At 47.9% G+C, this 71,399-nt stretch overlaps 1 protein-coding gene and 1 long non-coding RNA gene across 2 annotated transcripts; one reads left to right on the top strand and one right to left on the bottom strand.

The window, feature by feature from the left end:
- The first annotated feature begins 18,814 nt into the window (after window positions 1-18,814).
- On the top strand, window positions 18,815-25,191 carry KLF6 (Kruppel like factor 6). Its single transcript, XM_042944748.1, has 4 exons — window positions 18,815-19,153; window positions 22,053-22,626; window positions 23,981-24,104; window positions 24,637-25,191. The coding sequence occupies exons 1-4, from the start codon at window positions 19,052-19,054 to the stop codon at window positions 24,686-24,688; spliced, it is 852 nt and encodes a 283-aa protein (XP_042800682.1). The 5' UTR covers window positions 18,815-19,051; the 3' UTR covers window positions 24,689-25,191.
- A 13,482-nt stretch (window positions 25,192-38,673) lies between these two features.
- Window positions 38,674-49,733, bottom strand: LOC122225488. Its single transcript, XR_006205206.1, has 4 exons — window positions 49,492-49,733; window positions 41,521-41,724; window positions 39,152-39,322; window positions 38,674-38,774 (listed from the first exon to the last, which is right to left on the bottom strand). It is a non-coding gene; the product is annotated as an uncharacterized LOC122225488 (long non-coding RNA).
- Window positions 49,734-71,399: the final 21,666 nt, after the last annotated feature.

Below are 71,399 nucleotides of genomic sequence, written 5' to 3'. Positions count from 1 at the left end.
TCAACACTAGTGTGGTCACTATACCCTGGAAGCTTAACATCAGTCAGGGGAAGTTTTTAAGACACTAAAAGGTACTGATTTTTCCAAAGTGCCTGGGTGGCTCAGTCCGTTAAGTGTCAGACTCCAGCTCAGGTCAGGATCCTGAGATTTGTCAGTTTGAGCCCCGCGTCGGGCTCTGTGCTGACAGCTCGGAGCCTGGAGCCCGCTTCGGACCCTGTATCTCCCTCTCTCTGCTCCTCACTCACACTCTATCTGTCTGTCTCTCTCTCAAAAATTAAACATTAAAAAAAAATTTTTTTAAGGCACTGACTTTTTTAGATATTACTAATTGCAGAATTTTTATTCATTGTGACCAGGGCTGGGGATAAAACCTGTCTTTGTCCACTAAATCTTTGCATCTATACCGTGTAAACTGGCAATATAAAACCTATATTTCAGGACAAGCGCTTAAAACATTGAAACGCGATTCCATATACAGAACTGAAGCTGTCTGTCTATTGAATACTGAGAGTGCATTTCTAGTGTGTGGGCTCTTCAAGAACAATGCCTCTGCTGCGGAAATATAGAAAAAAAGGGTTTTAAAAATTCTATGATTAGGTGCTCACAAATGGCCCCACCCAGCCTTTCAATGAGTCAGACAGAGAGGCTTCTCTGGGTTAGGCAGGTGGTGTTCTCGTCAGTTGCCGGCTTTCCTGGTGGAAACATTCTCCACCTGACCCACCGCTTGCTCTGAAGGAGTGTCTGCTACGGTGGGAGGCTGTGGACGGACCCTGGGAGACAGGGCCCTGGGACGCGTGCCCAGGCACAGGGGGGCGGGGGGCAAGGAGAGCCAGAGCCACCGCAGGGTCCCTGTGCCTCCCTCCCTCCCCACGTCCCACCTGTCCCTTCGTGGGCCAGTCCGGATCGCCCGGGCTCAGGTACCTGCAGGGTGCTCCAGGGGTCAGGACACCGGCTCTTGTCACTTTGCGTTCGGCTTGCCCTGCCACTTACATCTCAAATGAATAATTTCTAGGTGTGATCATCGCTTTTCTATTTTTAAATAGCGAACCAAGAGCCCTGACATCGTCTCTGAAAGGCCCCCTGCGTCCGCAGCATGTGACTGTGGGGGTACCCCCACGACCGCCATTTCACTTTGTCTGGAGGGAGGGATGTGCTTCAAGAAAGTCCCCCTGAAACGTCTGTCTTGTTAGCTGCTATTTCCACGTTCTGTGTAGATCTAATTTAGGTATTTAAAAAAAAAGATACCCCAGACATTATCCTGGATTGGCAGTTTCAAAAAACTGCGTGTGGTTTCGAGCCTTCGTTGCAGATCTGAAGCAAATTATTTCTGTAAATGTGTGAAAAATTGACTTTCCTAAAAAATGACTTGTGATGTATAGCAGCTAAAGCCTCTTCAGGAAAACCACGGTGCCTGACATTTCCTCTCCATTATTTTCCTCGAGACATGAAGAGTCCTTGATAATTTTAGCTTTCCGAAATGACAGATTCCTTCCATTTGCTTTTTAGAGGAACATGTTTTCTTGTGCTCTGTCATGTAATATTTTACCTTAAAGCATTAGGAAAACATCTGTGGCACCTGTAAGGGCTTCTGGGCTCAGGAGGACGACAGGGTTTCTCACCACGGAGTTCGAGTCCTGTGGTCGTGTGCTCCCTTCACAGAGAGACAGTCACAGTCTACCATTTCCATGCTGCCCTGACAACATGTTATTTTAAAGTACCACTTTTGGGGTGCCTGGGCCGCTCAGTCGGTTAAGCGTCTGACTTCGGCTCAGGTCATGATCTCGCCGTTGGTGAGTTCGGGCCCCGCGTCAGGCTCTGTGCCGGCAGCTCGGAGCCTGGAGCCTGCTTCGGATTCTGTGTCTCCTTCTCTCTCTCTCTGTCCCTCCCCTGCTCACGCTCTGTCTCTCAATAATAAATAAACATTAAAATAAATAAGTTACGGTACCACTTTTTTTCTTTTTGTGCCAGCCGGTTCCAGGATTTAACTCCTAATGAGATGTTGCATTTCAACAGGGTAACCTTTTAAAATAGTGTTATAAATAGCTCATCCTTCCGAGGATTTTCTTTCAATTGTACTGTCTGAGGACAGGTAATTCTAGCCAAATATTGCTACACGCTTAGTCCCTAAAACTAACCGTTAAAATACTCTTGAAATCTGGCTTTTTTTTTTTTTTTTATGAATCTGTTTATCACCACAATACTATACTTTATACTTTATTCCAAAGTAAATCTAAAGTACTCATTCAGACTGTAATTTTCTTAGGTCAGATACAAACTCTAATAGCCCATGAATTAATTGGCTACGACATAACCAGGGTACCCTAGCTTATTTGTGTCTGTGTGTCTGTGTGTGTCCGAATGTGTCTCTGTATGTGTCTATCCGTGTGAATGGGGGTACGTGTGTACCTCTGAGTATGCCTGTGAGTGTACCTGTGTGTATCTCAGTGTTTGTGTGTGTGAGCCTGTGTATCTCTCTATGCATGTCCATGTGTGTCTCTGTGTGTGCCCAGTCCCAACCAAGACTATTCTAGGAGAAATAAAAACTCAGTTAAGCCTCCGGCTTTGACTCAGGTCACGATCTCACGGTCCGTGGGTTCCAGGCCCGCATCGGGTTCTGTGCTGACAGCCCAGAACCTGGAGCCTGCTTCGTATTCTGTGTCTCCCTCTCTCTCTCCCTCTCCGCCCCTCCTCCCCTCTCAAAAATAAATAATCATTAAAAAAAAAAAAAAGCCAAGCAAACAAGCAAACGAAAGCCAAGCAAAGAGTGAAATCAAGGCAGACAGTGGGCACTTGGACCATGGTCACGAGGACGGCTGGATACAGACGCTGCCGAAGTCCTCTTACATGTTAGCCATTAAGAACCAAGAAGGCACCACAACAGTGGGACGTGGGGACTTTCTTGTGGTCTGAGGCCGTTTAGAGCCAGTGCATGACCAGATGTCAGTACACCCGAGGAGAGATGGAAATATGGGGGGTAAAAAGCCAAGAAAACAAACGTTCCTCCTCCAAAAATTCACCTGTCCACCCCCCCGTCCACAAATCTGGCTGTCCTTGCACCCCAAAAGAGGAAAACCACACCTCTGTAGTCTGCTGGCAAACGCTTCCCCACATTTAACGTCTGTGGAATCTGCCTGGGAGGAAGGCGGGGTTTGTCGCTGTCCCTCACACAGAACGTGTCTGTAACTGTGGGCTAAGCACACATTATCTCATTTAATCCCAGCCAATCATCTAAAGGAAGCATGTTTGTAACTGAAATTCAGAAGAGTTGAGTCAAGCAGCCAGTTAGACATTAGAGATTAGGTAGAAACCCAGGTTTGTGTCCAAGAATAGACCCTCTGCTTTGACAGTAAAGGAGGTTAAATGAAATGAAATCAGCATCCTGTGTTTAAACTCCATAGACTAAGGCCATGTTATCAGAAGTCACTGATCCCAAGTCCCCCCGAATGGCTTCCAAATTCTTCAGTAACAAACAGGGAGCGGGAAATCACTAAGCTCTTTGCTGTTAAAATTCCGTTTCTGCGGACGGACGCTTAAATCTGTTATCACAGGCAACACTGCCCAGAGCCCCTCACAGGTGTCGGGGACTCTGGAAAGTGTGGAGCGGACGAGTGCCTCGGTATCAGGCCAGTCCTTGACATCACCTCTGGCTTTGGGGAAAGATGGGTTGGCCCACCAGGCTGCTCAAGGTTTGTGTGAGATGCAGGGCTCAGAGCAGCAAGGTTTCCCGGTCTGCGGCCACTGACCCCAAGAGAAGAAAAGGATCACTTATTAAAACACAAGAGAAGTAGCTCCAAGTACCCAGCTGTGCAAAGAGCCCGGTCGTGCACATGGCCCAGCGGCACATGTGTCCCGAGCAAACACTGCTGTTCAGAAGCCAGCTTGTGCTTGCCTCACTCTTGGGAGTTCTGGCCCCACCGGAAATAAATCTTGCAGAACATTCCAGGAAGGAGGCTAAAGCACTCCGGCCTCTGGAGCTTCTAGAAGACCTCTCTGTGTCTCAGGCTGTTCTAGGCTCCTTATCGGATCAACAAAACCACAGAACAGAGATGTGGCACTGGCCGGAGAGCTGAGGGGCTTTTCAAATGGCCTCATCGTCCCTGGGTGGTGGTCGCCCTGGTTTCCTGCCTCGAACTCAAATAGTCGTACAACATATTCAAACACAAGACTTTCTAGGCACACACTTACTCTAAGTGTTTAAGTACTTATTTCCTCCAAAACGTTAAGTGCAGGTCTCCATGACGTCCTTGGAGTTTATATTCGAGATTGCCAAAGAAGAAACATTGTCTGACAACCAAAAAAAGCGATTAATAGGTAAAGAAGTTCTGAAGTGATAGGGAATCCTTAACTGTCTTTTAAAATCATGGTGGAAGAGAAAAGATCGTCGCTTGATTTTTCCATTCTGCAGGCACTTCCTGCCAGATACTGTTTCCCCCTCTCTGGGCACAAATGTGCCTCATCGAGAACCATCCTAAGATAACATTTACTAATTCCTCCTGCCCAGCATGCCCAACCCCACCCCTTCGTGGCGGCATCTGTCATCACCTGAGTTGTTATTTGTTTACCTTCTTGTCCCTCTGATAGAACAGGAGCGGGGTGGGGACGTAGTTTGGGATGCCATTGTATCCTGACGCCATAGACCAATGCCCAGAAAGAGAGTAAGGGCTTGGAAGTAAACTGGGCTTTTCTCTGAGCACTCGGGATGTTTCTGCCTACGTGCACCGGGGAAGGCGTTACCGGAGATGATACAGATTTGTGAATCGTCCACAATGCGGACGTTTCAAGGAAAGACGAGAGTTTCATGGAAGGGTAGATGACCTTCTGAGCTGCCTAAGTGGGAGATCACCTTTCTTCAGGAGACTTCTCTTTTCAGAGAAAAGTGGCACAAAAATCTGGCCCACGTACGGATTTGCCAAGTTCCCAGTGTGGTCCCTCTGGTTATGGGAAGTTCATTTTGGGTTCCTACTGAAATACCAAGCAAGCATTTTAAAGGTGCTCTGTTTCTTCTCATTCTTTCTTCCCATCCTTTCTCTCCTCCAAGCCTCATGTTTTCTCTCCCTCTCTCTCTCCCTCCCTCTCTCTCTCTCTTTTACATCTTAGGCTTATCAAGCATTACAAAACCCAGTACGTGAAAACGGAAAGAAAATAGATTCTATCATTGGCAGAGTAAGAAAAAACATAACCATGATCATTATTGTGGGTTGTTCAACTTTTTTTTTAATGAAACTCACTCCCTTTGGTTTCAGCCAACAGACCAGGCCCATAATGTTGCCCCCCTTCTCTCTAGGCTCCATTGAAATAAAAATTCACCATTACAACCACAAATATGTAAGACGGATTAAATAGGGAGATATACAGGAGATCTCAATAAGGGTCTAGAGGACAAAGCCGTCAACAGCAGGTAGAGCGAGGTGTTAGGCCGAGAAGTCTGCAGCCTGCAGCACAGTGAAAGTGGGTTTCAGACGAAGTGAGAGTCAGTCCACCCAGCTGAACCCCAGAGACGCCTGTCGCCGAGTGACACACAGCTGGGTGTGGGGGGAGGTCAGGAGAAGCAACTAGATCCCAGCTGTGGGGTAGGGCACCAGGCAAAACTTCAGTCCCCACTCCCCTATTCCGGCCGTCCCCGTAGAGCTCAGCCACTCAGCAGGCCCCCTCTTCCCAAAGACGCTAGAGACAATGATCCAGACAATGTCCAGCATCGGGTAAATACACAGCCTACGGGAGCTCCCTGCCCACTTGCCCTAAATGATTTGTCCCTTCGGGTCCTGAAAAGAATTACTACCAGAAGTCATCTACCTGGAAGCACTGCCAGAAATGTAAAATCCCACAAGGCCATAGGTGCGCAGATGTCCCCAGCCACGTGAGAGGAACCGAGAAGTTCCTGGAGGATGCGCTCCAGAAAAACGGAGGAGTAAGCACAGAAAACAGGAGACAGCGGAATCCACAGAGAGTGGTACCGTCCAGGAGCAGCTGCTGTTTGTAACCAAAGGGTCACCCTGTCCAACAGTTCATTGTGTTTTTTCTTCCTTCAGTGTCTCCAGCAAACTATAACATTTTCAAAATACCTCTGAGTTGTCGTGTAATTTATCCCATGGGCATACACGTATTCAGCACTACCACTCATGTAGTTAGTTCTTAAGTGCAAAGCAATTTAGGACCTAAAATAAAATAAACCATGACTTCTTTAGGAGAAAAAGGGCCATCCCTTTTGTGAATTTCTAGAAGGGCAAAAAGAGGGAAGAAAAGTGAAGTAAAACCAAGAATGAATTGAAGAACCCATTTTATCTTCACTTACTAAAATTAGAAAACACTTTGAAGTGACATCGTTGACCTAAAGATACATCCCTTATTTGTACAGATGCGTAAAATCGCTCATAGACTCAAAAAGTATTTATTGAGCGACTGTTAGGTCAGGCATTATGCTAAACGCTGGTTACAAAAAAAAAAAAAAGAATAGGTACACCCTTTGTACAGACTGTTCGAGGAGACAAGGGCATAAGCCAGTAACAAAAGACGTGAGTGTCTGTGGCGGTAAAAGGCGATATAGATATCCTCCAAGCATGGGTCAGTGTGTTTATTTAAGTCGTGCATCATCTATTTGTAGGTGTCCAATACCTGTAGGCCATCTGTGCTATTACCTGTGTGTGAAATTCAATTTCCTTGGAAAATGTTTAGCGATTGCTACGTTTTTAGAAGGCATTACTGGTAGATCCTTTTTATTTAGAACAGACTAGGTGAAAGTGAGATCCAAGATGTTCATCAGCAAACATAATCATACCTTATTTAATTTATAAGAGCAGACTTTAATCTTGCTTGCAATCGCCAGTCTGCAATTCTTTTCCTCAACTGTAATTCTTCTGTGTTCTCTCTCTCTCTCTCTCTTTCTCTCTCTCTCCTCCTCCTCCTTTTTCCTTTCTTTAACAATTTAATGCTCAATGACAGGCTTTGGATGTATACCAAATGCATCAATCATTAACTTCTGGCAATCTTCCCTTTTCTTTTTGCCCTCTTATAAACTCGAGCTCTGAATCTTAATTTTTAGAGGCTGCCTTATGGAGTAGGCAACATTACAGCCTCTAGAAAATTCTCTTCAGACGAGTGCCTGCTGATCTGCAGAGGGAAGAAGGATGATCAGACTCAATTATCACTTCCCGGAAGCTGACAGTCTCCTAGAGAAAAGAAGCATTAGCAAACAGCTGTCATTGCGGACAATGGCACACTTCTGGACAGGTAGACTCGAAAAATTTGCCTTCTAAGCACCATCTCACAGGAAGTTAACTGAGTCACATTTCTGTCTCAGCCATAAACCCTGTGCACCGTGGCAATGAGATATGGACATGGCAGTCAGTGCCCTTCCTGGGGGAGCTCGCAGACCTCGGGGAGACAAAGGCACAGCAAGCCCCAGCCCCAGCCCAGGGCCATTAGAGCAGAGGTGACAGAGGACAAGATGAGGTGTCTGGCACGTTGATGGAGTACTGGGGGAGGCTTCTAGGAATGCATTTGGGTAGAGTCGCCAAGGACATGCAGGGGACAGTTACAAAGGCCTCTCAGGGATTGAAACGTGGGACACACATGTGGCTGACCAAATCAGGAGGAACTTGGAAGAGGCAGTGACACCAGAGGTGACAGCCCGGTGCTTTGCAGGGAGGTCCAAGGGAGCGATCAAGCCATAAAGGCTGACGTGTAAGCCCCATAGCTCACTACCCTGAACCCGAGATGGTATCACAGTGCGCCTCACCTCCCCGCAAGCAAATGCTGGTGGAGTTCCTCAGAAACAGACCTGCCGTCTTCTTTCTGGGAACCCACGGCTACAGTCACACAGTGTGGCTTTGGGCTGGGCTCTGCTGCCCTGACTCAAAGCCCAGCTGGACCCCTCTGCCCTGAGGCTGCAGACCCTGTGCTGTGGGCTCCGGAATATTCCCCTCTCCGCTCACTCCCAGGTTTCAACCTGGATCCGCCACTCCCAGCCAAGGGACCTCAGGCAAGTGATCTGCCTCTCCTCACCTGAGCTTCTGTGAAATGACATAACAAAAACATTTCTCTCAGAGGTTTCTACCACCAGACGCGTAAGACAGATCACGTTTTCCTAGCTAGATTATTTCGAACCACACTCCTGCCACAATTTCTCTGCAGGAAGAATTCTACCCTCATCCTCTAGCCTCACCTTCCCAGACCCTCAGCTCCAGGAGGCAAGGAGACAACAAGTGCCAGGCTGCATTGCCTTGGGGTCTGGCCCTCCCTCCCTGAGCTGTCACCTCCCTTCAAGACCATCCCCACGAAGCTGCTTGCTCCCTCCCACTGGCGAAATCAATGTCTCCTCTGTGTCTCCACTGCCCGCTGTGCCCACGGCCGCCTTCTCTAGGCTGCTGATTGGACCCTGGAACGTAGGAAGGAACGGGCCTTATCCCTAATCTCTCCTCCACCAGATGAAGAAACCAAGACAGGGCAATACTGACATTTTCACAAGTCCAGATAATCCTTTGTGTATTTCTGAAACAGGCCAGAAAACCCATTCTCCTCTGCAGTTAGCAGAGTGCCAGCCCTGGACCCTGGACCAACAACCCTCAATTTGAAGTGATTAAATGTTTGAAGGAAAGCAACAGGTGTTTCTGTCCCTTGCCGGTTTGTATCTACACTCTACCAAGTTTTTAACGGGAACATTAAGACTTGGGCCCCTAACGGCTGGTGGATACTAGTTTTAAACAGCACCAAAATGATCAAGCCCTAAAAGGTACCATATTATCTTAAAAAATCTCTAAAATTGTAATTAACATATTCTCTATCGTATGAAAATGCTTACTGCTGACAACCTAGGAAACTAGGTGGAGTTTGTCATATCCTATCACTCTATTGCTGTATTATTTAATACAAGTACATTTACATTCTTTTCACAAAGTACAAAAAATGGCCTCCCGAAAGATATCCACATCAAATCCCTGGAACTGAGGAACTTGACCTTCTTTGGGAAAATGGGTCTTTGCAGATGCAATTAAATGAAGGATCTTGAGACGAACTCACCCTGAGTTGCACGGCTTGGCCCTAAAGCCAACGACACAGGTTCTTAGAACAGGGAAGGGAGATCTGAGACAGAAGAGGAGACAGCTGTGTGACCAGGAAAGACAAAGAGCGGTGATGTGGCCACAAGCCAAGGAAGCCAGAGGCCATCAGAAGACAGAAGAGACAAGGCAGTGTCCTTCTCCAGAGCCTCCAGAGGGAGTGTGGCCCCCCAACACCTTTGTTCAGACTCACGACCTCCAGAACTGTGAGAGAAGAAACTTCAGTTGTGTTTGTGGTAATTTGCTGCAACACTCACTGGAAACTAATACATGATAAACATTAATTTCATATTCTGACTTATTACATGCTTTAAATCAAGATAGCACATTCCTCCTTTCTGTCTCTGTCTCTCTCATCCCCTCTCTCTGTATCAAAACACACTGCAGACCTTAGTATACCCCCCCTCTGTGGCTTGCACATCATTAATTATAGTTCAATATTTGTTTACAGTTCTTTATTTTGGTGGAGGGGGGCAAAATTTACAGAAAGTTAAATGCGCAAATCTTTTTTTTTAAGTTTATTTTGAGAGAGAGAGAGTGGGGGAGGGGCAGAGAGAGAGGAAGAAAGAGAATCCCAAGCAGGTTCCTCACTATCAGCACAGAGCCTGACGTGGGGCTCAAACCCACAGACTACAAGAGCATGATCTGAGCTGAAATCAAGAGTCAGACGCCTAACTGACTGAGCCACCCAGGTGCTCCAAATGCACAGATCTTAAATGTACCATTAAATAAATGCAGTCACCTGTGTAACCACACACCTAGATCCAGATCAAAAATAGGTCCATCATCCGGCAACCATCACACCACCCTCACCGTCACCAGGATGACCACCATCAACAGGATCGTCCTCACCATCGCCATCCACATAATCACCATCACCACCATCACCACCATCACCATCGTCACCATCGTCATCATCATCACCACCATCACCATCGTTATCACCATCATCATCACCTTCATTACCATCATCCCTTTCACCATCATCATCATCATCACCACCATCAACATCACTGCCAACACCATCATCACCATTACCACCATTATGACCATCACCAACATCACCATCATCACCATCACCATCACCAACATCACCATCATCACCATCACCACTATCAACACCACCATCATCCCCATCGTCACCATCAACATCACCATCACTTGCCAACGCCATCATCACCATCACCACCGGCAACATCACCATTGTCATCACCATCACACTTGCCATTACCCATCATCATCACCATCACTGCCAACACAATCACCGTCATCATCACCACCACCGCCATCAGCATCCACCCATCACTATCACCATCACCATCATCCACATCCTTTACCCACCATTATTACCCATCACCAAGAGCCAAGAGGACTCCATCATGTCCTTTCTCAGTCAATCTCCACCCCTGTTTACCAAAGGCAACCAAACATCAGTTTTACCTTGTCTAGAACTTAATGTATCCTGAGTCTCTCGGTAGATATTCCTGTGTGCAAGGCTTCTTTCGCTCGGCCTAATGCTTCTGAGATACATTCATGTTGCCACATGTACCGATCATCAGTGCCAGACGATACAGAAATACCACAGCTCCTGTTGATGGACACCTGGCAGTTTCCAGTTTTTGACCATTATGGCTAAACTGCTGTGAATGATCTTGCACAAATTTCTTTGTGAACATGTTCTTTCGGGGCTTTTAACTAAATGCCTACAAGATGGGAGAGCTGAGTCACAGAGTAGGCATATGTTTGACTTTATTAAAAGTGGCCAGAACCTTTTCAAAAGGGGTTGTAGCGTTTCACATCAATCTCCACCAATCAAGTAGGAAAGTTCTGGTTGCTCTCCACACATCTTCACTGGCTCTTAATGTTCCGGGTCTTCTTAACTTTAGCTCTTCTAGGGGGTTTTATTTCATATTTCCCCGATGACAAAGTTGAACGTATTTTTATGTGTTTGTTAGTCGTTTATATATCTTTTTCAGTCAAGTATCTGTTCAAATCTTCTGCCTATTTTTAATGTTTTTGAAAAAATTTCATTGACTTGTAGATACCCTGGATCCTTGTTCAACACAAGATGCACGTTTCAAGAGTATTTTCTCTCAGTCTATGACTTGTCTATTCGTGTTTTTAGTGGTGTCTTTTGAAGGACTCTTAAATTTTGATGAAGTCTAATTTGTCAAGCAGAAAAAAAATAGTTTTTTTCTTTATGGCATGGCCTTCTGTGTTTGTCCAAGAAGACTTTGCCTACCCTCATAACATGATGATTTTCTCCCATGTTTTCTTCTGGAAGCTTTATTGTTTAGTCCTTCATTTCCTCTTTAATCTGTCTCGAATTGACTTTTGTGTAAGATGTGAGATTGGGCTGATGTCCGCCCCACCACCCATAGGTATACTCAGGTGTTCCTTTCATTTGTCGAAGAACTTCTGTGCCCATTTGGATTTCTCTACGTTCTGCTTCTGACTAGTATGAAGAAAGTCATAGGAGAACGTTGCTCGCTTATACCCTGGTAACAAGAAAACGCCAGATAATCTACAAAATCCTCATTTTCTTTGGCCTATTTAAGACCAGAGGGCAACAGGCCCCCAGAGGAAGTGAATCTCAAAGGTGACCAGACACAGTGAGGAGAAATCATGCCACACACCGTTCACCTTTGGCAAAGTGGGAAGAGGCTCCCACCCCAGGAGAAAACAGTGGCACTGTAATAATTTGTTAAGGCCTAAGTGTGGGCTGGGATGATAGTCTGGAATAAATGGGAGCCTGAGACACAAGCTGACTTGTGAGCTCTTTCCACAGGCCCCCACTGGGTGCTCACGGGAGAGATGGGTAGGCGGGGCAGGAGAGCAGACACCCCTTGCCCCCCCACCACCGCACCCCCAAGTGGAACCAAGGCATGAAGCCCCACCCACACTCCCAGACCCTCGTCTCAAAGGAAGCAAACCCTTTCAGAGCTGGGGCAGAGTCCGGGAAGCAGAATTCTCTTGCCAGGAGAGGGGCAGGACTCCCTCACCTCACAACCCTCCCCTGACAGGTGCAAGGACTCCTGGCTGCCCAAGGGGAAGAAGCAGGAACATGGAGAAAAGCAAGTCCCAATGCGCAGGTGCACAGGGCGCTTGCAACAGCAGTTAGATCTGAGCCAAAAACACACTCCGCTCTCGCTGCGAGCCCAGAGCTCCGTGAAGAGTTGCTGCAGCCACTGCCAGGCAGGACAGGTGTCCCAGGTCCCTTTGTCAAACAGGTGTCCCTTCCATTTCAAATTTCCGAGCAGTTACATCTTGAATGGTCTCTTTGAGCTTCACCTTCTTCTAAAGGACATTAGAAGGTGGCCCACCTAAGGGTCAGGCCCACCCAAGATAATCTCCCTTCTGATAAACTTCAAGTCAGCTGCCAGGAAGGTGATGTGGGAGGGCTGCCTGGCCCACCAGGCAGCGCTCAAGTGCAGGTCAGGTGTCCATCGGCCACCTTAGAGCTCTGCTCGCCACGGGCTCCTGGTGCGCCGTCTGGCGTGAGAATCCCACTTGACAAGGTCTGGGCAGGTGAATGGCGGGCGTCTATGGAAACGAGAAAGACCAGGATGAAACATTCAGCCTGCTACTTAGCAAATTGCACACTTTCTCTGAGCTTTAAGTTTGATTTTTGTTTTTTTTTTCAACTGTTGATTATAACAGCTACTTCGCAGGGTCCTGTGGGCACCAAATGGAACACCATGGAAAGCGTCCAGCACAGTGCCTGCCATAGGTCACATATTTATCCAGCGTGGGTTACTTCTCTTCTTCTCCTCTTTTCATTTCCTTCTATAAAACTTTGATATATAGCAACATATTTTCCCACCGTTCCCAAACATCCCAGAGTTTGTTACTATATTTTAAAAAGAGGGCCACTAAAACTGAGGCCTTAAATCTGTACGAATTCTCCCCATCTGCTGCTCTCTGGGCCATAGTACTGAGCATATTCCATATGTTGATAAATTAAGTTGCACATCTATTAAAAACTATCAAGAGAGAACTTTCCTTATTAGCTCTTCTCAGCACTAATAGTTATTTAAAGAGCAAATCGAGGGGCACCTGGGGGGCTCAGTCGGTAAAGCAACTCTCGATTTTGGCTCAGGTCATGATCTCATGGTTCATGAGCTCAAGCCCCATGGGGGCTCTGTGCTGACAGCATGGAGCCTGCTTGGGATTCTCTCTGTCTCTCCCTATCCATTTGCCCCTCCCCTGCTCATGCTCTCTCTCTCTCTCTCTCTCTCTCTCTCTCTCAAAAGTAAATAAACATTTTAAGGATAATAAATAAATAATAAATAAATAAATAAATAAATAAATAAATAACAAATCTATACCTTCATGTCATATAGTAACTGCTGTTTTGGTAATAACACCAAAAACAAAATAAAACAAAAGCAGCTTTTGCCCAACAGAGCATATCCTCAGTTAATATTATTGGGGGAGTTATTGGAATGACCTTTGGAACAACTTCATAAGACTCCCTGCAAGAGCCCTACCTAAATTATCTAAAAGAATAGGAAGGATCAGGGGTACCTGGGTGGCTTAGTCGGTTAAGCGTCTCTGACTCTTGGTTTCAGCTCAGGTCATGATCTCACGGTTTGGGGGTTCAAGCCCCACATGGGGCTCTGCACTGGCAGCGTGGGGTCTGCTTGTGATTCTTTCTCTCGCTCTCTCTCTCTCTGCCCCTCCCCTGCTCGCTCTGCCTCTCTCTCTCGCAGAATAAATAAGCTTTAAAAAAATCGTAATAGGAAGTACCAAAAGTTTATATATCATCCCCAAATCCTTAAGCTGAAAGTTAGGTTTAAAATGCAAACTTTGGGGGCACCTGGGTGGTTCAGTCGGTTAAGCGTCCGACTCTTGATCGTGGCTCAGGTCATGATCTCACTGTCTGGTTGGCTACGTGACCTGCAAAGGGGGTTTCATTTTAGTGTCTCCATTCATTCATCCGTTTAAAAAAGTGGGGGAGGGGCGATTATAAAATAAACATCAAGAACACACGGAAGAGACGGACGGACGCCGAATAAGTGAAATATCACCTTCAAAGCATTAAACGACTCTCTGTCATAAACCAGGGATTTTAATGCATTATTTCATTATTTCATCTACACGCATGCCACACGTCCCCCCTCTGAACAACTCTGGCCTTCTCTGATTCTTCTGGGCTGATCTGTTTAGAAATCAGATGCGACTAGTTGCACTGAGACCCCACACAGACACTTCTCCCGCAGGAAGCAGACACTGCTTCCCCACTGAACAGCTACTCGAACCAGGAGCAGCAACGCCTCTGTTAAGACGGCTCCTGTCCTGTGTATCTCTTGCCTCCTGGATACGTGGCCAGTCACAGGGCGTGAGTCATAGGTGCTGGGTGGCTCATGGGTGCAGGGGGAAGACACAGAACTCATTCTCTCTGAAAATCAGTCTACCTATCCTGTTTTTATACTATTGCTTTTCTTTTTGCTGAAAATTACCATGTTGAGTGTATCTGTATCAGGTCCAATTAGGTTCACTATTTTAAAAATAGACTATACAATCTTCGACACATTTGTCAGCGCGTGCAAGAGACAAGGACAAATCTACATTCTATGGGAACGTAGATAAGGAAAGTATTAAAACGATGAATAATTAATTGTCCAAAAGGTACACCGGCACCATAGCCACGACACCCGTCCGCGTTGCACAGACAGCCACGTCCTAATCTTGATTCGGGGAGGACGCCCTTCCCTTCGCTGGAATTTCCCCCATCTGCCAAGGAGGCCAGCTTTGGTCACCTGCATATTCCCCAGACTCTTGTTTCCTTTGGCGATGGCCAATGACAGAGAAAGTCCTATCCCCAATATAACCACGCTCTTGGAACCATCTCCCAAACATGACCAGCTGCTGTTCACCAGGGTGGGCTCAGCCTGTGGGTGGTTCAAGGCCAAACCATCTCTGTTCCCGGAAACAGACTCAGGTACAGGTCCTACCTGCAGAAGGCTGGTCATTCTCTTTGTTCCCGGGGTAAAATGAGCTGAACGCAGGCCAACGGTAATTTTTATCAATTCATTCTGGATCACCATCGCAGACTCTGTAACAGGTACAGTATGTGGATAATAATCTTTTCTAACTTTAGATTCTGATACAAAGGTCCCTGCCTAGAACCTTCCAGGGTCATAATCCTGGTATATTCTAGTCTGTTAAAATCTAACACATAAAATCCTCTCGAAATTCTTTTACATGCCCCATTCCTTAAAAACTTTAAAAGGATGTTCATTAAACTCCATCTTGAGACAAAAATGAAAGAACTAGTTATAATTCACTTTTCCATTTTGAATTTTAAAATGCACATTCTTTGTGGTCTTGGCATTTGTCTTGAAAATGAACATGATGGTATATTTTAGGACATAATTCATATGGGAAGAAACACACTGAATGTCAGCATCACCCTAATTTAAACGGTTTGCACATTCAGAGGAAAAGCTTAGTTGCTAACCTCGGTGAGGGTTCTTGAGGTTTGCAGCCCTACCAGATAAACAGATCCCTTCCAACTAGAGCTAGCTGGCATCGTCCTAGGATGAAGGCCTTGTGGTAGGTAACAAGTAAATGGACACTAAGTCCTAGATCCCTGGCAGCGGGCTTGTTGGAACACAGTGGCTGGGACAGCCCCCGCCCCCCAGCTTCAGATTCTGCAGGTTTGGGAATTGACCCTGAAAACTGCATTTTTAACAAGTACATGATGTGGATGTGGATGCTGTTCTAGGCCTGGGACCTTCCTGAGATCCAGTTATAAGGCATCTCTCTTTTTTTTTTTTTTTTTAACTTTTATTTATTTTTGAGAAACAGAGAGAGAGAGAGAGAGAGACAGAGCGTGAGTGGGGGAGAAGCAGAGGGAGAGGGAGAGACAGAATCCGAAGCAGCTCCAGGCTCTGAGCTGTCAGCGCAGAGCCCGATGCAGGCTTCGAACCCACCAACTGTGAGATCACGACCGGAGCCGAAGTCGGACGCTCAACCGACTGAACCACCAGGCACCTCAAGGCATTTCTTTTTTTAAGGCCAAATTCTTTCTCACAGAATCTGAGTGTAAAACCTATACGTTACCCTAAACCATCCCACTCAAAGACAGCAGATCCAACATCGGCCTTCTGGGTATTTTGACCCTTTTCCTGCAATTGCAGGTTTCCCAGGCATACGGATGTGTGTGCCAGACAAGGAGTCACAAGGGGGGACTCCGATTCGCACCCAGCGCTCAGGCCTTCCAGACCCTCACGACACAACCAGGAGTCACCAGCACTATGGGCCTGAGGCCTGAGTGGGATGAGGCAGAGACAAGGGGAACAGAAGAGAGGGTGGACCCAGAGTTGGAAGGGGAGGGAAAGAGGGGGCAGGCTGGAGTGAACAGAGCAGAAGGAGACTAGGGAACAGATGAGATGGAGAACAGGGTGGGGGGGAGCAGAAGAGAAGGGGGAGCAGAGGATGGACAGGGACAGAGGAGAATGGGGGCAGGGGAGACAGAAGATGGATGAAGGACACGGGGGGTGTGGTGGACAGAAGATTGACGAGGGGGGACAGAAGATGGACAGGGAACAGGATGGGAGGTGGTGGACAGATGATTGACGGGGGGGACAGAAGATGGACAGAGGACAGAGGAGAATGGGGACAGCGGAGACAGAAGATGGACAGGGAACAGAGGATGGGGGGGCGGTGGACAGATGATTGACGGGGGGGACAGAAGATGGACAGAGGACAGAGGAGAATGGGGACAGCGGAGACAGAAGATGGATGGGGGACAGAGGATGGGGGGTGGACAGATGATTGATGGGGGAACAGAAGATGGACGGGGGACAGAGGAGAATGGGGGCAGCGGAGACAGAAGATGGACAGGGAACAGAGGATGGGGGGCGGTGCACAGATGATTGACAGGGGGGACAGAAGATGGACAGGGGACAGAGGAGAATGGGGACAGCGGAGACAGAAGATGGACAGGGAACAGAGGATGGGGGGGCGGTGGACAGATGATTGACGGGGGGGACAGAAGATGGACAGGGGACAGAGGAGAATGGGGGCAGGGGAGACAGAAGATGGATGAAGGACACGGGGGGCGTGGTGGACAGAAGATTGACGAGGGGGGACAGAAGATGGACAGGGAACAGGATGGGAGGTGGTGGACAGATGATTGACGGGGGGGACAGAAGATGGACAGAGGACAGAGGAGAATGGGGACAGCGGAGACAGAAGATGGATGGGGGACAGAGGATGGGGGGGTGGACAGATGATTGATGGGGGAACAGAAGATGGACGGGGGACAGAGGAGAATGGGGGCAGCGGAGACAGAAGATGGACAGGGAACAGAGGATGGGGGGCGGTGGACAGATGATTGACAGGGGGACAGAAGATGGACGGGGGACAGAGGAGAATGGGGGCAGCGGAGACAGAAGATGGACGGGGGACAGAGGATGGGGGGCGGTGGACAGATGACTGACGGGGGGGGACAGAAGATGGACGGGGGCAGAGGATGGGGGGCGGGGGAGAGATGATTGATGGGGGGACAGAAGATGGACTGGGGACAGAGGAGAATGGGGGCAGCGGAGACAGAAGATGGAGGGGGGACAGAGGATGGGGGGCGGTGGAAAGATGATTGATGGCCGGGACAGAAGATGGTCGGGGGACAGAGAATGGGGGCAGCGGAGACAGAAGATGGATGGGGGGACAGAGGATGGGGGGCGGTGGACAGATGATTGTCGGGGGGACAGAAGGTGGACGGGGGACAGAGGATGGGGGGACAGAAGGTGGATGGGGGACAGAAGATGGGGGGTCGGTGGACAGAAGATTGACGGGGGGACAGGAAATGGACAGAGAATGGGGGGCGGTGGACAGAAGACTGACGGGGCGGGACAGAAGATGGACAGGGGACAGCGGAGGACGAAGGTGGGGGGACGGAGAAGGGTCAGAGGAGATGGAGGCGGTCGGGGGGAACAGAGGGTCCTGAGGGGGCAGGGCGCCCAGAGGTCGGAGGGAAGGGAGGGACGGGAGGGACGGGAGGGACGGAGCTGGGGACGAAGGAGGGGAGCAGCGCGGTCCCGAGGTCGGAAGAGGGTGCACGGAGGGGACAGGGGGCCCGCCTGGCTGCGCTCGGCCCCGCCGCGGCGCCGGAGCCGCTTGGCCGGGGAGCAGGGGACGGGGACCCGGTGACGGGGCCCAGGTGACCGGTCCGGGAGGCGGGACGGGAACGAGCACGCCGGCCTGGTGACCGGGACGGGGCCTGAGTGACGACTGACGAGGACCGGGGGCCGGGGGGGGGGCACGGCGATGGGACTGCCGGCCCGAGCGCCGGGCCCGGGCGACCCGGACGGGGACCGACCCGGGCACCGGGGCGCGGGGACCGGGGGATGGGACGCGGGCCGGGGACAGGAGGAGCGGCTCCCTCGGCCGGCCGCGGGCGCACTGAGCCGCTCGGCCCGCACCTCCCAGCGCCGACTCCTCCGGCGCGCGGCAGCCCGCGCCTTATATACCCTGCTAAAAATAGCCTGCGAGGACGCCTCCCAATCAGAGCCGCCTGAAGTTCGAATTGAGCCAATGGCGAGGGCTGTGATGGAGAGGCTCGGTCACGCCAGGCGGGGCCGCTGTGAGTCACCGCCTGCCATTGGCCGCAGCTGACATCACCGGCGCGCAGCCCCCGGGCCGGGCGCAGCGTGATTGGGCGGTGCACGGGGCGGGCGCGGGCGAGTCACGTGGGGGGGAGGGAGTGGGGGGAGCCAGGCGGGGAAGAGGGGGAGGCTGGCAGGGAGCTTTGAATAGGGAAGTTTTGCAGGGGTTACGTTTGCAGTCAGTCCGGTGTTTGCAAATATTGTGTGGGCTCGCGAGCGCGTCTCTGGGCTCCGGCAGGATCCGAACCCGCGGCGCCTAATTGCTGTGCACTGAGTTTGCATGAAACTTTCCCCGGCGCTGCAGGCACGGCTGCTGCGCTCTCGACTCCAGACCGCACACCTCCCTGTTTTCACAACAGCAGTGACTGTCTTTTCCAACCCGACATGGATGTACTCCCAATGTGCAGCATCTTCCAGGAACTCCAGATTGTGCACGAGACTGGTTACTTCTCGGCGCTGCCCTCCCTGGAGGAATATTGGCAACAGGTAAATTGGAATTTTCGTGTGCCAGGTGCCCGGTGCACCGAGGAGGGAGTGCATGCACGCACGGCCAGGATGGTGTGTGGTTGGAGGTGCATTTATTTTTCCTCTTCTTCTTCTTCTTTTTTTTTTTTTTTTTCTTGTTCAATGGTTTGGGTACGTTAAAAACAAAAATTTGAAATAATTAGTCCTAAAACGTACTTCTGCTGCCTGCGTGCGGAAGGCACTTAAAAGGGGCCTTTCACGGCGTGGAGCGGAGTTGTCATATGAGTGGGGCGCAGCGGCGCGTCGCCTCTCGGACTGTTTTCGCCCGTTTCTGGGGCTCCTGGACTGCATCCTCCGGAGGGCAGTCCCAGCCCCGCGGCCTGATCCCGGCCCGAGCCCTTGGCGGAAGTTTGGTGTTTGTACCAGCTCCAGACTCCACAGCTGGATCTTGTCATATGAACTTGCATGGACTGCCAAGGGTATTTTTTTTTTTAATGGGGAATTTGTTTTTGTTTTTGGATTTGTTTTTTGTTTTTTGGGGTTTTTTTTTTTTGGTGTCTGTACATAGACTCTTTTTTTTTTTTTTTTTTTTAATTAAAAATGTCACCAGGGACACATCCACCGGCTCTTTTTCTCTACTGGGCCATTTCCAGTGTCTTTTTCCTCTTTGGAATCCTTAAAATGTGTTTGGATCTGTCTTGTTTTTCTTACCTGCTTCTTTTGTTGACCAGGAAAAAAAAAAAAAAAAAAAAAAGAGCCAACAATGTTTGCACAACCAGTGACTTATCAGTCATATGACAATGAGCCCGTCCAAATTGCTTCAAGTCTGAGTTTGAGAAGAAGAGTCCTAGTTTCCGGCATTTTTTTTTTTTTTTTTTTTTTTTTTTTTTTTAGTGGAACTGGAATTTTTGACATTGGACATTTAAGAAAGTTATTACCCCCCCCCCCCCAATTGTTAGGATTGCCTGAAGGGAGAGAGGAGACTCTGACACTCGTCCCATTGTCTTTAAAAAGATAGAAGGAGGGGTCAGGGCTGTCTCTGCCCCTGCTAGGCTGTTCGCTTTTTGTCACTAAGTGAATTAGCAGATCAAATATATTCTGTGGGTTTCAAAGCCTAGAAAGCTTTTAAAGGGGATGAAATGCAAAGTGTTGCAACCTTCACATGCCTGCTTAATCGTTCCCAGCCCCGTTCTGCCTTCCTTTCCCCTCCCCCCCTTTTCCTCCTAAAGTAGCTGCTCCCCAGGACGTGATTGAAATTGATCTAAGTAGTTTCCTTCGGGCATTTGGGATTTGGGCCCCAAGCCAGGCTGAGCTCCCGGTGGCCTTCAGAGGCTTTTAAACTCTCGGAGAGAGAGCTGCGTTTCGGTCCCTGGGGCTGATCGGCATAATGGAGATTTTTAAATTAGCCAGATTATGAAAGTTTAGCACGACCTCAGTAAATGTGCTTTCCTTTTTCTCTGGAACATCAGTTGGAGCCCTTGGTGTCTGTCCTTAGAGCACCTAGTATGCCCTGTAACTCAGACGTCTGATTTTAGGGGTAAAGAGAAAACAATGATGTTTTTTTTTTCCCCTTTGCTTGCTCATGCTGGCTATGTGACGAATCCGTGGGGAGGGGGAAGGGTATGTGCTATATTCTAGCAGGCACATTTGCTCAGTAAGCAAGCACGAGCCCTTTGGGTAGGCTTTGCGGGTCCTGAACGTGATTTGCAGAGTTTGCTGTAGAAACTGAAATCTGTAGAAATGCAGTTGTATGGACAGCCTTATATGGGCACCCAGGCAGTTGATCCTAGTAGAGATAAGGGCGGACACGATGTAATCCTAAAATGTTTCCTACCGTTTTTCTTTTCCAGTGGCTAGGAAGTTTGAGATGGTGGGGAGAGGGGATGCTGCTCTCTCGGCAGTTGTAGCTTCTTGAAAGGTTGGTTGTGGGGCTGGGGAGGGGCACTGTCCGTGACACCTGCATGTATGTTTGAACCGGGTCCTTTTCTGGCCGCTGATCAGAATTTCAAAAGGAAGTCTCCTTTGGCATTGCGTGAAAGAAACAGAGTGATGACTCATACAGTTGTACTCTTGGCCAGTAGATAAAGTTCTTGTCCATTGTGGGACTCCCAGCAGGGCTGGGGAGGAATTTCCCCTCCTGCATTCTTTACAATAGCAGATGGCCATTCTGGAACTACTTCTCCACTCCTGTTGTTGAAGCTCTTGTTTTTCTCGGACCACTGTGGAAGTCATTAAAGTTGTGGGTGAGCACGGCCCCTGCACTTGGGAATGGCATTCTTTGAGAGCCTCCTGGGTCGGGGCTGTGCAGGAAATGGGGTGGTTCGTCTGCAACTCCACTGATGCCCCCGAACACAGACCGTCAGCGGGCTGCGCCTGCTGGCTGAGCGTGGCCCTGTGCTCTCAGCTGTGTCTCTAAAGACAGACACACGCAATGTCAGAACACATTGCATTGCGGGCTGGGCAGCCTTTCTGTCTTGTGCGTGAGAAGGGAGGGCGGCCGGGGCATTCCTTCATGCACATGGTGCTCCACACTGTCAGATAATCTGGTTAAACCTGTCGGGCGGGGAGGGGGGACTGTCTCAGGCCGGTTTTCTTTGTGTGGCTCACGGAAACTCATTAGTAACGTCAACACCGGTAACTGTAACCAAAATGGCTTCGTGACCATCAGTCCTTGTGGCCACAGGTCCGACCTGGGAAGGCCAGGAGAGGCTCCACCTCTGGTCTTTCTTCCGAGTGCATATCCATTCCTAGAAACAGCCTCCCCCTCGCTCTCCTAGAGACGCGATTCGAACAGCGCCACGGCCACGGCCACGGCCACGGCCTACCTGCCCTTGATTCCTGCATGTTTTTTGGCAACTTGCTTTCGGTTCCATTTTCAGTCGTCACAATCACGTGCCTTCTTGTGGTTCCTTTCGCACAGACCTGCCTGGAGCTGGAGCGTTACCTCCAGAGCGAGCCCTGCTATGTGTCGGCCTCCGAAATCAAGTTTGACAGCCAGGAAGATCTGTGGACCAAAATCATCCTGGCTCGGGAGAAAAAGGAGGATCCGGACCCGAAGCTTTCCTCCACTCCCCCCGAGGATGCTCTGAACAGCCCCGGCTGTGCTTACAACGTGGAGACCCACAGCCTCAACTCGGACGTGAGCAGTGAGTCTTCCGACAGCTCCGAGGAACTGTCCCCCACCACCAAGTTTTCCTCCGACCCCATCGGCGAAGTCTTGGTCGGCTCGGGGACCCTGAGCTCGTCCGTCACCTCCACACCCCCTTCTTCTCCAGAACTGAGCAGGGAGGCTTCTCACCTGTGGGGCTGCGTGCCAGGCGAGCCGCACCCTCCCGGGAAGGTGCGCAGTGGGACTGCGGGGAAGCCGGGTGACAAGGGCAGCGGGGACGCATCCCCAGATGGCCGCAGGAGGGTGCATCGGTGCCACTTTAACGGCTGCAGGAAAGTTTACACCAAAAGCTCGCACTTGAAAGCTCATCAGCGCACTCACACAGGTCAGTCCCTCCTGCCACGCGGGAGGTGGGCCGCTGGTGGGCGCTGCTGAATCGCACCAGCCCTGGGAGGGGGCCGGGGCCCCGGCGAGCGGACGCGTCCTCACCTCATGCCTCCCCCAAAAGAGTTGGGTCTCTGGGGAGGACAGAGTAGGAGCGGAAGGACTGGACATGTGTGCCCGATGAACGGTTGACACTTTGAGATTACCCGGATGAGGTAAATCCCATTCTCTGCCTACACCCCACACCCCTCACTCGCTCCAACCTCCCCGCCCATCCAGGCCCGCGGTGCCCGGTCTGCGGCATCCGTGCAGACCGTCACGTGAAGCGGCCCGTGATTTTCTCCTGGGGTGGGGACAAAGGGTGGCCGGGCAGCGGGGAGCACGCCGGTGTCAGCCGTGCTGCTGCGAGACGGGAGCTTGGCCAGTGCGCAACGTGGGAGGCAGTACTGATGTGTGGGTACTTCCTGAGAATTTCTCTGTGTATCACGTGGCCTTTGTTTTCTGAAACCAGTTGGGAAAAAAAAAAAAAAGACTTTGTCACAGAAGACCACAACTTAGATGACAGTCGCATGTGAAATTACCGTGATAGTCTGGGGTGACCGGGGGCAGAATCACACAGGCTCCAGAGGCGGGAGGGATGTTGTGGATGGAGTCGCGTAAACCGACCCACCCTGTGACGAGGCAGGGACCTCGGAGCCCCCAAGTCAGGGTCCGAGTCCCCATCTGTCCTGACCGGCGTCACACTTGAGGACAGGTCGTGGCAGAACCTTCACTACCCTCAGGTAGTGCTCGTAGTGAATTCGTGTTAGCTGTCTGACCAACGGGTGAAGACAGCCTGGCCGTCGGATGGCCATTTAGAAAGTGCTTTGAAGGCCTGAGGATGGGGTTTCCCAGAAACTCATGACCTCAGTTTTGGAGAAATGTCGCTTCCCGGAGGAAACTACAAAGCCTCATTCCACAGGGAAGTGAGTAAGGAACAAAATAAGCACTTGAGAGAAACCGTTTCCATGGAGAGAGCTATAAAAGCCTGCCCCCGCCAGGGCTGTGGGTCCAGTGGGCTGACACGTCAGCCCAGAACTATTTCGCCAGTCTGAGTAATTGTCATTCTTACACGTTAGCGCTGATTACCGTCACATGGCCCAAGGCTAGGTCAGGAGGGGGCTCCTGGGTGTCCCCTGGAGTGAGGGCTCCGTCCCTAAGTCCTTAATGGAAGGGGGACTGAATTCCCGAGGAGGCCGGCCCCTGGGCTTGCCCCTGAGCTGACTTTCCTCCAGCCCCTTCCTTGTGCGCGGTCACAGCACACCTCCTCCTGCTCAGTGAAATCACGGTGTGCCTGTCGTGTGCTCTCTTCCCAGGAGAAAAGCCTTACAGATGCTCATGGGAAGGGTGTGAGTGGCGTTTTGCAAGAAGCGATGAGTTAACCAGACACTTCAGAAAGCACACTGGTGCCAAGCCTTTTAAATGTTCTCACTGTGACAGGTATGTGTTCCCAAAGTGCAGGGGCGCGGAATGCCAGCGAGGAACAGGCGTGCGGTGCAGAAGGCAGGCATTTTCCTGTCCCGAGATGGCATTTGTCATTTCAGCCTGGGACTTTTTTAAAGCGTCTGTAAGATGCCAGTTGCCCAAATTAGGAAGAACTGTGTTCTGTGCGCGTGAGACTAGAGTGATTTCATTCATACTTTGTGACCCTTGGAACTTGAAGGCTGGGTAGTGAGGTCGGGTGAAGTGCTCCCCAGAGCTGGGTGGAGGCCTTCATTCACGTCCGGGGAATGAGTCTCCCTGACTCCGTGGATCCCCACTTCCCTTCGGGAGGGGTGGGGGGCGGGGCGTGGGGCAGGCCCGGAGGGGGGCGGGGCGAAGGCCAGGCCCGGAGAGGGGCGGGGCGAGGCCGGGCCCGGAGGGGGGCGGGGCGAGGCCGGGCCCGGAGGGGGCGGGGCGAAGGCCAGGCCGCAGGTCTGTAGCCTCAGCGCAGGCGGACACCTAACGTGTTGGATGCCGATTTGCTCTGCAGGTGTTTCTCCAGGTCCGACCACCTGGCCCTGCACATGAAGAGGCACCTGTGAGGGGGCAGAGCGGCGAATCCTGCGGGCTAAAAGGCTTCCAGGCTGAGAGACAGCCGTGGAAGGAGGGTGCGTGTTCCAGCCAAAGCATGCCATTTTGCACCCCACCCAGCTGCCTCCAGGACCTCTACTGGGAAGGTCTCTCGAGGGCGAACCACGTCACGTCAGAAGCGGCAGGGCACCCGCGGTGTGTGGTGTTTGGGTGGCCCCGACTCACCACCGGTACCTGCCTTCCGAGTGGTCCCCAAGCCCTTGCCGTGAGCATGTGCACTGAGAATGTTACCGGTTGGGTTGCCTGTCTGTGGAGGATCTATTTCTGACTGTGTGATGAGGCCGAGGCTTCTCCCTCGCGGTGGCAAGGCCGCGAGAGGCAGCAAACGCGTAGTTTGAATGTTTTGTGTGTGCGGAGTATATACCACGAGAGGAGATGACCACCAAACATTTCCTAGGGGGTGGGGTCTGCGCCTTAGAATAAAAACTAAAAAAAAAAAAAAAAAAAAAAAAAAGGGAACATACGGAGGGCGGGAGTGGGTGGTCTTGACCCCCGAGTGGCGAGTGGGTGTGGGGAGGGGAGCCCCTTCCTGTGCGAGAGAACGTTCGGTGTCTGGTGCAGCTATGAAACGTGCAATGTGTCAAGTAGCTTGTTTACCGGCTACAGGAGCTCATGTGTTACCCGTCGTCTAAGCTGTGTATTTACAAATATAACACATCGATAACTTTTCCTTATAAGACAAAAAGTAATGCATGGTCTGGGGAACTATCTGCTTTTCCATTCTTCAATCAGGACTGCAATGTCGATCCCGGTTACTGAGCAGCTAACGTGTGGTTGGTCAACTTCGGCGATCCCTAGCCATCTGGGCCTGGCAATACACAATCCTCCCCCCCTCCCCCTTCGATTTTGTAACACTCCCTTTCAGAAAGGCAGTTGTGCAGCATAGGATTATTTTTTAAATGATTCTGAATTTGAATTCCCTTTTTGGAGAATTTCGTGATGCCCTGTGAAGGCATTGGGCCTGCGTTGGGTATCGAGTGCTAGGGCTGGGAATTGCCAGTCTAATGTTCCATTAGACTCAGAACCTAAAGTTTTTCTCAGTTGGGTGGATAAAACCACTAAAGCTTCGAAACTGTTTTCTCATGCAGCTAAGTTTCTCTTATTTATGCCTTGAGGACTAATTTCTGGTTTTCTAGCTGTTAATGCACTGTAGATCTTAATAATGGTGCCTTATGCAAGTGGCCCTTCTGCGGGGGGGTCTCATACAGGGGTATGGGTGATGCATGCTTTATTAAGGCTCTTTTTTTCACCTGGCATTGTACTGTATCAATATACAATACAGAAAATCGAATCTCGTACAAAAGTCCTCCTTCACCAAGACAAACGGAGAGATAAAACTCCCCAAACAAGTCAGTATTTACGCGATATGTTTTGACAACTTGACTGTCAGTGTTAAAGTGAAAACAGGATCATTGGAAAATCAGACCATTTCTGCCACCATGAGACTTTCATATAGACTTTGCACAACCATTGTGTATAGATCACACACCGGCTGTATTTAATATGTAACGTTGTCACGCATATTAAAGACACAGAAGTATAAAAAACCATGTTAATGTATTTGCTTAAAAGGCACAAGTTCCACACATGTATCTGTTGGTAATACAGAAAGTATATTACTTTTTTTAAAAAGTGGGCGGAATTCTTGTGTATGTATATTTGTGTGTAACGTATGTGTATGTGTGTGTGTGTATGTGTGTGCGTGCGTGTGTGTGTGTATATATATATATATACATATATATAGATAATATATAAATATTTTTTTAAGGAGAACTGAGAATGTTTAGCTAGAAAATTCCACAGCCTGTGAAGAGATATTTCAGAATGGCCATAAAGGAGGTAAAAATGAAAACTATAACTTTTATAAAGGCTTTATCTGTAATTTAATGATTTGCTACAGATTCTTGCCATCACATCTCTCCCAGACTGCTGACTTCGCTCGTCATTATTGGCAGGTCCAGAATAGGAGACCTTCGGCCATTCAAAAGTGGCTCGAGGGGAATGCTAGCCCACTAATTGGTCTCAGACACACCAAGGTTTTGATTTTGAATTTCAGCCTTATTAGAACATCTAACCTAAGAGTAAGCTAGTCACAGGGATTCTTTTTTAGAATACTTTTTATGCAGATGAAGCTATTTTTTCCAGCAAATAGATTGTTCCAGTTTTTCCAACGAGTCATTTCCCCGAATTGGCATACCACAGCATGGCTGATACTTCATCCAGCTGCTGGCTTGTGGGTGTGGATCTTGTCTTTATATATATGTATATATATATATACATATGAGTCTGGCTGGCCTGGTATTTTGTTTGATCTTCCTGGAAATGAGCAGTGATGAAAGCTCACATAACTGGTTTTTTGTTTTGTTCTGTTTTGTTTTGAAATCTGGGCTGATGAATACACATACCTGAAGAACTCATTTCATTTTGCTGAGGGGAAAAATGCACTTTTCTTTTGGCAATTCCAAATCCAGGCGCTTGATTTGCTGGGTTTTGGGAAACTCCTTTTTTGGCCCTGCTCTGTTGCTTAGCCATAACAATTCCATTAAGCAAGAAGGTTAACGAAAGACAAAAAAGGCAAGAAGAAGAAGGAAAAAAAAAAAAAAACAACAAAAAAACGCAACGGCTTGCGCTGGCTTGTCTCGCTTACGAAACACCATGGAGTTGTTTGATTGGGTGGGGCTCAATGCCATATGTGTTGATGCCTGTAATTTTCATAATAAGCAAGTACGGAAAGAATTACATTCTGTTCAGGTGATAACTGAGCCTCAATCAAGCAGAAACTTTTTGCTTGACGTTAAAAAAATTTCTATTAGTGAAATTTCTTTCTTTTTTTTTTTGAAGCACCCTGTTATCTAAAGAATCTTTGTAAGATTTTTGTAAAATTTTGTTTTACAAGATTTTATTTGAAATTGTTTTTTGCAAGATTGTTATATTTCTGTATGAATGTATTTTTTATTGGAATAACATAAAAGAATTCTTATCAGCATCTCGAGTCTGGTGGTTTTTTTGGGGGGGTGGGGCGGGGCTGTGAGGGTGTCGAAACAGATTCCTGTTCTATTAATCACCCTGACCCTCCTTGGGAAATCTCCCTTGTGCAACCTTGACGGCCACCCCCGCCCCCCCGCTGACTTGTGGCTTCTTCCTGTCCTGGGAGCTGAGAGGCATCTGATACAGAAATGGTAGGAGGAGGAAGGTAGAAATGACAGGAGAGGCAGCCGGCCCAAGAGTCACACCCTCGCCTTCAACTCACTCTTTTATATAAAACGTATATTTACCGGGGCACCTGGGGGCACAGACGGTTAAGCACCCGACTTCGGCTCGGGTCATGATCTTGCAGTTCTGGTTTCGAGCCCCGCGTCGGGCTCTGTGCCGACAGCTCAGAGCCCGGAGCCTGCTTCGGATTCTGTGTCTTCCTCTCTCCGCCCCTCCCCCGCTCATGCTCTCTTTCTCTCTCTCTCTCTCTCTCTCAAAGAATAAATAAACATTTTTTAAAAATTAAAAAATACATATAATATGTATTCACTGATTAGCCCAGTAAAACAGGGCAAAAAGAAGATTGTTTACATGATCGTCACCTGATTTTACGTGTTTGTTTTTTAGGGCCAGCAGGATGTCCTAAACGTAGCTTGTGCGAAAATACAACAGCTTTTAGTTTTCAGAAGTGTTTTGTGTGGGTACCTTCAGATCTTAGTCTCAGTCTTACTGAGATTCGTAGCAACTGGTCCACGTGCAAGCCCATTTTCCAGATCGTATTAAGAGTCAGTAGAGGCGGGGTGAGATCAACGTGCTGTCCAGAGAACTAGGGGCTCTGGGATTATGGAAATTTCCGGAGGAATGAGCTCCTTAATGTCCTTCCTAGTTTAAGGAAGTTCTTGGTTTCCACTTGCTCGCTGCGGATCTTCATAGCGGATCTTCATCTTGCTAGACGTACGGGGTTTACACTAGTTGGCTTTTAATTTTATAATTAGGGAGGGGAAGTTTAAATGCCTCCCCAGATGAGGCATGTTAAGTAACTTTCTAGAACTGCAGTAAAAATACCGGCGATTTGCAGAGAGTTGCAGTGTGGGAGGCGGCAGGAAGCAGATGGGATCCCTGCCAGGACTCATGGGTGTGCGGCCCTCTGGAGCACATGTCAGGATGACTAATACTTGGGTTGCCCTGACTGTACGGCTAAATAAAGGCCTGATCGTACATTCTCGGCTCCGAGTGAGGCTCGACCACTCTGTCATGCGGAGACTATGCCGAACAGCTCGGTTATGTTCAAATAAGGCTGTTCGGAGGACTGTCATGTAAGGAATCAGCTGTAAACCAAGGGTATTTATAGAAGGAAAGAAAATTTCACTGCGCTTAACGCATTTGCCGAAACCCAGCTAAAAAGAAAGGATGTGCTTGCTTCTGTTTGAACCGGCTGTGTGCTTTGGGACGATTTGCTGTGTGGCACCAGACCTCCATCTTCTTATTGCTGAAATATTTGGGGGCAGCTCACATGTGTCCGGCATTTTATACAGCACTACAATTCTGTGGTCTATGAGTATAGGGTGGATTTCAAATTACACGCTCACCATTTTCAGAATGCTCGGCTCACATCTAGAAAACGTCCTCTTGTGCTACAGTAGAAACTATTGTTGAGAAAATTGCTCTGCCTGAGAATGGAAAACGGAACGTTCTCAAATTGCCCTTTGCCCCTTTAATTATAGTTAAGTTATTCAGGCATTTGGTGCTTTATGGCATACCATTTATTTATTTAAAAAAAAAAAAAAAAACCTCTTTGAAAAGCGCCATTGTAACCATGGCCGACCCAGTGTGTCAAGTTCTCCCAAGGCACCGATCCTGTTCTGGGCGTCCCAGCTGACCTGGGCGCTCGAGGGGCAGTGGGAGTGATTGGCGTCAAGTTGTTTATCTTCATATTTTAATCGCCGTGGAGAAAGATCATAGCTTTTTCTGTGTAGCTCCTTTCTTAGGATTTAACTTCATGCTCCTCTGAGCTATTTTTTTTTTTTTTTCCACCACGGTCCTTCTCAAACTGAATCACTCCCCTGCCAAAGTCGGATGATGACAAAGATGATTACTATTTGTCACCCCTTACGGGGCAGTCGGGTAGGAAGTATGCTCCCTCCCTGTGTCTGTCTCTCTGTGCGTGTGTATCTCTTGTATTTCCCAGAGCTCGCCACACAATGCTGTCATCCCCGTTTCACAGCTGGAGATACTGAGGCTACCACCAGAACACAGCAGGCCAAGCATTCCGTCGCGTCCTCTCAAGTGCCAAAGACCAAGGTTTCCATCACCCCCCAGCCCCGCTTTCTGTCTGGCCCAAGCTCTCACGAGAGCTTTCTGCTTGTTCCATAGGATGCACTTTAAAATGAAGTTACGTTTATGAGACGGAGACAGAACTTTCTTACAATTCAGAGGCACTAAAGCTATAAACTGTGCTGTAATCCTGAGCAAACAAAAGTAACCATTTTGAATTGCTTTCAAGATATGAGACAGATGGCATGTATTTATTTTTAATGTTTAAGAAGATAGAGAAAGCAATTGGGGATGTGACATCCTGCATTAATTGGCAAGCATCACCTAATGTACATAGTTAAGACACAAAGAGAGGAAAATTAGGTCCATGCATCACACAAATGAGGCAATACAACAAAGTGTATTTAACTAGGTTTATTTTATAACATGGTCTCTCTGTTTCACTCTAAGTAATTTTAACGAGGATTCTCTAAACGTCTGTGAGTAAAATGAGTCTAAGAGGAAGAGTCTGGGTACCACATGTCCTTATGGGAGCCATGCTGGGCTGAGCGGTCACCGTAGAATTCTCAATAAAAGCAGATTTAACAAGAATGTCCACTGTCGCCGTCAGTTCCTCCAAACTTGGGTTTCCAGGCCTTGCACTGACTTCCCTTTACATAATCCGTACCAAAAAAAAAAAAAAAAAAACAAAACCACACACACACACACACACACACACACAACCCCAAAGATATCATATGACCTGGAAGAGTTCCTTAAATTAAGAGCCCCCAATTCAAAGCTGCCATAAACAATTATTAACTTTCTAAAAGGCTCAGCGACTTAGATAATGGGTAAGTGTTCCCCATGCTGCAGATCAGCACTTTCTGGAGCTCTGTGCAGGGCTGGACGCCCCAGCACGTTTAGGGGTAACTTGCCTGTACCGACTAAGCATAGTTCTGTGCTCATCCATTTCTTGAGTTTCACGTTACCACACTTCGTTTGGGTTGGGCGAGATTTCCTTCCAGACGTGCAATCTACGGGATGGCGTGTGCTGGCTTTTTCAATGAACTCTCTGTGGAAGCAGGCAGCATTGTTGGGGGTGGCTTTTCCGCTTGTGCAGGTGAGGAGATGGAAGGTGAAACAGCCCTGAAGGGATTGCTTCCTCTCTCTGCTTTGAGATGGGAATGTAAAAAGCTCTTTACTATCGCCCCCGTCCTGACTCGTACCATTCACCATCCTCCCCCAAACAGCTCATTTCTGCACAGCTCCAAAGCTGGAGCGAGCCAGCTCTCCATGAGACATATTCTATGTGCCTATATTTTAACTCTACAAATGCAACTCCTTATGGTAAAACTGTTTTGGGGGGGATTTCTGGTCTATACATCGTTTAGTTAAGGTAATTGAAAGGGAACGTTCCCGTTCACTCCAGATTTAAAATACCCTGAACCACGGCCTTCCTGTGTTAATGACCTATCTGGCATCATGCTCCAGGTGGGGACGGGCAGCCGGAGGTACCGCAGGACTGCTGGGCAACAGGCCACTGAACATCCAGCTTTTCTGGAGTTGCTCCTGCAACATCCTCGAGCCCCGAATGATCTACATAAGGGAGCAGTGAGAGTGGTGAGGGGCTCTTGACCGAGTGGAACAGCCCAGTGGATGGGTGACCACACGAATGAAGGAATGCACGAATGCTGTGTCACTGCTTCGCTCCTTTTGTCAGCAGCATGCATGCCTGAATTCAATCTTTTTTTAATGTTTTTAATGTTTATGTTTGAGAGAGAGACAGAGACAGAGCGTGAGTGGGGGAGGGGCAGAAAGAGAGGGAGACACAGAATCGGAAGCAGGTTCCAGGCTCTGAGCCGTCAGCACAGAGCCCGACTCGGGGCTGGAACCCACAAACCGTTGAGATCATGCATGGCCTGAGCTGAAGGTGGAAGCTCAACCGACTGAGCCACCCAGGCGCCCTCATACCTTAATTCTAAATAAAGCCCAAACACTCATTTGATCTAAAATGTTAGATGTCTCTGGTAAGCCTCCTGCCCAGTTTGTGCTCATTCTTCCCCCCCATCACCGTAGATCCCGGGTGGTTCAGACCATTGAACGTCCAACTCTTGATGTCAGCTCAGGTCACGATCTCAAGGTTCGGGAGTCCGAGCCCTGCATCAGGCTCTGCGCTAACAACCCAGAGCCTGCTTCGGATTCTATTTTCCTCTCTCTCTGCCCCTCCCCTGCTTGCTCTCCATCTCTCTTAAAATAAATTAAAATGAACTTTTAAAAAAGCTATTTCAAGGACACCTGGGTGGCTCAGTTGGTTAAGCATCTGACTTCAGCTCAGGTCATGATCTCACAGTTCGTGGGCTCGAGCCCTGCATCAGGCTCTGTGCTGACAGCTGAGAGCCTAGAGCCTGCTTTGGATTCTGTGTCTCCCTCTCTCTCTGCCCCTCTCCCACTCTATCTCTCTCAAAAATGAATAAACATTAAAAAAAAAAAGCTTTTTCAGAAGATGACACTGTTGAAGATCAGAGGAAAATAATTGGGGAAATACACAAACCTGCCGAAACTCGGTTCCCAATAACACAGCAGCGGCAACATCACCTACCCACCTGAGTTCCCTTTTTTCACCTTTACATGAATTAAAAGGACTTACCCCTCCTACAAAGGCACTGAATGCTCCAGAAAGAGCCACAAGCCTCTGAGTAGAGCTGCTGGGGGGAAATGAAAGTGAAACTTTTTAAGAGTGAGTTCTGTGCTTGCCAGTCAAATTTAAATAAATAATCAAGTGTTTTGACATATCACTTCTTTTTTTAATGTTTATTTATTTTTGAGAGAGAGACACAGAGCATGAGTGGAGGAGGGGCAGAGAGACAGGGAGACACAGAATCCCAAGCAGGTTCCAGGCTGTCAGCACAGAGCCTGACGTGGGGCTCGAACTCATGAACCGTGAGATCATGACCTGTGTCAAAGTCAGATGCTCAACCGACTGAGCCACCCAGGCGCCCCTTGACATATCACTTGTAAATTAAACGCAACACCTTTTAAACTCCGGAATCAGCTGGGTGCTCCCAGGTGGCTAGTTTAAACGTCTACAAACCCCAAACGTCCTTTCACACAGCCTGCTGCCTTTCCCCGCTTCCCATCTGCAAGCCGTCTGATGTTGATTTTCCTCCATGCCGTCAGAGTGCCCTCTTTTTCTTCAAGGTCAGTAGATGATTGAGCTGCCCTTGCGAATCACGCACTCGGTCCAGGCTGGCCCCCGCAGAGTGCACGCTGCCTCTTTCCAGGTGTAGGTGACAGGACTCAGTGACCGAGGCGGGAACGATGAGTTCGAATCCCTCCCTCGAGCATCTGCCTAGCCGTGGGCTGGGCCGCAGCTGTGAGTCTGCTCGGTCTCAGGTGCCCCTGCAAGTATTGAGCACGAGGCTTGTGCCCGCGTCCCCTGTGCAGTCCCCGGCGCTAAGAGGCGGCAGGAAGTGAAACCCCAGTCCGGTTTTCTCCAAATGGCTCACTCCGGGGCACGCTGCTGCTTTTGTCCCAAGTCCTTGGATGGAACCTTTCTGAGCCATCGTTCCGTTTCAGGATTCTTCTTCATGCCATCCATCTCTGTGAACAGTCCCTGGGAGACATCCTTTCGGGACATCTCAGGAGCATATAAAACGCACCAGAGCCTGAAAGCCTGGCGCTCTTCTGGCATCCGCCACCGGCTGGGTGGCCTCGGCCAAGACGCCGCACTCCTCTGCGGTGAAAACACCTGTCCCCCGGATCCCTAACGTAGGTGTGCAGCACTCGGGGGCTAACGCACGGACAGACACCCTGGGCGCGTGGGACTCTGCCCCTGCCCCACGCTGCTGCGGCCTCTCCACCTCCCTCAGCTTCGGCTCGTACCGGTGGGGCCCATAAGGGCCAAGGTGGGGACTCGTTGGGACCACAAAGCACGTCTGCCTCCCGCCTCACCGCGGGGCGCACACCGCCGAGATAAGGCTCATCTGTGCTTAACGGTCAGTCAAGTTTTTACCATCTGGGAGCTCTTTTCTCATGAAGACAACAGGTGTCCCGGGCGGACCAACGCCACTAAGATGATGACGTTACTAGGCGCTGGGTGAACTCACCGGCGGCCGCCTTGTTAGGACACGGCAGCTCGGGAGCACGGAGTTCAGTGTCCGCACGCAACACCGTCATCCCGAAGGCTCGCGTTCACGGCGGTCCCGGGATGGGGAGAACGTCGGCGCAAAGCAGCCTCAGAACAGCGGCCACAGGACACATGCAGCGATAATTGTCAGCGTGCCCCCATCACCAACAGTGCTCGTCTCTACAAAAGGAACAGGAGGGCACGGCTCAGGTCATGACCTCACGGTTCGTGGGTTCGAGTCCCGCGTCGGGCTCTGTGCTGACAACTCGGAGCCTGGAGCCTGCTTCGGGTTCTGCGTCTCCCTCTCTCTCTGTCCCTCCCTTGCTCGTGCTCTGTCTCTCTGTCTCTGTCTCAAAAATGAGTAAACATTAAAAAAATGAACAGGAGGGTCATTACCTTGGTGAAATGTCCCTTTTGCATTCTGGACGCGTCCCTTCCCGGCTCAGTGGCCCACACTGGCTGCCCATCCTTCCATCCCATTCCTCCAAGTGCAATAAAAGGAGTGACAGGACGAGTCCAGCGCCCTTGGGGACAAGTCTCTGAACAGGCCGTAGGTTACAAGAAGGAATCCATCAGAGCTGCAGTCGATGACCAGCTCTGGGAGTTGTGAAGTCACTTAAACCCTGGGAGCCTCCACCTGTGATGTCTAAACTGGGGGACGTGGGACGTGTGCCTCTCGGAACCCGGGAGCCCAGAATGGCTCCCAGACAGACGTGGGAGGGGACAAGTTCACTTCCCGGCCGGCACTCAACACCCAGCGAGCCTTTTCTGCTTCAGTTCCTGGCTCGGTCCCGAGCGGTAACATCGTGTACAAAGGGACCAGAACAACTTGGGTGTTTGTGAGGCTCGGGGGGGGGGCCGGTGGGTGGATGTCCCCTCATCAAGAGGCAGCAATCTCTGCAGGACAGCGGAGGAAGCGACGGTGACTCAGTTTTCCCGGGCTTGCACCCCACGGACCGCCCGTGACTCAGAACTTGGGCACCTGGGGTGAGGCAGTCGAGCGAGAGTCTGCACTTTCCCGCCCATCCTTTCTGGGCTGGGAAAATCTGTCAAGCCTGACACACTTCACCGGACTTAATCTCCTAGGCATGTGCACACAGAGGAGCTGAACCCTTAACCTGACAGACAGAGGCCCGGGCGAGACTCCCCGAAGAAATGCGAGGTGTGCCCTTGAAAAACTGGCTCGTCGGCCATGACTTATCCCGTGGGAGGCTGCGTGGAGTCCCAGCGTGCGGTGGGGCTGGGCACCGAGTCTGAGTCCTGCCTAGCACATCTGCTCCGGCCGGCTGTGGCCAAGCCACCCGACCTCTCTGAGCCTTTGGGACAATAGCTGTGTAAAAAGGACTGTGTCTTCTTCTCAAACCTTCATGGGGACAACAAAACAAAACAACAAAAAACCTAACGGGGATCATATAAAATACGTATTTGGCAAATACGGATTCCATTCTGTCCAAATGTAGGGAATTTACTTTTCTGGGGGTACAGAAAGGGATGGCCAGGGGACCGCCGTGGAGGACAGCGTCTGTCAGGTGCCACACTGTCGTAGATTCGGTGTTGTCAGGTGCAGAAGTGACAGGGACCGTGCTTTCGCCTTGCTGAGGACTATTGGCCAGAATAATTTATTCTCAGAATAATTATTTTTGGGGTAATTTTATATTAGCTTAAGTAGTATTCTCTAATGTTATTTTATCCCGCAGAGTTAATCCAATAAAGAAACTATGATCCTCATTTTCAAGACAGCTTATGACGTGCCTACGGATTCTCAGGCTTCAATCTATCCGGCTGCCACACACACATGCCTTGGCTAAGTCCTGAGTGACAGGACGTTTGCTTCAAGTACTCCCCATTAAAAACAATAAAATCCGCAAACAAATGTAAAGGAGTATTGCGTAAGCTCTCCTAGGCTTCATAAGTAACGAATGCTTCTTAAACTATGTTGACATGGTAACATTTTACACAGCACCGTTCACAACATAAAAGCCTGGGTTTGCAAATTTCTCCTCATTTGAAATCTACCTACTGGTCGTGACCTCAATGGAAAGAAAAACAAACCTGTCAGCCCCAACCAGCAGGTCGCTGGGAAGGTTATATACAAGTCCAGGGATGAGCTCTCCAAATGTTTCCCAAGAACCAAGGCTGGAGCATGGTGTTACCTCGTAAGGAATTCGAGCTTAATTATTAGCATTAAAGAGAATTCTGAAGGCTGGTAACAATGGCCCGTTCCCTTTTTTTCCCCAAAGTGCGAAAAACCATACACATCTGGCCTTCTAATGTTTTGGGGGGAGGGGTACGGATCAAAAGCTAGACTCCCAAGGATGTGCAAAAAGTTGTGGGTGTGTGTGTATGTCCTGTTTTCTAACTTTGGGGAATTCAGCAAATCAAAAGCAAAAATCCAAGGGGTGAAAGGCGTGCACAGCTGGAGCAGAAACCTTGCGCAGATCACCTTGGCTTGCAATCTTTTGTCCAGCCCATTTGGTCTTTAACAAATTAAATAATACTTAATACATATGAATAACTTATTTTCTGCCTAGCCTTCCTTTCCGCAGTTGATGACGGTTTTATCTCAATTTACTTTGTTAGAAAGCCCCGAATGTGTAGTCCAGAAAGAAAACCAAAGGTCAGGGTCATAGGACTTTCTCTGCTTTCCCAAACATCCAGGAGAGAAGGTCAAGCTGAGCACAGGTAGGTCGGGTCTGGCGGAGCACCCCAGAGCAGGAGAAATGCCTTTCCAGTGTTTCACGTGCAGAGCAGGGGAATGCGGTGTTTTTACTATTTTGTTTTATTGTTTTCCAAGTCAAATCTAAATCAGGAGACAGAAACCAAGATGACTCGCGAGCTCTTGAAAAAAGGCAAGGCTCTTACAGAATCGCATGTTTTCGTGCAGCTTGTGCGGGGGGGGGAATGTGAGGAAGGATCCGTAATTTTTATTTGCAGACTTTCGGTTCTGCTCTAACTTGGTGGAAAACATTGGTTCCCTCTTTCATTTCCTGTGTCGAGGGCCCCACGAGAGAACAGCCTCTCGCATCTCTGCGTGCCCACCTCTGCCCTCCGTCCGGATGGAGGATTCTAATCTGTTCTGAGGAGCCCTCTCCAAGGTAGAGGCGAGCTTCGCACAGTGTAGCCCTTGCAGAGACCGCCATGATCATCCATCCCCGTGCCCGCACACGTAGCCCAGAACTTGGCACCAAATGCAGAAGTCATGGACGGGGGAAGATGCCATTTCAACTGTGCATGGAACTGTGGTTTTGAACCAGTGTAAAAATCAGAAGACTCAGGGGGAACTTGAAAGTCACCCAAGGCCTTTGGCTCAGAGATTAAAACTTGAGGCCAGAGCAATCATCGGCAGCCTTCAGTGTTCTCCTTAATGCTAATAATAATTTAGCCCCAATTCCTTAGTTAAGTGTGAAAGTGTTTCAGAAGAAAGGTGTCCTGGGCACAGAGGTGGCGGGTAGGAATCTTGCCGGCCTCCCCTGCCTGAGCTGGACACACTCCCTCGAGCCCTCGTCATGACTAGCCACGTCCCGTGGCCGTGCACATGTCAAAAGTGTGAGAGGACATTTGTGGCCACTCAGGGGCATTCTGAGAATTATCTAGAACATACTCGTTGTCTCAATTATGGATAAGGACCAGGAGAAAAAAAATCATGAAATGTTAGCTCTGTCATCTGGCCACAGAGCCTTGCCCTGCCTGATATTTGCATCTCAAAACCATGTCCAGGCTGCCGGGTGCATCCTGGGTCTGATGCCTGGGGAACGAGCCAGGGGAGGGCATGGGCCCCGGCACCCAGGGGACTGCGCAGCAACCCAGCGCCCAGACCTTCCCCACCTCGGATGGGTGGGGGTGCGATGCACACAGCATCTCAGCCCCAGAAAGAGTAGGGGCCCGGGGTGGGGGGCCGAAGGAGGAACAGGCTTGCATGGATCGTACCCGCTTCCTTCCAAGTCTCACCGGGAGGTTCTTGATGTCTTTGAGGCAATGTCCATGTCTGTGCTGCTCCGAGCCTGGAAGCTGGCTGTGTCGGGACCTGGGCTTGGGTCCTGGCCCTGGGCAAGGCATTTTGACCTCGCTTTTCATCCGGAAATAGTCGTACTTCTCTCGTAAATGAACCTCGGTTGCGATAATATAAATACGTCACGGAGGCCCCAGTGAGCACGGTTTGCTGTTTTAAGCACACGACACGGGCTGCAGGAGGCCTGACCTGGTGCCAGGCCCGGGTGGGGACAGGGAAGGCCTCCTGGAATGGGACACCATTTTGTTGCCTAAGTTCTGAGAAGAGATTCTCGGGATGAGTTATTACTGTGCTTTTTAGAGTCTCCACTTACTGCTAAGGATGAGAAACCACGAGCTTCAGAAGTGACTGTGAGGTTTTCCCCTCATTCCAAAATCAAACACAAGATTCAGGGGTGCAGGGACCCACCGTGCTCTCCTGTGGAACCCCTCGAGGACCTCAAACCATCGTTAATTAAGATTGTGTCAGTAAGGCCTTAAAACACACAAGGAACTTTCTCTCTGTCCCTCCCAGTGGCTGTAACAAACACCACAGACCGGGCAGCTTATCAACCACAGACATTTATTCCCCACGGTTCTGGAGGCTGGATGTCCAAGTTCAAGGCACTTGTACATTTGGTGTGTGGTGAGACCCCGCTTCCGGGTCCCCAGATGTCTTCTCGCTGGGTCTTCACCTGCGGCAGGGGCGAGGGGCCTCCCCGGGGTCTCTTTCATAAGGACGCTGATCCCATCATGGGGGCCGCACCCTCACGACCGAATGACCTCCCACAGACCCCACCTGCTGGCACCGTCGCCTTGGGGGTCAGGCGTTCAACACACAGGGGACACAACCTTCCGAACTCACGCGGCGGCCCCGGCCTGGCCGTGCAGGGTGCCGCTAGGATCCATTTGCTCTCGGGCACCCTTCCTCCCACCTTCCCGCACAAAAGCAGCTGCTTAGCCGGAGGAATGTGCGTGGATGTGTGTAACACAGGTGTGGTGGGCAAGACTTGGCCGCGGCCCCACAGCAGTCCTGAGCGCCCAGAAAGAGCCCGTGCAGGGAGGCGTTTACCTGCGAGGTGGAAGGACGCAGCGGAGACCGGTCCTGAGAGGACGCCTGGCTGTTCCTGTGCCTGAAGGCCAGCGGCTTCTCTCTCTCCATCTCAGCGTTCTTACCCGTCACGCTTTCCAGATGATTCCGTTTGCTCAAAGGTTCAGAGACCACGTGGGACAGCACCGTTGGCTGAAATAAAGAAAACAAACAGCTTCAGTAAAGGCCGGGCACCAGTGTTTCTTTTCCGTCCTCCTGGGGTGCTGGCTCAAAACCCGGCCTCCCCTCCGCATTTCTTGACTCCACTTCCCCCCGTGTGGGAGCTGATCTGCAGGGATAGAGAAGGAGTGAGGGGATCGGGGGCCGGCGCTTCTGGTCAGACCCAGAGACGGAGCGGGCTGCCCGGCCAGGCCTGCCCCAGTGACGGCAGAAAAACGCAGGGATGTATCCCTTTCCTGCGTGCAATGGGGCTACCTCTGAGCGGACACGGGGACACGGGGCTCCGGGGCCCCTGAGCGAGGACGCCTCGGATTTAGGTCCTTTCAGCAAAACGATGTCCACCGGCCATGGGACAGACCCAGGCCCCCGGGAAGCACTTAACACTGGAAGACATTCCCTGTTTTCAGAGTGTATGTGACATTCTTTAATTCTCCACTCTTTGCTGGCGATGTCTGCTCGGCTGTAAGCAGGAACCTATGCAAGATGCTCCCTTACAAAACCTTGAGGTCGTAGCCGTCCTTCGTTATCTGCTTTTGAGTAAGCGGGACACTTTCTTCTCACACGTCCCTACTTCCCCAAACAGCACCAGCCCTTTATTATTATTGTTTTAAGTTTATTTGTGTATTTTAAAACAGACGGAGGGAGAGAGAGAGAGAGCACCGGCAGAGGAGGAACAGAGAGAGAGGGAGAAAAAGAATGCCAAACAGGTTCCACACTGTCAGCAGAGCCCGACGTGGGGCTCAAACCCACAAACCACGAGATCGTGACCTGAGCTGAAATCAAGAGTGGGACGCTTAACCGACTGAGCCACCCAGGTACCTCAGTACTTTATTCTTTTCTTAATGTTTATTTATTTTGGGGCGCCTGGGTGGCTCGGTCTGTTAAGTGTCCGACTTCGGCTCAGGTCATGATCTCGAGGTTCATGGATTCTAGTCCCATATCGGGCTCTGTGCTGACAGCTCAGAGCCTGGAGTCTGCTTCTGATTCTGTGTCTTCCTCTCTCTCTGTTTCTTCCCCGCTTTCACTCTGTCTGTCTGTCTCCCTCTCAAAAATAAATAAACATTAAAATAAATAAAAAAATAAACGTTTATTTATCATTAAGAGAGAGAGAGAGAGCACACAAACCAGGGAAGGCAGAGAGAGAGAGGGAGACACAGAATCGGAAGCAAGCTCCAGGCTCTGAGCTGTCAGCACAGAGCCCGACGTGGGGCTCAAACCCACAAACCACGAGATCATGACCTGAGCTGAAGTCAAGAGTCGGATGCTCCACTGACTGACCAGTCAGGTGCCCCCGGCATCACATTTTAAATCCAAAATGCCAGAAGCCTGAAGGACTGTTGTTACAGAAGGAAATGGTGGTTGTCCGGGAACTGCGGATCCCCTGAGTTGTTGGCAATGGCCATGGGTGGAGGCCCTGCGGCTGCAGCCTAGGCCAGGGTTCTGTCCGTCCGTTTGTCCTTGTGTCTGTCTGCCTATCTAAAGAGCAGGACTTAGACATTATCCAGGTAAACAGAACCCGGGGAACTTCCATCACTAGGCTTTCTGAGGATCTTCAGGAGCTTAGCTGTACTGTTTAATTCATGACCCTTCACGAAAGATATGTGTCCTTTCTGTTAAATTAGTGACCTCATCACACGGCTGTTGGTTTGGGGGCAACCCCAGGGGGAAGCTGTCCAAGGTCCTAAGGAAAATAAAACTTCACCCCACCCCTGAGTGTTTCCACAGTGATGACTACAGATGAGCGACCCCATTGTGTGTGTAGTGTGGATGTCTCCTTTCCACACACCAGACAGGGACCACCACCACCACCCCCACCCCCCACCCTCCGCATGTGAGAATTCAGACAGTGATGGTTGCCAACTGCCTGACTGAATCACCCAGCAGCCCGGGTGTCTGAGCTCACACAATGCTGTTGGGCAAATCTCAGTTGAGTCAGCCTCAGTGGGTCCCTCTCCGGACAGAAGGTGATGGGAAGGCTGGTGGTTCCTTTTCACCTGCAGGCAGGAAGGTAACATCTGACTCAACCGGCCAGGACGATTGGTTAGCTTCTGGGAGCGTCCTTGCATGAATCACAGACAAGAAAGCTTGGCGAGGCCATTTTTAAATTTCGAATTCTACGAGAAAATAAGACTGTTCATACAAGCGAGTGCCCTGTCCTCAGAAACACTCACGAAGGCACTTAGGTTTCATGGAGAATGTGGGTTAGTGGTTGTTGGCTGGTTCACAGGCCGTCCTTCCTGAAGATCTCAGTCTGCTCGATGTGAAGTGGGTTCTTCCCCAAGATGAAGGATAATTTTCAGACCCTCTCCTGCCCCTCCAGGTGGAGTTCTATCCACAGATGCCGCCTTCACTCACTTCGCGGCTGGGAACCAGGGCTAGAAAAAAATAACTCTAATCATGAATTTATTTGATTTTACTTCTTTATATTAACCAACTCCAAAGATCCTACTTTGACGTATTACTTTTGTTAGTCACTCTGAATTTAAATTTGTCTCCACGCAATAACTCAGGTACAATGCCCAAAACGGTAAAATAATAGCAAGTATTTATTCAGGGTTTATTGTGCACAAGACACTAAGATGACTGTTTTATACTGTTTCACACTCTGGGAAACTCTGAACTAGATGCTGTTTTTATCACACTGTTACGGACGGGGAAACTGAGGCTTAGAGAGGCTCTCACGGAGCTGGGACACTGACTGCATTGGTATGGTCTTTCTCTGCAAATCGGAAGGTCAGCTTTATATCACAGCATTGTCTTCCTCGTCATTTTTAAGGAAAAACAGGGGCACCTGAGTGGCTCAGTCGGTTGAGCGTCGGATTCTTGGTTTTGACTCAGGTCATGATCTCAAAGTTTGTGACTTTGAGCCCCGCATCAGGCTCTATGCTGGCAGTATGGAGGCTTCTTGGGATTCTCTCTCTCTCGCTCTCTCTCTCCCCTTGCCCTGTTCACGCTCTCTCTCTCTCTTTCTTTCTTTCAAAGTAAATAAACATTAATAGAAATTAAGGAAAAACAGCTTTTTAACTTAGTCAAGAAAATATTGCTTTATAAGATCTGACTTAACTCCAGAGCAGTGAGTGATTTCATACAATGGTAAGATTCATTTAAGACCCTATGACTAGGGTTATAGATATGGATACAGATAGAGATAGAGATACATAGATATAGATAAACATTTCTTATATGCATGAAAGAATTCACGGATCACATACATAAATTTCAGACCCCCTTCACTGTGAATAGTTTAGACTGTTTTCTATGGACACTTCAGCCCAGATAATTCTCTGTCGTGGGGGGCTACCCCGGGCACTGTTCAGGTTCAGACTCATCCCTGGCCCGGACTCACTAGATGCCAGTAGCACGCCACCCCCCCGGGGTTGTGACAACCCGAATGTCTCCAGACGCTGTGCAGTGTCCCCCGGTGGGGGCAGCGAGACGGGCCCCCATCACCCCCCGCTGAGAACCACTGGTTTGAGCGGTGAGGACAGAGGCCCCATCTGAAACACAGAATGCGTTGGTGGCAAATATTCCGACAGTTGTTTGCACGGCAGGAGGAGACTGGACAGTCCTCTCTCCTTACATGCCACCGCCATGTAGCCCGAGCACACAGCTCACCCCAGAAAGTTTTCTTTCCTCTGTTCCGAGACTGTGCAAGAGAGTCTTCAACTGCCCACTAGGCTCTCAGGACTCTGCCCACGAAGGCTGTAGTCTTTCCCGGGATCTGATCATGTTGCGTGACCCTTTGCCCTAAGTCTTCTTCTTCTTCTTCTCTCTTAAGGTTTTTCTTCTTCTCTTAAAACAATACAAAACAACCCAAGAGCACCATTGTTGGCTTGCCCCTCACCCCTGGGCTGTTTTATGGGCTAACTTCTTCTCTCTTCAGAATACCTGGAAGAAAATCCTCACAAGAAATTGACTTTAAAACAGTTGGTTCTCTTGAGTCCTCGGAATGGTTTTTGTCATCCAGACCACCTGGTGGTGAGAACTTTCGCGTAAATGACACAAGTACCGTCTAAAAGTACCCTCTGGAGCATCTCACAGGACCCTTGCATTGTGGCTGCAGGTAGATGGTCCTGCATCAGGGCCACTGGGTACCAGGTGCTGAGATGATGATGCCTGGCCCAGGAGCTGCCCCATCCTTTCCGAGGCCCAGGGTGGTGGACAGGATTTTCTCCAAGAAACTAGTCCCCCTTTCGCTACAATTTTGTCTTCACCTGCAGCCCTGGTTCCCATATAATATCGATACATGGGGACTTCTCTCCCGAGTCCTGCCTTAAAGTCAGTTTTCTGGGTCACTTTCTGCCTCTTTCCAGTTGCATGTATGTCTCAGACCACAGTGAGGTATTCTTGAGAAAACTGGTCAATTCAAACCCCTGAAACCGAAACTTAGCCTAAGAGCTCTGGTTCTTAAATTGTTGTTGTTCGTTGTATGGTTCAGAACGAGTTTCTATTCAGATCAAGGGTAAAAAGGTGAGATCAAATTCAAGAAGATGTAAGACTTATTTTTAAGAGATTTACATATTCTAAGATTTCTGAAATCTTTTACAAGGGAGACGAATCTTAAGGAAGACGTTCTGTGTTATTTTAACTGAGGTGAGAAACATTTCCTGATATTAGTTTCTTACAATGGAAAATAATTTTTTTAGTGCTTATTTATTTTTGAGAGAGAGAGAGACAGAGACAGAGACTGAGTGTGAGCAGGGGAGGGACAGAGAGAGAGAGAGAGAGAGAGAGAGAGAATCTGAAGCAGGCTCCAGGCTCTGAGCTGTCAGCACAGAGCCTGATGCGAAGCTTGAACCCACGAGCCGTGAGATCGTGACCTGAGCCAAAGTCGGATGCTCAACCAACTGAGCCACCCAGGCGCCCCTGGAAAATACTGTTTTTTTATGAAAAAGACTTATGTGAAGGAATTTAATGAAAAAAAGCATATTCTAAAATAACGCCTAAAATTGTCTTACCCTGCACCAAATTTATTATTGATTAATAGAAATCAGGGAATAACGGGACTGGAATATTCTACAATGGAGAAATTTGTCCTTGTACGAGAAAATCAATAGTTGTCAGTCGTCTTCCTCCACAATAGCTGATTGCTATTATCTTTTCAAGCTCTCCCACTCAAAACCATTTTAAATATTATACGACTCACAGTACCTATTTTCCTTAGTCCCCTACATGGTGTTAACTCAGTTAAATATGGTATTTGCAGTCCTAAAACAGACCTGATAAAGCACTTGGCCCCCAGCTTAGTTTCGATGTAAGACTCGTGCAGGGTTTTCTTATAAAATCGAGCAATGTGACATCACATTCTTTGCTCCAATATGGCCTGATAACACTGATTTGTGTCCCCAGTTTTCTCCGTGTGAATGAAAACCCACAGAAATGCTTGAAACAGCATTGGATTCCGTGAGCTTCTTATCTGAAAGCTTTGCAGCCTGGCTATTATGACTTATCTCAGATATCGAAAGGAACCCAGCTCCAGGAAGTAAACTTCAGCCGAGCAGCATAACAAACCAGGCCAGCCTGTGCCCCAGTCACCCTCTCCTTCCGGGTCAAGGTTCCCACAACACTGGATTCCAACCAGAGGCCTCAGTTTCACCCCTGGGTGGTGGGAGTTGGTCCCCGTGTGTGTGTGTGTGTGTGTGTGTGTGTGTGTGTGTGTGTGAGAGAGAGACAGAGAGAGAGAAAGAGAGAGAGAGAGAGAGAAGTATGTTTTCTTTATCAGAAACCATTGCCTCTATGGGATTGTGATTTCTATAGGTACCTGCAGCCTGAGCTAAGTTTGAGGCAGAGAAAATAACAGACGCACAGAAAGCTTTCTCTCTCATGTTTAGGGATAAAGACTTTGTATAGCTGTGTCAATTCAACCACCCATGTTTTCTCTCTCTCTCTCTCTCTCTCTCTCTCTCTCTCTCTCTCTTTCTCTCCACCCATACCCTCCTTTTAATATCTTGCTACAAGGATTGGACATTCACTGTATGTTTAGGTTAACTACTCTATTTCACGTAGCTGAGAATTTAAAGTATCTTAATAGGAATGTGAGTGAAGCAATCCACTGGCAGCTTGAGAACTCCCTATTTAATTTTTCAATCCTAACACAGACAGACAGAAGGGGAGATAGGCGGTCAGATGTATTGATACAGAAGCATAATAATGTGACCAAAAATTAGCCCGAAAGAAGCCAAAGAAACAGTAGCAAAAATAGAAAAGAAACATTGAGCTTGAACTCCCCTTTTAGAACTACTTCTCCTGTATTAATCATACCAAGTTCTCAGCATACAGACATTAGTCAAATATTCCTTAAAAATTCAAGCCCAGGGGCACCTGAATGGTTCAGCCCGTTGAGCATCCGACTTCGGCTCAGGCCATGATCTCGTGGTCCGTGAGTTCGAGCCCCACGCCGGGCTCTGTGCTGACAGCTCAGAGCCTGGAGCCTGCTTCGGATTCTGTGTCTCCCTCTCTGTCTGCCCCTTCCCTGCTTGTGCTCTGTCTCTCTCACAAAAATAAATTAACATTAAAAAAGAAGAAGGAGGAGAAGAAGAAGAAGAAGAAGAAGAAGAAGAAGAAGAAGAGAGTCTGAAAAAAAAATTCAAGCCCAAACACACAAAGAAATTTTAGTTCCTTTGTTAAATATCAGCTATCAAAAAAGTACTTGGAGAGAGCTGTTTTCAGTCCTTGGACAAGGGCCAAACAATCTATGATTTGCACTGGGGACAAAGAAAGGCCAGTCTTTCTGTTTCCTTCCGCACCCTTCCATCGGTAGAGTCCCAAATGTCAAGACGGCTTGTGGCTGAGCCGGTCCCTTGGGGGGCCCCGACCCCATCTCGGGGCTGCCGGCTGGGCCGAGGGTCAGCTGTCAGCCCTAAGTGGGCCATTGGCTTTAATAGGCTCTCTGACGTCGCTGAGCCGCGGCGAAGAGGTGAGGTAACACAATTTTAGACTCAGTCTTAAGCCCAGAGGATGTGTCCAGTTGGCTACCACTTTATTTATATCCTTAAAACATCTTTACAAATCTAATTAATGGGAAATCAACTGTCACATCCGTCTTTTAGAAATCAAATCTCGGGTGTCTGGATTCAATTTAGTCGTGCGTTTCCTGATGGTTCAGGTTTTACTCGATGTGGCTCTCCGGCCGTCCACCGTGTTCCCCTGGCCCTGTCCACAAGCTCGGGAACAACTATTTTTAGAGCCAGGCGAGCCCCAGGGCGTCAGACGGTAAATTATTAGCTGTGACTTTAAAAATAGTCACGGAGCCACTTTGGGCACATTTCTTCCTCCATAGCGTGTGGCCTTGAACGTACATCCTACCTGATGGGCAGTCCAATCCCCGCAAATCGAAGGAAACCAACCAGAAACGCCCCCCACAGCTGCCGCGTCTGAGCCGGTCTGAGCCGTAAACTCCTCTCTGGGTCTTCCTGGGGCCTCACGGTGTTTAGCAAACAGACACTCTGGGCAGGGGAGGAGGCCGCATGCCTCTGACAGGTTCTTTATTCTGTAGGAACACACAGCGGCGGGCAGCCGGCCCGCCGTCAGCAAGGGCTCGCTCTGGACTGTTTTCTACGTTGTACTCGTTGGTCCGTATTAGTTTCCATAAGGTGATGTCAGCTGAGGACAGAGCATTAGCTCCTGGAACCAGCCTGTGCATTCTGTATCTCGGCTAACACTTCTGCTGCCAGCTGTTGCCTCCTATCTTCCGTGAGTCGTCGACCGTCAGAATCGTATCGTTCAGGGGCACCGGGGCGGCTCTGTTGGTTGAGCGTCCGACTTCGGCTCAGGTCAGGATGTCGCGGTTCGTGGGTTCGAGCCCCGCATCGGGCTCTGTGCTGACAGCTCGGAGCCTGGAGCCTGCTTCGGATTCTGTGTCTCCCTCTCTGTCTGCCCCTCCCCTGCTCACGCTCTGTCATGCTCTCTCTCTCTCTCTCTCAATAATAAATAAACATTTTAAACAATTAAAAAATAATAACTTTTAAAAATGGGGAGGATTCCATAGTCACCATACCATCTCGTCTTCTCCCTTAAAAAAGAAAAGAGTGTAATTCCAGATTCCTCGTTTTACACCCAGGAAACTGAGGCCGGGAGCAGGGATGTGACCAGGACCGCATTGTGGGGCATCTCATGGCGCCTGAGGCCTCCTGCCTCGCCAGCGATCCCCCGATCCCCCAGGTGCGGCTGCGACACAGAAGCTGTCACTCATCAGAGTGTCCCTTCCAGAGGAATTGTTGGGGAAGGAAAGGAGAAGAGACAGTGCGCGAAAGGTGGGGAATTCAGATCGCCCGTGATGGCGTGTCACATACTCCTGCAGGGTCACAAATCCTGTCTGCACTCACGCCCGAGGGAGAGGCCAGCATCCTACTCATTTCAGAAAAGGAAGAAAAGAGAGTATTAGTCAGAAGCTTCCATTTGGGTACGCTTTTTATTTTTTTCCGGGGGAGCGCTGGGGGGATGGGTAGAGGAAACCCTTTCATTCCAGATTTAAAAAAGGAAGGCATCCCAGAAGTGACAGGTGAGAATATCGTCCACCACTGTTTGTTCAGCTTTCGCCAAGTTAGAGGTCAACCTCCAGTTGTCGATGGGGGAAAAGTCTAGTGAACAAAATATCCTTATCGTTAAATATTATCTTGCAAAAATATTTACTGGGGGGTAAACGTAGAACATTGTGCTGATAATGAGACGCACAAAATTCGAAACTGCGGCCAATCCCACGAAACAATACCCAGGAAGAGGCCTTGTTTCCATCAGCCCCGTGGGCCCGAGCCGGTATTTAGAAGTTTGCCTGCGGCTCTGGTCCTTGTCGTGAGCTTCGGGCTTCAGGGGCCACCATGCTTCTTGGCCAAATGGATTATTTTTTATTACTCTCCCAGGGTGAAAGTAAAAAAGCTTTTAGTTTACATAATAACCTAAGCGTCACTCCTGAAAATCAAACTGGGTTAAAGCCGTATTCCTGTTTGGGAGAACATTCTCACTCCCCCCATGTTTGTTCATCTCATTTCCTGAAAGCCTGGGTGTATCCCAGACCCTTCGTTCCCGGTGAGGAGGACAGTGAAAACAGACGCGTGCAGCAAGGATCAGGACAACTCAGGGTGGAGGATGAAGTAACCTCTGTGCGCCCCAGGAGCTCAGAAGCAGCAGTCTGGAGGATTCCCCGCTTGCACACCGCCCGCCCGAGCGTCGTATCCAGGGGCCTGGGGTCACCATCCCGCCTGGTGCTGTGGACGCATCCTGTGCTCAGTCCTTCGTGCCCAGATTGCTGCCGTGGCCTCCTGGCTGAGTCTGTGTCCCGGTTCGTTCCGCCCACCTGCACCTGCTGAGCCTCCCCAGACCCGCCCTCCTCCAGGGAAGCTGGTCTCCAGGACGCCCTCTCTGAAAGAGGACTTCAGCTGCCTCCACTTTGGCCACAGACTGTCTAGTTGGGGTCTTTCCAGCTGGTCCCTGGGCTCAGAAGGAAGATACTGTAGGCAAAGCAGCCCCTGATGGAACTAAAGTGCCCGCTCACGCGGCAAGGACTGTCCCCAGCCAGTAAGATCCCGCCCGTGACTGACCCCAAGACAGCCGTCTGTTTGACCTTCACTGTCCACCAGCAGGTGGCCACCCACCTTTGCCCCACATTTTCCGTATGTAAACCTGGAAGTGTGTGCAGTACCTTGGAGATAGTCAAAAATATTTAAACTCCTCTAGTTTACACAATGAAATGCAGAGGCATCGGGGGTTGCGGAGGAGGAGCCCTGGCTGCCAAGAAGTCGCCAATGGCACCTTCCGGGAAGACATGTTGTGCAAGGTGCGTTTGAGCCTTTGACAATGTGTTTGGACAGTGTAGTCTAGGTGGGTAGATAATAGAATGAGAAACAGAGGTTTAAAGCATCCATCGATGCAAATTTTACAGCCATTACTGAAGTTTAAAACGTATTTATTTTGAAGGCGGAGAAACTCAGGCTCACGTGGTTGAATGATTTCCCTAAACATCTAGGCAGCTGAGTTAGAAGCAGGACCCAAGCATCCAGGTCCCATCCAGGGCTGTGCCCCAAGCCCCCAGGCCTCTGCATTTTATCTTGTAAACTATAGATGTTTACATATTTTTGACTAGCTACAAGATACATATTTTCATATCAGTGAAAAAAATAAAAGGAAAAAAACAGAAAACAACTCACCATGCGGTGTTAACCATATTCACAGATCCTACCAGGCTTTCCATTGTTTTCCCCCTTACCTGGTTTTACCACACAATCTTATTTTGCTTACTGTTTGGAACCTGACTCTTTCTTATAAAAGATCATGAATACCCTTTCAATTCAATGCGTCAGACTCTACAAGACCATGTATCCAAAATCCCTCGGAATTTCCTAAGGGATCAGAGCAATCAAGGTGCCTTTTGTTAGGTTAATGCAGTGACTTTCGGACCCCTTCAGAGGTTGGGGCTGGTTGCCAGGGGAACGGACCAGGTGATTGGAACTTTCAGTCCCACCCCCTCAGACCTCGGTGGAGGTTGAATCCATCACCAAGGTCGATGATGTAATCAAGCATGCCGAGGTAATGAGGCCTCCATAAAACACCAAAGGAAGGGCTTCGGAGAGCTTCCAGGCTGGTGAACACGTGGAGATTGGGGGCGAGACAGGTCCCCTGAAAAGGATGTGAGTTCCATGTGCTCTGGCCATACCTCATCCCACACGCTTCTTCCATCTGGCCCGTTCCCTAGCTGTATCCTTTCAGGATAAGCCGGCGATCTGGTAAGCGAAACGTTTCTTTGGGCTTGTGAGCCACTATTGAATTAAATGAACCCAAGGAGGGGGTCGTGGGAGCCTCCGGTCCACAGTCCCGTCGGTCAGAAGCACAGGTGACAACCTGGACCTTTGACCAGCGTCTGAAGTGTGTGTGTCGGGCAGATAAATCTAGTGTATTTTATTTTCTTTTTTCTTTTTAAAAAAAAATTTTTTTTTAACGTTTATTTATTTTTGAGACAGAGAGAGACAGAGCATGAACGGGGGAGGGTCAGAGAGAGGGAGACACAGAATCTGAAACAGGCTCCAGGCTCTAAGCTGTCAGCACAGAGCCCGACGCGGGGCTCGAACTCAGGACCGCGAGATCATGACCTGAGCCGAAGTCAGCCGCTTAACCGACTGAGCCACCCAGGCGCCCCTGTATTTTATAGTCTCTATGTTGATGGGTATTTATACTGTTTCCAACTTCATTATGCTTTCAAGGTAAACATTTCCCTCACAGTTTTATATTGGTGTTCCTTCCGCTTGTGAGTGAATTCCTGAGACGTGGGTACACGGCTGAGAGCGGTAGAGCTGTAATATTTATTTCATAGGCTGGTTTCCGAGTCTAACAGACTTTTAAGCAAAAGTCTGCTGTGGCACGCTTTTGAGTTTGATATTAAGGTCTTACTTCATTATATATTGTATATTATATAATATTATGTTATATAATAGTTTAATACTTATGTATTCTTGTACGTTAGATGCGTGTCTTTTTGCCCAGTGTTCCCTCTGTTTCATGGGGACGGGACGAAAAGAAGCACCTTCTGAGGGTGGAAGGGGGTGGTCTTCTTTTCTGTCACGCCCATCACCTGTTTGAGAATGCAGCTAAAGTAAAAAGCGGGAAGAAAACCACAGGCCCAAAATGGAGTCACTCGTGCTAGCTCAAGTAACCAGACTGGGCCTTTCTGCCCACTCTAACTGCAGTTTCAACCTCCTCCAGGAATGTAGACCTAACTGGCCACCTGGGAACTTGGCCGTCTGTACCTTGAGGTACTCTGTCGTCGTCTGGGCCCTCACCATCCTCCCCAACCCCCACCAAAGGAGGATGAGGTCACTGGCACTGTAGACCTCCTGCCTCTCCCCCTCGCCGAAAACTTACTTTTCTTTGGCTAATAGTAACTTCTTGCCCCACCCTCTTTCCTATGAAAATCTTGAGTTTTATGCACCTCTTCTGCTCGCTAGCTGGGAGGCTGCCCTACTCACGACTCACTTCATAAAGCCAACCACATCTTCAAATGAATTTTTGTTCTTAACAGTGACAAGATTGTTATGAGAAATGAAGGATTTGGGAAAATGATTTAACTCTGAAGATTAAGAACATTGCAGTTCATGGAGTCCCCAATTAACAGAGATTATTGGTTCTAATGAGTGACGACTGGAAAAGGGACAGCTACATTCAATGTATGGCAAGAATGACGTGGTCTGCCAGCTCTCGGGTGTGTGAATGCCCAGTGCTTGTAGATCTCTGTGAATGAGGTCTCATGCACCAGGAGCAAATGAAGAGACACAGTCCTTTATCACCTGACTGGCTGGTGATAAATATTCTGGGGGATTATAGGGATGGGTAGTGACTGTAAGATTTTTAGGAGTAAAACAATGTTTTTACATTATAATTTAATGAAGAGCTCTTTTGAAAGCCTGGGATTGTTTTAATATGACAGAAGATGGCAGGGTAAAATAAATGTTTCTCACTTTCAGTGCTGGAGGTCAAGGGCAAAGCCTTATTCATCCCGGATCAGCAACACCTCTATTGGTGAGTGCCCAATCAATGTTCACTGGTGTCGCTGGGATGGATAATTAATTGTCCTTCCTCCCTATTCATTGAAGCTCCTTTATGACTCTCCTTCCTGCACATTTAATCCAATCAGCATTATTGATAAAGATATTATGCGAGGCATTGTCATTGTTTCAACCTTCCTTCTCCTCCCATAAATCCTACTTCCTGTATGATATTGATGGTACAATTTCAAAATGTCAAGACAGTTTTTTACAGGAGTCTGAAAGTTAATTGAGAAAAATAGGAAGATGAAGAAAATGACAGGCATAGATAAAATAGATGAGTCCAGGAAAGATAAAACAAACAAATAATAAAATAAATCATTTTAACCAAAGAAAAGTAAATACTAGAAGTTATAAAAACAAAACAATATTTTTCTTTTTTTAAATTTATTCTTATTTTTTGAGAGAGAGGGAGTGCAAGTGGGGGAGGGGCGCAGAGAGAGAATGAGAGAGAGAGAGAGAGAGAGAGAGAGAAAGAGAATCGTAAGTAGTCTCCACACTTGATGAGGGGCTCCACACGGGACTCAACCTCATGACCGGAAGATCATGACCCGAGCCGAAATCAAGAGTTGGGATGCTTAATCAACTAAGCCGCCCAGGTGCCCCAACAGTATTTTTCAAGCCTAAAGAACACAAGCTTGTAGACCAGGAGACCCACAAAAATACCAAACTATTCAATTAAAAGACCCACATCTAGACACGTGCTTGCCTTTCACATAACCTAGATTAAAAGGAGTTACTAAAATATTCAAGACTGAAAAAAAATCACTAAAATAAATAAGTACATACACACACACATACATTGCATCAGCAGTATTGGATGCAAAATGCAATAAAGCAAAGCTGTCAAATTATGGACAGAAAATGATTGAAGTATTTGTTGGATATAGCTACTCTGTCTTTTGTGCCTACACTAAGGATATTTATTCTACGTAATAGTAATGTATTAAGCAACATACTTAGACACGATCACTCCTCTGCCCATTTCAGGTATTTTGAGCTATTAGGGGAGAAATCCTAAGCAAATGATTATGTTGGTTTTCTCTTAAAACTTCTTCATCAACAGGAGTTAATGTGGGTAAAGAGGACACACTGATTTTTTTTTTTCCCTCTGCCAAGTTTCCACTCATCTGTTGACATAGATAGCCAGTAACAGTCTTCCTTTAAAGCTTTACAGACTTTCAGGTTTCTTTCCTGAAGGTTAAAATATTTCTACTCATTCATTCATGCATTTACTGAACAAGCATTTATGGAAGGCACACCATACACCATCCTCTGTGTTAGGGCAGCTGGTGCATAAGTCAAATAAAGTGCTTGTCTTGTCTTGACAGACCTTACCATCTGTAACCTGAGTGGGGGTATTCGCTCCAATAGCCACGTAAGAAAATGGGTGATGAGAGTCCAACCTGATTAGCGCTATGGTCTAGTATGAAAAGTGGGTTGAAAAGCTCACGGGATGGCTGGCTGTTTCAAAAAGGAAATAGGGACAGCAGAGAGATCTTCCTGGAGGTGATGACATTGTACAGCAGTCTGGAATTTTAAAAAAGGAGGTATCTAGTTGAAACAAACCTAAGAAGCTGGAAGAACGTTTCTGCACAGAGGAAGTCTTAAATTCACAGTCTAGATGCCAGAGGCTTGTGGTGCATAAGGACCCCCTCTTGGGTGAGGGCTTAGAGACGGGGGAGAGGCGAGCTCAGCAGGGCCTAGATCAGTAACACCTTGACTAACTTGCTAAGTAATTTGGACTTTCTTTCTTCATGCCCAGCATGGAGCCCAACGTGGGGTTTGAACTCGTGACCCTGAGATCAAGACCTGAGCTGAGATCAACAGTCGGATGCTTAACCAACTGAGCCACCCAGGCGCCCCATAAGTAATTTGGATTTTATCTTGAAGAAAGATCCTGGAAGCATTGAAATGTTTGAATGGGGGAGAGACATAATCAAATGCATGGTTGATTAGAAAGACGCTCTGGTGAGTATAATATTTAACCTTGGGCAAAGAGGTCAGTTAGGCTGTTTCCACGGAACGGACAAGAATGATGGAAGAATAAACCATAATATGAAATCAGCAAAGAGAGAAATAGAGGATTCAAGAGATATAGCCATGGTCATTTTGAGAGGATTTCATGGTCAATTGTTATATGGAGCTTGAGGGGAGAAAGAGGGCAAGAATAGTTCTGGGGTCTCTGGACTAAGCAGTTGGGTAGATGGTAGGCGATTCTGAAAAAAAAATAGACACGGGTACGGGATAAATTTCAAGATAAATTTCACCGGGCACTAGAGGGAGGAGTTCATTTTCTTTTTCAAACAAAAGGTCTCATATTTATTACTGAACCAACAGGAGCAGAAACATGGAAACAGAAAAATCATTTTCCCCATAAAACATCCAGTTGTTTGGGCCGTTGCGATGTTTGCAGAGTGTTACCGGAAGAGCAAAGGACCTCGACACAGCATAAATCTGCGGGCTATCTCCCGTGTGACTCCTTACAGACCAGCCTGTTCTCGAGTGTTTCCATGGAAACAGTTGGTGACAAAAGTATAGCGCTGGGAAAGATTCACCTGGGAAAATGTGTGAGGAGATCACCTAGGGAGCTCTAACTCTCTGGGGGGAGCAGGGGAAAAGGATTCCAAGGATGACCGAAACTGTGGAATACCAGAGAGGGAGCAGAGAGTTCCAGAGTATGGGAACAGAAAAAGTTTCAGAACAGAGACTGGCTAGCAGTCTTTCAGTTTGCAGAGACAACTAGGAAAGATAACTATAGAGTTTGTTGTTGTATTTATCAGCGAAGAAACCATCGATGCCCTTAAGCAAGACTTCAGTCATACAGAGAAAGACAGATGCCATATGTTTTCACTCTTATGTGGATCCGGAGAAACTTAACAGAAGACCATGGGGGAGGGGAAGGAAAAAAAGAAAAAAAAAAACAGTTAGAGAGGGAGGGAGCCAAACCATAAGAGATTCTTAAAAACTGAGAACAAACAGGGTTGATGGGGGGTGAGGGGAGGGGGGAAAGTGGGTGATGGGCATCGAGGAAGGCACCTGTTGGGATGAGCACTGGGTGTTGTATGGAAACGAATTTGACAATAAATTTCATATTAAAAAAAAAAAAAGAAAAGCCACCATCAAAAAAAAAAGGATACGTTTACCATAAATAATTCTGTGTTTGAAAACATGTTGTAAAAGGTTTTAGGATACAGCTTTTGTCACTTTTTACTTTTGGAATATCCATTTCCATATTAGAGAACATCTCAGTGTCTGTGCTTCATGAGATCTTCCCCATCCTCATCTAAGACACCGGCCATTTTTTTTAACTCTTATTGTGCTGAGTTTTCTTTCTCTCTTCTTCCAGTTCTGTTATGTTCTTCTATTCCCAGCCATTTACTGGGATAAAAAATGCAATCCTTTCGTTTGAATGTTCATTTTGTGGCTCTTTTGGCCTTTCTTCCTCCTCCCTCCTCCTTCCCTCCCTCCTTCCTTCCTTTTTCTTATCTGAGTTTTTTTCTGACGTCTTACTCTTTACAGTTCCATTATTGACTTGGTGAATCTTAGATTCTTCTAAATTTATTCTAGTATCTCCAAATTTGTCCTGCCTTTTTAGTATACATCTCTTGATTTTACCAATTTCAAAACTCACAGAAAGGCTCAAGATAATGGTTGCTAAAGCAAGCCATTCTCCATGGAAAGTCTTGCCTGGAACACTGGATTTAGTCGGTCATGTATTTTGCTGAATGCTTACTGTGTGCTTTTCATTCTGGTAGACTGAGGAGGGTTGATATTAAAAAATGATGTGGAATTCTCCAATTTAATGGAACAAATACCACTACTAAAATTTGTCAGATAATTAGCAAGCATTATTCAGTTTAGCATAAAAGTATATTTTATATATTTAAAATATATTAACATATTATTAATATATTTATATTTTTATATTATATTACATGTAAATATATGTAATTATAATATATAAATAGTAAACAATATAATATTTAAATCATTACATTTACATAGTTTATTAATTTGTATAACATATAAATGATAATATATGTAATGGTAATTATATTGTTAGTATATATTTAGAATACATAAAATGTATTTCTATGCTATATATATTTGTAATATACACTTGTTTACTCTGGTTTTCCTTCATGAGGAACGAGTTCTTGGAACAAGAGAACACGTTATTTAATTAAGTATTAGATTGTGTCACCATGTATTAAATTTTACTCATTCTGGTGAGATGGAAAATTCTTTGGGAAGGATCCAAAGCTCTTAATATCCAAATTGCTTCTACCACAGGCTTGGCCACAGTGGTTGGTTCTCAATGGAGGACTAACAAAGTCAGAGGACGCTCCTTAGAAATGCACAATCTTATTGCCAGCTGGTGTTCCGACCTGGAATTGTGACCTATTCCCATGGAGATCTGGATTTGATCTCCTGTGAGGAGACGAAAGGGGATTTTGTGAGAGACCAATCTGGCCTGAGTGGCTTGCGGACTGTTGCCTTCCTTGGAGTAACTGTACTTTGGTTTTCTAAGGGAAGTGGGATCCCTTAGAGTCCCTCCCCAGTGGGATGCGTTCCTAGTTCACAATAAAGTGTCGAGGAGAAAGAGATTCCTAAGGGTGAACCTCGGGACTCCAAGCCAGGCAGAAAGCCAGAGCCTTTACATCATGGTGTGAACACAGAAATCTGCTCTTCAGTCGTTGTGCAAGGCATCTTTGACCCATCAGAAGACACTTCACAATCCTTTTCTCATCTCTGGTCTAGAATTAAATGATTAATGCAGCTCAGGAGCTTAGCACCTGCATGGCATTTAATAAAGTTATATAAAATGGTATTGTTATCAAGCTATTCTTGACTGTAGGAGGCTTCCCCATTGAGACGGTGCCGGAACGTGCCAAACTATGGGCATTTCCCCACCTCACATTGTGCCGTCATTGGGACCCCACACACGTCACTCCTGGATCCACCTGCAGTCTGAATTTTAAGAACTGGGTGATTCCAGGATGATAGGAAACAGATGTTTTCGACGACCGTGAGGTTGCTTCCCAAATGGCGTAGAGTACGTTCTACCCCCACTCAAACATTTATTTCTCTGCTCTGTCTGATAGTGTCTCAGGTCACTGAACCCCCGTAGGAAGGTTGGAGGGAACTGTACTTCTAAAAGTTGAGAAATTTGGTTTGAAGAAATCCAAAAGGTGGGAGAGGCACTCTGCCTGGGTACAGTTTGGAATGGGAAATAGCCGTAAGTTCCTTGAGTGCAAAGACCATCTGTTCACAACAATGTGTGCAATGCTTATCATAACCCTTAATGCATAAGAGATGGTCCTTAATGACTGTGGAATGAACAAAGACATAAATTTTATAAAGGGAAAACGTACCGGGGGTTGGGGTTTGAGGGAGTTTCTTGAGCATGTATTTATTACAACATCTAGTTGCAAGGCTAGATTTTTTGAATATGTCTGATGACTTCTTAAGGTTGCCGAGGGCTGAACTTCAACTTGGCATCAAATATAGATCCGCTCTTCTAATGGCGTTGAGTGAGCCAAAGGCTTGGGCTCAACACAGAAGGACACTCTCCTACTGAGCCCTTCCCCTGAGTTTTTTATTTAAGTTGCCCTATTTTTCAGGTCTGTAATTTCCGTTTGGTTCTTTTCTATTCATCTGCTAAAATTTTTCTGTTTTGAGATTAATTGGTAATTAATTCTTGGATCACGTTTATGGTGTCTACTGTCAAATTCTTGTTGATAATTCCAACGTCTGGTTCATGTTGGCATCAGTTGTTTGTCTTTACTCATCTGAGTTGTGATTTTCCTGGTTCTGGCTATGACGGGTGATTCTTTCTTTCTTTCCTTCCTTTTCTTTCTTTCTTTCTTTCTTTCTTTCTTTCTTTCCTTCCTTCCTTCCTTCCTTCCTTCCTTCCTTCTTTCTTTCTTTCTTTCTTTCTTTCTTTCTTTCTTTCTTTCTTTCTTTCTTTTCTTTCTCACTTGCTTCCTGGAATTCTACCAGAGATCCCACCTCATTGCATTTTTGCATGCAGTCTGCCTGTTTCGGTTCAACCCATGGGTCCTGGCTTACTTTTGTGAGCTGTGGTTCCAGGGCCATTTAAGTCTCAGAGCCTATGTCCGCTGGGTTTGTCTGGTGCCTCCAGAACTCCCACTGATCCCTGCTGGGGCCACCAGGTGGAAGGAGCTACCTGAGGTGGGGAAAGGAGGTGCTTTCTGGGGCTGGCGCTTATGTGGGATCCCCCTTGGGTGCGGGGAGACATCCACCCATGTCTCCAGGGGCAGAGGGGTTCCCTTGCTCTCCAGATTATCAGGAACCCGCCTCTGTGTTGCACCGCCTTTCCTGGGCTCCCTAAACAACCCACATTTTCTCTGTCCACATTTCACTTTCGCTGTTCCTCAATTATCTCTAGATTTTTCCTTGGGAATGAATGAGCAGGGAGAGATGGGTCTACACTCCCTTGTCTGGACTGGAACCGGACTGTAATGGTCCTCTGTGGATCTCCTTCCTGGAAGAGAAGGCCACAGTCCCCAGGAGACCACTGATCTGACTCTTCAGGTGGAGAAAAGGAAAACCAACTCTAGGGCTGTGTTGGCTGGACAAGCTCACAACTGGGAGGGGCATTTCAACCACCACCCTTTCTCCTCTCCTTGGTCGGGAAGAGCGCCCCGGTTCCCGGTTCAAGGTGTCCTTATCAGGAGGTGGACTGATAGGAGGGGCATAAATGACTTCATTAGGAGCAAACACTTTATCTTCCACGTGCTTTCTTTCCCCTTTTGTGCTGGCTTTTGTACTCCGGGGCAGCCCAGGGTGTGTGCAGAGGGGCTGAGCAGACAGGGTGGCCAGCCCTGCTGGGGTCTGGCCCTTGCCGATTGGGGCACGCCAGGGCGGCCACGATTCTAAATTCTGCAGGACTCTATTGATTTCTGTGCATAAGCTGAAGCAACCCCTCTCCCAGTCAGGAAGGAGTGGCTTCCTGGAGGAGGCGAACCCTACTGGTCAGCCTTGCCTCAGCTCCTGGTTGCCTCTCAAAGCTTGTCCTTCTCCACTAAAGCCTATATATATATATTTTCTTTTAAAGGGAGATAGAGAGCGAACAGGAGCAGGCAGAGGGAGAGAGAATCTCAAGCAGGCTCCTTGCTGGGCTCCAGCTAGGAGCCTCAGGCAGGGCTGGATCTCACACCCTGGACCTGAGCCAAGTCAAGACTTGGGCACTTAACAGACTGAGCCGTCCAGGCGCCCCTAAGCCTATTTTATGTATTTTCTCTTTTTTATTCGGGAAAATTTTTTTTTTAGTACTTCTTCCTTTTTGAGAGAGAGAGAGAGAGAGAGAGAGAGAGGCAGAAAAACAGGGAGATGCAATCTGAAGCAGGCTCTGAGCTGTCAGCACAGAGCCGGAGGCAGAGTGGGACACTCACAACCAACTGAGCCACCCAGGGCCCCCAAGCCTATTTTCTTTTTATTTTTTTAACGTAATTAATTGTCACATTGGCTTCCATACAACACCCAGTGCTCACCCCAAGAAGTGCCCTCCTCAGTGCCCATCACCCACCTTCTCCTCTCCCCCACCCCCAAGCCTATTTTATATTTAATGCCCCTAGTACTTGAGGGTGTGCCAACACCTGTCTGTCCCCAAGGGGCGACGTCAGGGAGCGCCTGAAGTCAACCGGCTTTGGAACACAGGGGGCCGCGGCCCCCTCCCCCAGGCGGGCAGGGAGGGGCGGCTCCGCGGCTGCGCAGACACCCGCTACAGGTGCAGGAGGCCCGGGGTTAGTGCGCGCGCAGACTCGAACCCAGGCCCCGGCGCACCCCTGCCCCCTGGGAAACCAGAGCTTCCGGAACAGAACCTGCGGCACGGCGCGGACCGCGGCTGCGGCCAAGCCCGAAGCCCGGCCCGACGTGAACCGGGGTCCGCGACGGGAGCCCCTCTGGTGACTCGGCCCTTGAGCGGGGACCGCGCGGGGACTCGGTGACTCGGCCTTCAGCCACTGCTCCTCCGGCCGACAGAGCCTGGTGAGTCTGCCTGCGGCCGTGGGGGTCTCCGGCTGCGGGGTCTCCGGCAGTGGGGTGCGGGCTGGGGTCTCCGAGTGCGGCCGTGGGGTCTCTGGACGGGGGTCTGGCCTCCGCGCAGGCCCAGGGTTGAAGACAGGGGTCTGGAGGGGGGGACCTGGGTCTGGGGGGGGGGTGGGACTCAGGGGCGGCTGTGAACAGCCGGGGGCCCTGTGTGTGCGCAGAGCCGCGCCCTCAGGTCCCTCGGGTCCCTCGCCCGTAGTCGGCTCGTGGTCACACCCGGTGGCTGCTCCCCCTTGCTTCCGGGTCCCCCCAGGTGCGCGGCCCCCTGCGTGGCCATCCGGAGCCGCAGGGCGAGGCGGGTCGCAGCCCCTGGTCCGGTGCCGGGTGGCCCGTCTGCACTCCAACCGGCCTCGGGAGGGACAGGTGGCGGGCCCTCTCCAGTCCGACCGTCCTCACAGCCTCGGAGCTTGGCCTTGGTTCCCGAATGTCAGGTTGCGCGTCCCCGTTTGGTGCAGAGGAGTTCGCGACCCTGGAGGCGGTCAGGCGGCTGAGGTCGAGCGCAGGGGTGGCCTCAGGTGTCCAGCCCCGAGAAGCCAGTATTGAAGTATTGGGTATTGAAGACGTAATCCCCAGAGAGGACAGTGTCTTTGAAAAGTTGATGATATGGTGGTTGAATCGAGTGCAAACCTATGTTGCCGTAGAAGATGATCCTGTTATGAATCTTTTTCTGAAGGATTTTGATTTTTCCAGAGAATATTAAAAAATTTTTTTGTTATTATTTATTGTATTATTTTTGAGAGAGACAGAGAGACTGAGCACTAGTGGGAGAGGAGCAGAGAGAGAGAGGGAGACACAGAATCCAAAGCAGGCTCCAGGCTCTGAGCTGTCAGCCCAGAACCAGATGCAGGGCTTGAACTCATGACCTGAGTTGAACTCAGTGGCCTAACTGACTGAGCCACCCAGGCGCCCCTCCAAAGAATGTTTTTGATCCAGACTTCTTGCAACAGGAAAGTCTATTTGTGCATATTGGCATATTGGTACTGGAGAAATCCCTGGGTAAGGGCCAGGGCAGTCTTAGGGATGGAGACAGGGGTTCGACTACTTTGCAGCTGTGTCTCTAGCAGGAGCACTGTCCATAAAGCAAAGGGTGACTGGCTGAATTGGGTATGAACCACCGGGCCAGGTCTGAGTCGGACACACGATCCCCCTGTCCATCCACACGGCTGCCGGAGGGAGTAAATGCTGGGCCTGCGTTCAGTTACCAAGGGCCTGACGTCACTCCGTCAGTTAGAGCTCCTGTGAATTTTCACCTAAGTGCTTCCCGTCCGGGCCACTGGGAGCAGGTTCCCCCTGGCTCAGTTTGCAAGCCTCCCTCTCTCCTGCTGGGACTTCGCCCTTGTGACTCAGTTTGCAAGCCTCCCTCTCTCCTGCTGGGACTTCGGCCTTGTGACTCTGTGTATGGATCGTGTTCCATTGGGTCTGTTCTGTAGTGATGCATCACGGACCGTCTCTGTTCCGGAGGTATATCTTTGCTGGAGAGTTGGAAATCTTTTAAACAGTAATAACCTGGGAGATTTGAAGACGGCAGGTTGGGAATGAAACAGCTGGAGACTTAGCTTAGCTGCACTTCCTTCCTGCTCCAGGGGGAACTCTGTTCTTTCCGAATGCTCAGGTTGGTGAGGGTGGGGCAAAACCTTTCTCTCTCAACACCCTGCCCCGGTGAAGGGCAAATTCACTCCCATCTTTATCTTATCGGACATTTCGGTGTGTTCCTGTTTATCCAGGGAGGAGGTCTTACACCAAAGCATTTGTCAAACACCTAACTGGGGAAAACATACATTGGCATCCCTGCTCTTAAGTGACGTCTTTGATGCCGTTTTCCATGAAATTATTACAAAGCAGCGTGTGTCAAGTCAGTGGACACATTATGCCAAGGCTGTTTGGTGTTTATGTGAAGCATGCCGACTATAAGAACAATTGAAAACATTTTTTGTCACTTGGGGCTACATTACAAGTTGTTTCACATGATAAACTACAATTTTTGTAGTGAATTTGGGAAATACAGAAAGGGAAAAAAAATAAAGAAAACAAAAACTACTTGAAACCCACCATCCACAGGTGGTTTTTAGGACTATTTCATACTTCCTCCTATGCCTCTGTGTCTATTTTACTTGGATGCAGTTTAGGGGATGATTTTTTTTCCCCCTTAACATTAGATCATGGGATAGTCCATGGTTTTATTTGAACACTTTCTGAAACCTATTCGGTGTACTTGTAAAATGCATAGGACCTGGATTGAAGACCTGTTTTCATTGACATTCTTTTAATTTGTTTTTAATGTTTATTTTTGAGAGCGAGACAGAGACAGAGCACAAGCAGGGGAGGGGCAGAGAGAGCGGGAGACACAGAATCCGAAGCAGGCTCTAGGCTCTGAGCTGTCAGCACAGAGCCCGACGCTGGGCTCGAACCCACGAACCGTGGGATCATGACCTGAGCCGCAGTCGCTTAACTGAGCCACTCAGGTGTCCCAGTAATTCACATTCTTGTAGAGAAATTAGGCAGCGAAGACAAGAAGGAAGAAAATAAACAGGTCCCATCATTTTGTCGCTTGGACGTTAGGACTGTTGTTTTTGTTACTTTATATACATTCTCCATTCCTTCCATGCAAATGAGTATTTTTGTTCTTTAACGGCATTGTTTTACTACAAGTTAATATGGAACATCTTTCCATACCAAATAATTATATCGCTTCCACTAACTTCCCCTAAGAACTTTTATTTTAATCACAATGGAAGGAAAACATGTGTCTTTTCATTTACGAAAAAAAAAATCTGATGGCATAACACATGATTATTTAAAAAAAAAAAAATAATCCCCTTAGGTTATCAGAGAAAAAAAAATACACTGACATAAAGTTGCACCATTCTGAAATTCTCTCTTCGCTGTGTATACTTTCAGTTTTACAAATGTTTTTTCTCACAAAAATGAGACCGTACTATATACTGTTCTGTTACTAGATTATTCAAGTATTTGATCATATGTCAAAAATAAACATACTTGAGGTTAAAGTTCTGAGTGTATGCATAATGATTTTATTGTAGTAAATCCTTTAAAGGGGAATTATTGGGCCAAAGGATTTATTGTCATTAAGGTTTTCTGTAGGAATGAACAGATTTGTTTGTGCGAAGGTTGTGCCCATCCGTTTTCTCACTGGTGGTATTGGAGATAGTTCACTTCTGTGTATCTGGGACAACACTGCATGGTATAAAACTTATTTGACCATTTGATGGGTGAAAACAGTGCATGATATTTCCTATTTCTTTGAACACCATATATGTTGGAAACATTGCCTCCAACTTTCCGTCTGCCTTTTAAATAGTTCATGAGATCGTGAGGGTACTGGTAATCTTAATTGTGATATGTTCCTATCACTTCTGATAAGTCAACTTGAAAAATCAACTTGGGAAGGAGGTAAGTTTGTTTCAGTCTTTCAGAAACAGGGAAAAAAGCTCATTGGCAAATAACGTATCTCCAGCTGGGGGTGTTGTTGTTGTTTTATTTTTTAATGCTGTTCACACATTTTTAAGTGAAAAAAAAAATTAGAAAAAACTTCTCTGACGTGGGAATGGCACAGGGGTTTTCTGACTGTGTGAACAGAAGCCTCGCCTCTGTTGTTGCCAGGATACTTTGCTTCTCCATGGCTCGCCCTGAATCAGTTACATCTCCGGGAGGGTCTATGTCAAACTTTTCACAGGATGAGTCTCCTTGTTCAGATTGGATAACTTCCAGTGGGCATGGACTGTGACACTGTGTGTGTGTTTGTGTGTGTGTGTGTGTGTGTAAGTCAGCACAATGTTTGTGAAAGATCAGGACATAATCCCAGGTTAATGGGATGTTTAAATGTGCGTGGTTGGTGGAAATGGTTTTAATCATAATTTTTGTGTCACTATATCAGTATTATTGTGAACACAATTATTTTAGAATTTTGTTTTTAAGTAGTCTCTACACCCAACGTGGGACTTGAACTCACAGCCCTGAGATCAAGAGTCACATGCTCCACCAGCTGAGCCAGCCAGGCGTCCCAAGATTACTTTAAAGATTTGGGGTGCCTGGGTGGCTCAGTCGGTTAAGCGTCTGACTCTTGATTTTGGCTCAGGTCATGATCTCACAGTGCATGGGTTCGAGCCCCACATCGGGCTCTGTGCTTACAGTGTGGAGGCTGCTTGGGATTCTCTCTCCCCCCTCTCTCTGCCCCTACCCTTCTCTCTCTCAAAATTAGTAAGTAAATAAAAAATTAAAAAAAAAGATTACTCTGCCATCAGATACATCAAGGCAGAAAGGGTTCTTTTGGTTTAAGCCAATTTGGGATTGGTTGCTGATACAGGCTGGCCCACCCTTCCTCATCGTAAAGACTTCCGAACCAGGGCCACCGGGAATGGATTTGAGCCACGGTTGGCAAGTCTAAGAATGGGTCAAAATGAGGCCCTTCAGTCCAGGTCCATTTCTGTAGACTAGTTTTGTTCCATGGTGTTCTAATACCTTTGAATCTAATTCTTTCAGTTTGCAAATCATCTTGCCAGAGGCCCGACCACTCCCTGTTGCCTGGTGCCCAGATACTTCTCTGAATGTTACCTAGTCGGCTGGTCCCTTACTGCATTTGAATTTGGTCTCCTGGTCTACAGGGCAGGTGTTCAAAGAGGTGTTGAAGCCCAAAAGATGAGTGGACAGGTCGGAGCAGGTCATTAGATAGGATGAGAGGGGCAGAAAGACGGGCAGGAAGCCCGTTGCTAGAACAGACAGATAGACTGGAGCCGCTCCCCGAACCAGGGAGTGGAGACTGTGGAAAGAAATATCTTTGACAGAACAAGGTGGGAACAGGGACCAGAAGAGGCAGGTGAAGCAGAGCTGGGCTGCGGCACGGAGCGGTGGTGGGGATGATTCCTGGTGTGGCCTCAGTGGCTCCCCACCAGCAGGTGTGAACTTCCCTGTACCCCCAAGCTGGGACAGACCATCTGTGCCTTGCAAGCCCTAGGCTGTGTATCCAGGGTCAGTGTGCTGTCTCCCGGCCCCCGCCCGCCATCTGCGGCTGGCGCAGCATGGGGCCATGAAGGCAGAGTTCCTGGTAGCGTCGGGGTCGCGCTCCAAGTTGTAAATTCCCAGCTCTTCTCAATGGGCCTGGGGTCACTTCCTCTGTGTTCTCTTTGTCCTTCTCAGACCCCAGAGTCCAGATGAGGAGACCAAAGCCTGTCTCGTGATGGGCCAAGGGACAGAGAAGTTTGGAGCCACTTTTTACACTACCGCTGTGGGCTGGAAAACCTGGTTTCTTGGAAAAATATAAGCACTAATTGTAGTTAGCCCATAAGGTCACCGGGAGAATTGAACAAGGTCCTCTTGCAAACGTGCTTGGGATAGTACCCGACCCTTTGCGAGTATTCAGTAAATCTTGGCTAGTCCAGTGCTCTCCCGAGACTGGCAATTTGGTGAGTGTTTATTAGGGATGATAAACCACTGCGCCATGAACATTCCTATAGCACCAGGGCGAGGCTCCGTGCGCCGGATTTAGGTGAGGCAACTGACATGTGCAATTTCTCTTTCCTAAGCTGGGGGTAAAAAAACGTTGTGACGCATAAGCTCCTTTGACAAATATGTGTTCGAGTGAAATGAATTACCTCGAGACTCCATATCATCCAACTTGAACATGTTTAGCTGTGTCATAAAATTCTCAGAATGTTGGCTGGGATAATTCTTTGTGCACGAAGCTGAAACATGATAGATAATATTTCATTTCACACAACATAAAATTGCTGTATGTTTTGTAGATTCTCTTATCTGAAACTTTGGGTAGCACCATCTAGGAAAAAAAAATTGTGTTTCTAACTAAAATAGTCGTGGTAAAGAACAATCCCAAACCTGTCATTCTAAGTACACACTTCTCTGGAAGGCTAATGAGTGGTCAGATTTAGTACATAGCAAGGTGTCCCATAATGACCTGGTCTTAGGACAGCTGGTGGAAACTGTGGTGTGAGAGACTCCAAGATATTGACGAGATTTCCTGTAATTTACAAGATCATTTAAATAAGACTCCCTGTTTTCACTGGAAACCTCCAGTGAATTTCTAGATGGAAATTATCCCAAAAGGAAAAGAAGAAAGTGAAGGATGACCGTGGTTCTTTACATGAAAACCTAAACAATGCCGTGTTGTGCTGGAGCAGCAATTCTGTTTTGTGTTTTATTTTCTAAAAAGGCCAATGCCATTTATTCACTCTTAAGAAATACAAGATACAGGGGTGCTTGGGTAGATGGATCAGTGGGTTAAGCTTTCGACTCTTGATTTTGGCTCAAGTTGCGATCTCATGAGTTCGAGCCCCGTGACCTCCTGTTTAAGATTCTCTCTCCCTTTCGCTCTGCCCCCTCCCTGGCTTGCATGCTCACTCTCTCTCTCGCTCTCTCTCAAAAAAAAAAAAGAAAGAAAGAAAGAAAGAAAGAAAGAAAGAAATACAAGATAAAAGTGTCCACATCCACAGAAAGTCTTTGTTGATTTTGCTATCAAATTTTTGTTTCAAATGAAATTTATACTGTGCAGTTATATAGAAATGATTGCACTGTTTTTCTTGTTTGTCTTGTGATAATATGTAGTCTGTGAAATTTATGAGAACTTCTGCTATACCATCTGCTGGATAATGAGGTGGTCCTAAATACGTAGAAGGCTTCTTCGTCAATGACCATTCCAACGTTTGGGAAAATTATATTGACCAACCTGCCATCCCCTTATGTAGTGGTATAGAAGTGATACAGAAAACACATTCCTGTTGCGTCTGTCTCTGACGTTACACGTAATTCAACAAGAAGTGTTAATTAAGTAAACTAGATGAAGGAAATCCAAATTTTATAGAGGGTTTTTTTATTGAATAAATGACAAAACAATGCTAGGATGGAGACTGGATATTATAAAAATATTTCTTCCCATATTAATTTATAATTCTGATATAAAATCTAAATGAAATTTTTTGTGGAAGTTCATACATTTATTTTATTATATTTATTTTTTTAATGTTTGTTTATTTTTGAGAGAATGTGCGCGTGCGCGCACACACACACACACACAGACACACACACACACGAGTCGGGGAGGGGCAGAGAGAGGGAGACACAGAATCCGAAGCAGGCTCCAGGCTCCAAGCTCTCAGCACAGAACCTGGTGTGGGGCTGGAACTCATGAAATGAGAGATCATGACCTGAGCTGAAGTCAGACACTTAACTGACTGAGCCACCCAGGCACCCCTTTTTTTCTTTTTATATGTGGATGTCTAGTTTTTCTACTACCATTTATTGGAAAGACTGAACTTTCTCCATTGAATTGCCTTAGCTCCTTTGCCAAAGATGGGGTCTCTTTCTGGGATCTCTATTCTACACCACTGATTTGTCTATTCTTTCATCAAAACCACACTGTCTTCATCAATGTAGCTTTATAGTACGTCTTAAAGTCAAGAGTGTTAAGTCTTCCAACTTTGTTCTTCTTCAACATTGTGTTAGCTAGTTTGGGTCTTTTGCCTTTCCATATAAACTTCAGAATCAATTTGTTGATATTCACAAAATATCTTGATGGAATCTAGGTTGGGTTTGTATTAAATCTACAGATCAGTCTGGGAGAAACAGACATTGTAACCATATTGAAACTTCCTATCCGTGAATGTGGACTATCTCTCCATTTATTCAGTTTTTTATTTCATTTATTAGAAATTTGAAGTCTTCCTCATCTTGTTCTTGTATCTGTTAGAATTATACTTAAGGATGGATCATTTTTTTTTGTTGCTAATATAAATGGTATTATATTTTAAATTTCAAATTCTAATTGTGCATGGTTGGGATATAGAAAACCTAGGTTCCCAAGAGCTAGTCATGGAAAAACAGTCACAGTTTTATTTTCTTTTTCTTAATGTTTATTTATTTTTGAGAGAGAGACAGAGTGCGCAAGCAGGGAAAGGACAGAGAGAGAGGGAGACACGGAATCCGAAGCAGGCTCCAGGCTCTGAACTGTCAGCACAGAGCCCAACGCGGGGCTCGAACCCACAAACCGTGAGATCGTGACCTGAGCCGAAGTCGGACTTTGCTTACCTGACTGAGCCACCCAGGCGCCCCTCATAAATTTATTTCAAAATAATAGGTTAAAGATAACTGGGTAGGAATAGCAAAGCAAATCTGTGAATTTTGAAAAAGAAAAGCAATACAGAGAATTTAACCTACCAGAACACACATAAATACACATGCATTTCATTCCCACCCCACAAAATGTTGTTTTGTAAGGCTGTTTAGACAAAAATGTAATGTGATGCATATAATTTCTCTGTTTTAATGTAATTCATAGTCCCCAAATCAACCCTTGCACATGTAAGCAATATCTCCTTCCTTTTAAAGTTGTTCTGGTAACACGTCCAGATGTACATTTCCCGTGAATAGGCTTAATCTTTGATTAAATGTACCCTAATGCTAACACATTCATAGTGGGGGTATTTGGTATAAAAGTACAGTTTTCAGTTGTGTGAGTAATTAGCAACGTGTAAACACACTTTTGAGGATGGGAGCTTAACAATAAAGTATTTAAAATCACCACTAAGCCTTTCCCAAATAAAATGAGTCAGTGAGTAAACTGCTTATTCCTACCATGTTTGGTAAGCTGGGTTGCTAACTTTGTGATGTACCGCACATTCTAGAGAATGTGTTGTAATCAGGGGGAGCCTGTGTAATCACTCCGGCCTTGAAGCTCTTCTGGTTTCTTCCCAATCGTTTGAATAAATGTATACAATACAGTAATAACATCTAAGTGCTATAAAATTATTCATTCATAGGCCTCCGTTTCCTTATTTTAGTATATCAAGGTGTTTGATGCACATTTCTCGACGACAATGTCTAAAGTGAATTCTCAGAGAACGTGGAGTGTGTGTTGAATGTATTGAACTATATTTTAATATTACATAAGGCTGTTTGGGGCCCAAGAAGACACTGAAAGGGCAAAGGCACTGAGGCAGTGGTTCACTAATTGGCAGTGGGAAAACCCGTCCGGAATTGTTACTCTACCCCCAGGCCGGGGTTTAAGTGCAAGAAATACGTGGCTCATTATGGGTGGTAACCAGCTGACACCGTCTAAGTCCTGCTTCTCTTATTATGGAAGGGAACCTCCCCTTCAGCCATACTGCGTGAGCAACATCGTAGACGGGACCATTCCACACGTGACGTATATGCCATCGGATGATGTGGGCTGTAACTATTAATTGACCTAATGGTGGATGATGGAGATTATAATTGTTTTCTTCCATCCACTTACCCACCTTGGCAGCAACCATTTCTAAAGGCTGAATCTCTTGCAGCTAAGAGCTGAAGAGGCAGAGGTCAGTATGACTGTCCTTCTTCGGGGCCACTGACAGCAGTCACTAAGGACTGTTCTAGGGCAGGGATGCTTGGAGAGTGGTTGAAGGTGTGGAAGGGGGTGGCTGGGGAGGCTTACAAAGGAGCGAATGAACACAGAACTGATTCAGGACGGGTGTCAGGAAAATCAGGCGGTCCAGGGAAGAGGGTGGGGGACAGCATCGCAGGGGGGAACCCAGCCATTGCGTGTGACGGGACCTCGGGTGCCTGGTTTGAGAGGCTGTGCCATAACCAGGCTTGTCTGTCCGTTGCCCCAGCCCCGCCACGTGTCCTGCCTTCCGACGTGGCAAGGGCTCTTTCCTCTTGCAGTGAGCCTGCTCAGGACATCCACACGGGAGGTCTTTCCCTCCGTCGAGCATCCTTTCAAATCGCACCTGTTCCGTGAGCACAGGCCAAGCCCTTGCTTACAGTTGCAGCCCTCACCCCACTTTGCCACGCTTGATTCCTCTTCCTGGCTCTGTCATTTATTTTCCCGGAGCACTTTCTACCTTCTCCTGTGCTCTCACAATTATTTATTCATCCTGTTGCGTCTTCCCCTGCTAAAACGTAAGTCCCTGAGAGCGGGGTCTCTCGGTTTCATCTTCCGAGGTATTCCAAGCACGTAAGTGGTACTGTGCACATAGTAGGTGCCTTGCGAGTATGAGCTGAATGAACAGAAACATTAGGTCAGGCAGTCTTCTGAAGAGGTAGAAAACATGGTTTTAAAGGTACTCAGCTTGGACTCAGAGGGGAGATCCCCATACCCATTGTTGTCACAGGACTGCTGCCACGGTCACTGTCATTTGGACTAGGAACTGGATCTTTCTGTCCCGCTGAGAAGGTACCTTCACCACCGTCCACGCAAGGAGACCCTTAGCTCTTAGCTCTGTCACTCGCTTCTTGACGGATTTTGCCTGATCAGCAGAAACCAGGTGGCCTAAGTAATTTTAGTGGCAGGAAAACGTGTAAATGTGGTTTTGGAGTCACTGAAAGTCAAGACCGGAGGGGATCGGAATGGCAATGAGTGGGCCAGTTTGTGGTATCTGCCCTAAAGGACCCCGTTCTATTTAGTTAGCAGAGTCCTTGCTCTGGACAGGGGGTGTGTGTACCAGGCACATTTCATCTGTTTTCCCGGTTAGATTTTCTACCAACTCTCGAAGCTTGAATGCATTATTGTTAGCACTTTAAGAACTTACAAGCATGCCTGGGAGGCTCAGTTGGTTAAACGTCCAGCTTGGACTTGGGTCATAATCTCACGGTTTGTGAGTTTGAGCCCTACATCAGGCTCACTGGTGACAGTGCAGAGCCTGCTTCAGATTTTTTGTCTCCCCCGCTCCTCTCCCGCTCTCTCTCTCTCTCTCTCTCTCTTTCTCAAAAGTAAATAAATAAACAGTAAAAATATAAAATAAAAATAAGAACTTGAAGCTGAAAGAAGTCAAGTAATTGCCCAAGGGCAAGTCATTGAAGTTAGTAAGTTGTAAAATCAAGTTTTGAACTCAGACAATTTCATTTTAGAGTCCGTGCTGACTATGCAAGCTCCCTACATCTCTGCTTCTGTTTATTTGTAACAGGAGAATGAAAGCTTTTACCTTGTGTCTACCAATCAGGCTCTAAGGCGCATTGAGGTTCTTGACCACACAATGCCATGCAGGACCAGTCAACTCTAGGCAAAGTCCCAAAGGTGGCAGAGTTTATTTTGTAAGCATTCGGGTGTCCACGGACCTCTGATCAGTTAGGATTGAGCTCAGCTGTAGGCTGTGGTATTGACAAAGGATAGACAAATAGACCATTAGAAATTGACTTGCTCACTTATAGACCTCCAGATGCAGAGTTGACACAGCGGGCCAGTGGGAGAAAGACTGACTTTTGAAGTAAATGATAACATTTGACTTTTGGTTATCTATCCAGAAAACCAAAACCAAAACCCAATCTAATTTGATCCCACCTCACATCGCATGTAAAAATCCATTCCAGATCGATAAAAGCCTTAGATGCAAAAGACAAAACTTAAACTTTTAGAATAATGCAAAGGAGAATATCGACATAATGATGAGATTGGGGAAGTATTTTTTTAAAAGAAAAAAAAAACACACAAAAAAACC

This window comes from Panthera leo, chromosome B4 (assembly GCF_018350215.1).
Source record: "Panthera leo isolate Ple1 chromosome B4, P.leo_Ple1_pat1.1, whole genome shotgun sequence".
Classification (NCBI taxonomy): Eukaryota; Metazoa; Chordata; class Mammalia; order Carnivora; family Felidae; genus Panthera; species Panthera leo.
Note: the sequence above shows the minus strand (reverse complement) of the source record. Positions and strands in the feature narration are given on the sequence as shown.

Coding starts and splice junctions, on each gene's coding strand:
- KLF6 (XM_042944748.1), top strand. CDS start 19,052: ATGGATGTACTCCCAATGTGCAGCATCTTCCAGGAACTCCAGATTGTG. Junction 19,154..22,052: donor TGGAGGAATATTGGCAACAG/GTAAATTGGAAT, acceptor CCTTTCGCACAG/ACCTGCCTGGAGCTGGAGCG. Junction 24,105..24,636: donor AAATGTTCTCACTGTGACAG/GTATGTGTTCCC, acceptor TTTGCTCTGCAG/GTGTTTCTCCAGGTCCGACC.